General features: G+C 44.7%; 4 protein-coding genes and 1 long non-coding RNA gene across 6 annotated transcripts in view; 1 reads left to right on the forward strand and 4 right to left on the reverse strand.

Moving 5' to 3' along the window:
- Nucleotides 1–21868: 21868 nt before the first annotated feature.
- On the reverse strand, nucleotides 21869–31710 carry LOC146758615 (uncharacterized). Of its 2 annotated transcripts, XR_014934034.1 has the most exons (4): nucleotides 31008–31710; nucleotides 25411–25521; nucleotides 24080–24306; nucleotides 21869–22025 (listed from the first exon to the last, which is right to left on the reverse strand). It is a non-coding gene; the product is annotated as an uncharacterized LOC146758615 (long non-coding RNA). The 2 variants fall into 2 exon arrangements; XR_014934035.1 differs by lacking the exon at nucleotides 25411–25521.
- Nucleotides 31711–39918: 8208 nt separating this feature from the next.
- Nucleotides 39919–43132, reverse strand: LOC107324591 (uncharacterized). Its single transcript, XM_085514887.1, has 5 exons — nucleotides 42593–43132; nucleotides 42307–42392; nucleotides 41699–41811; nucleotides 41131–41242; nucleotides 39919–40831 (listed from the first exon to the last, which is right to left on the reverse strand). The coding sequence occupies exons 1-5, from the start codon at nucleotides 42917–42919 to the stop codon at nucleotides 39919–39921; spliced, it is 1551 nt and encodes a 516-aa protein (XP_085371013.1). The 5' UTR covers nucleotides 42920–43132.
- Nucleotides 43133–51633: 8501 nt separating this feature from the next.
- LOC146758616 (olfactory receptor 14C36-like) lies at nucleotides 51634–52836 on the forward strand. The gene has a single exon (XM_085514599.1). It carries the CDS (start codon nucleotides 51640–51642, stop codon nucleotides 52603–52605), a length of 966 nt encoding a protein of 321 aa, XP_085370725.1. The 5' UTR covers nucleotides 51634–51639; the 3' UTR covers nucleotides 52606–52836.
- Nucleotides 52837–61003: 8167 nt separating this feature from the next.
- LOC146758617 (olfactory receptor 5AP2-like) lies at nucleotides 61004–62073 on the reverse strand. The gene has a single exon (XM_085514587.1). It carries the CDS (start codon nucleotides 61940–61942, stop codon nucleotides 61004–61006), a length of 939 nt encoding a protein of 312 aa, XP_085370713.1. The 5' UTR covers nucleotides 61943–62073.
- A 9151-nt stretch (nucleotides 62074–71224) lies between these two features.
- The window catches only part of LOC146758618 (olfactory receptor 5V1-like), a 981-nt gene continuing 749 nt past the window's right edge, over nucleotides 71225–71456 (reverse strand). Inside the window, exon 1 of the mRNA XM_085514888.1 lies at nucleotides 71225–71456. This exon is cut by the window's right edge and continues 749 nt beyond it. Within this exon, the coding sequence (XP_085371014.1) occupies nucleotides 71225–71456 (232 nt within the window).

Here is a 71456-nt window from a genome sequence, read left to right on the forward strand (position 1 = left end):
GGTTCTTTCACCTCCCTGCAGTCCTACTTTTGCCGTGCCTCTGTGTTTGCCTGGGTAAGGCACTTTGCTTTCCATCTGCAAAGCATCAGTCCCATGCAGTCCCTGCCAGGCTGAAGCCCTTGCTGTTGTTTCTCGCTACATGAAAAGAGTGGCTGGATCCAGAAGACAGAAAATGGAGCAAAAACACCTGCGTGTGCTGTGTGCCAAACCAAACTGCAACAGAACTTCATTAAAAGTTTTCAGCCTGAAAGGTAACTCCCATTTTACCACAGTGTCAAGAAACATTTTTTCAGTAGGACCACAGTCACAGTACCAGGCACATGGCTCAGTGAAACAACAAAATCCCATTGGATTTTGCTGCTTCCCTTGCTTTTTCATTTTTTTAACCACTTTTATGTTCAATGTGTCTACTCTAAAGGGCAGAGATTTGAAACAGTTGGTTCTATGTCCTACTTATTAGAGTCCTTTAAGTTACACAGTATGCACAGTGAGCTTAATTATGAGACAATGATAGGAAATTAAATTTTTCCAAAGAGCAGTAGATGTTAAAAATGAAAATGTGATGTTTAATTTGCAAATGGACTAAAAATGTGAATTATTAATGGAAGAAGTAACTCAACTTATAGTGGTCTCAAAGATAATGGCTCTATTATTTTTTAAAACCGATATACTATTAGTCCTGCATTGGCTAATAAATAAAAATAAGCAGCAAGACCAGCAAAACCACTAACAACCTCCCATTACAGGAAGGAATGCTGCAAAAATAAGATGCATAGGCAAGGATGATTAATACCAGCGTAAGGGAGCATGCACTTTGTGTAGACCTCCACGTTTAGAAGAAACTCTGAACAGTATGGACACCTGTGATATTCTCACCCCAGACAATTAATCAGACCAATGTACTTCAAGAGAAAAATTGACCAGATGTGAAGGGGTCTGGAGCACCAGCCAAAACTGAGAGATTCTACGTACCCAGCAACAGTGTTTGTGCTCACTGGGTCATTCTTGCCAAAAGTTGGAGTGCAAAAGAGCTTCTAATACTAGCAAATAAAAGTTGGTTCACCATAGAGTAAAAAAATATATATATAACAATGACTGGGGAATCTTTGTTGAAGCTGAACATCCTGGCCTCCTTCCCTGTGTTCCACAGGAAAAAGATTGTTTGTTATCAGAATGCCTTTATAAGAAGAGTCATAAATTCATTACAACCATGCAAGAAATATCTCTATCACATCACTGTCTGTAAGCTAATTGTACAAGACTCCATTCATGTTAAACACAAGGAAGACAAACCAAGAAAACACTGAAATAGCTTCAAAAAAGAAACAGAAACCCAGTCGCGCCGCTATGCGGTAGAAATTCCTTCAAATCTGATAAGGTACTAAAATCTCTGATAAAAACAGTAATGGCCAGAAGGGTGACAGAAAATCCAAGTACATAACGTCTTTTTGTTACTGTTGTCAATCAGACTGCATCTTTTAAAAAGTACATGTAGCTGGTCACAGAACAATTATATCCAATTTTATTAAAATAAAGAGAAAATGCTCCTCAGAATAACACTATCTATAAGCTCTTCAAAAAGTAGTAACATAATTCAAGGAAATACGACTTTTACTATCTTCCCTTCAGAGAAAACCAATGTAGATGTTACTGCTTACTTTGTCCTCGATAAGGAAAACTATGAAAGCACAGAATCATTAAATGCCTTGTGTTAGAAGGGACATCAAGGATCACCAACTTCCAACGCCCCACTGCAGGCAGGGTTGCCAGCCACTAGATGCTGGTAAACGCTTCAGCATCACCGAATAGGTTTCACACATAAAATTCTTTCCAAAAATTTCCCAGAATTTCCAAGGGGAAAGCACTGGAAGTGTCTGCACCAATACTGGCAGAGTTTGATTTCAGTAAATTAAAATGTTTCTCCTCCCTCTGTGCTCACACTCTAATAAAACACATCTGGAAAATAGTGAAAATATTCAGAGAAGCAAAATTTTCTTTGATTATGATGATTCATTGAAAGCGAAATCAAATCTGTTATTAGCCATTAGAGTCTAAACACTATGATGAATGTCTGGGATTTACATGGCACTTTGCATCTTCAGAGTACTGTAATTAATTACTCTTACACTGTGAGGCACTGTTTTCACACAAGGCTCTCTCCAAGACCAACTAGATGTTAATTATAAGGGCCCCTCTCCTCAGATGGCATAATACAGTAAGACTCTGTTCATGTACCTAACACTGATATCAAACAGTGCTCTACTGAACCCTGCAATGACATAGCAGCACTTCTGATGCTTTTTATTAAAATCTCCCTCTAAATATGTTTTAAAGGGTTTTCTTTCTTTTTTTAATAAGAGAAAGCTCCAGAGGGAGCCCATGCACAAAGAATATATACATAAAATAGCTTCCAGACTAATAGTAAAACTGTGTGCAGAAAGTTCTTCAAATCTATTGTTGAGGTTTCAAGGCAATCTATATAGGGAACTATAAATTCCAATATATGGAATAATGCTCCAAAGAACTTTTACAAAACAGGGCTTAACATTGTTTTATTTAGTGCACGTATGTCAATAAACAGAAAGAAAAAACACTACAGAGTTGTAATGGAAAGAATCTCTAATATCAAAGATATTAAATCTCAGATAGAGAAGAGCTCAGGATAGCCTGTGGTTAGTTACTCATGGGAGATGAGAGACATCTAAAAGAAATATTAAAATAACAGTAAGAGATTGGGGGCTGAAGAGGAATGGCTATATTGCAGCACCCCAGGACAAGTATCCAGAAAGCCATCCAGCCAGAAAGCCATCCAACAACAGCCTGCCACAGAATACATCAAGGTAATCAGGTGCACAATGGACTGCTTTTCCACCTCGCCTCTGTCAAGAACTGTTCCATGAAATATATCTTACATTCTGTTCTCACATATACACAATTCATCAGCTTTCTCTGGAACTCCTCTTTCTTCTCTAGCCCTTTCTGACACTGCAGATTAGGCCCTCTCCTAAGGCCTCTTCCTCTCTGTTTCAGTCCCCATGGAATTAAAGAACCAAACCCCTCTACTAGCATTTCACTTTAAGTCTACAGAGAATTTGAGCCAGTTTGGAGACTTAATAAAAAGGTTAACCCAAAGGAGAAAGTGCAAGAAGAGTAAAACAGTGAAGACGAAGATATTTCAGACAATGCCACAATGACATTCCTCTAAGGACTGGTGTTGAGAAGGAGCATCTCATTCCCTTCTCCTCCAGCACTTGCATAACATTTCTCATCTTAATCATTGTGAACCTTCACATCTTCATTTTACAGCCAGGAAAACCCAAAGCTAGAGGTTCAGTAAATGAGTTGTCCCAGATTAGAACACACGTCAGGGAACAAATCAGAAGAACTCCACAGTTACTCTCTCTAGATCCCAGCCTGAGCATTGTTGATCTTAGTGAAATTTGGGCTCTTTCTCTTCAAAATATCCACTATTGCTTTGCTTTGGCTAGAAACTACAAATCCTCCAGCAACTAGTCTTAAGACAATTTACCATATGGGTTCCCTTCTGATATTAAGCGTTCTTCTAACCCCAAACTCTCCAGTGGACTTCAGTTTACAGTTACTGTGGAGTATCAGGCAGCAAGGGCAATAGCAACAGTTCCTCAATGGACATCGATTTTAGCATGCTCTTTGCTAAGAGCAGAGATGCACAAACATACAGATGAACTAAAATAATGCTATTGCTTTGTCTCGTTTGGAAGGGCTACAGGGAAAAAGAAAAAACTACCCGAGTGAAGAATGGAAATATTTGCTATGTTTGACAGGGGAAGCATGATTAAAAAGCACTGACGCTGAAATAATGACTAAACTCTATCAAGACTAACACACACACCAGCTCATACCACAAGTACGTACCACAATTTGTAATGTGGGTAAGAATATATAAAAGCCATCCTGTCTCAAGGCACACCTTATAACTTGTGGCTATTACCATTAAAAAGACATTTCCCAGAATATCTCACAAGACTCAAAGAGGTAGAGTTGCCTATCAATGCATCTCTGGAAATGGGCAGGAATTTAGCCCTGCCAGCAGACGCCCCTACATAACCATCACTTCTCTGCTTGCTTGCTCAGTACTCTCTTGAAATTCCCACCCTACACGAACTTCATTAAGAGTACTTCAACCAGGTGTAGCTTGGGTCAGAACATATTGGGATCCTCCCTTGTGCCTAATTCAGTGGCAGATGAGAGCACTGTCCCTGTAACTCAGGCCTGAAAGGGTCTTGTGGTCTTTCTGTCAGGTTTCAGAAACACACTGCAGAAAATGAACTTAACAGCCCCATTCAAACATGTGAGGTCCCAGGCAGATCAGCAGCAGTGAGGTGAGTCTGGCCCTCCTGGGATCGTTTCAGTGCCCCTCACCTCAAGGCAGCACCTACTGCATTATCCATGAGGTGCCAGCATGAACATCAGAAACAATGTAATACAACTTTCTGATCATAGAATCACAATGTTGGGAAGGACCTACAAGATCATCTAGTCCAACTGTCCTCCCATTACCATTGCTACCACAAGCTACTAAACCATATCTCATAGCTCCTCATCCAGACGCCTCTTGAACACTGCCAGGGACGGCGACTCCATCACCTCCCTGAGCAGCCATTCCAGTGCCTGACCACTCTTTCAGATAAAAAGTTCCGTCTTATGTCCAGTGTAAACCTCCTCTGGTACAACTTATGGCCATTTCCTTGGGTCCTGTTTGTTGCCTGGGAGAAGAGGCCAAGCCCCTCCTCATCACAACCTCCCTTCACAATGAAACCTTCAGGCTGGAATCAGATAACCCCCCTCTCAGAGACAGGCTCCCAGGTCTGCATATAAGAGAAGAGATGCTCTGCAATTTGATATTCCCCCAATCAATGACATTTACATGCCTTTATTCACAGACTCCTTCTGATTGTTTTTTTATAGCCCGCACCAGTACCCATAAAACCCCCAGCCGAACGCTGATCATCATTTATCTTCCCTTTCGCTCTGCCAAACACCAGAGGTAATTTCTTAGTCAAAAGATAACCTGCTTCTCTTTTTTTAATTTTTTCCCTTCATTTCTACATTGTTTCTGAACACCTGTGCTTTATGTTGTACTGCAAAACATCAGGCAATTAAAAACTTAGAGAACAAGTGAAAACAAAGCTGTCTGTATACAGAGAATTATACATTAGACAGTAATGGCTACACTGCAGCCATGAGCTAAGACATTAATTTACACGTGTATTCAGCGCTAAAAATTGTTGGGATTTTTTATGTTTAGACTTTAAATTCCAAAGTAAAGAAATTCAAAAGTGAAGTACCCATGGCAACCTTAATTCTATTCATCTTACCCTCGGATGCAGCATTTGTTCAGCAATTACATACTCCTGAGTAAAGCTGTGCCTCCCAGATGATGGTAAAGCAAGGTTAAAGAATTCTCAAAATTAATAAAGTCCTCCCATACACTTGTAAGATTTACAGCTAGGGGCATTCTAAACATTAAAAAGGAAGAAGAACTTTCTTAGTCTTGTGTAGGAAAAACATGTTAATTGCCATCAAATAATTTTCATCTCCACTACACTTTTACTTTTCTTATTCCTTTTCACATTGCCCTCGGTCTCTCAGTGTGAGAAAGAAGCAGCATCTTAGTCATCACAGCACTGGACGCTGGGTTTCTGCGTCTTGGTATGTGCTCCAGTGAGAGCTGAAAAGCAGCATTTGCCATGATCGTTAGGGGATTTTTCCTAACTTCCCCCACTGAATGTTTTTATAATGATTTGTTTAAGTGAGTCAAGTATCATGAGGATGTTTAAGATACAGAGAACCACATCATAAATTCACAGGAATTTTACTATTTATTTCTAGCCTAGTTTTCTAATAGTAGTGTGCTGATATATTCATGCTGTCTGTCCAGCAAATGTGCAAACTGCAAGTCCTCCCCTATCATTTGAGTTCAGTAGCTAACTTCACCCGAATTTGAAAGGGGAGGGTATAGCCTCTAACATAACTGAGTTCTTACAAGTTTAGTGGATGCGTAGGCAGAGTAGAGAAGACAGAAATCAGCACAGCCAGCAACACTCCAGAAGAGAGACAAGCAGAGCAGAGCCGTCTCCCATTCTGCTTTACAGCAGCCAGGTGGCATTAACATACTGACAATGCAAGGCTGCAGGTCAGCCATGGGGTTACTGCAGTAGTGCGGGCAGGAGGGACAAATCACGGGTTTTCCTATTGGCAACATTCTCCAACGCTGCCAATAAGCAAGATTTTTCAGCCATACTGTTTCCTCAGAAAAGTCTAATGCCTCAGCGGATTGAGGTGTTCTCAGCTAAGGGGCACCGTGCTTGATGGAAAGATTTATGTAGCCACACAACAAAGGGCAGCAGAATGAGAATGTTAGGGCAGCTGGTACACTTCGAGAAGGGGCTACAGATTACAGAGTTACTGCAGCATTCATCCCAGCAGACACACAAGGCAGCAAGAGAAGACCACTACTCCAAATACACTGCTAAGGCTGAACAAAGAGTTGTATTACTCAAAAAAAAAGTGCATTACTAATATCACAATCATATTAGATAAAAAATAAAATAACAGGATTTTCACTTCTCCCTGCTGGGAAAAAAAGAAAAAAAAAGAAAAAAAAAGAAAAAAAAAAAAAAGAAAGAATAATATTCAGCATTAACTCTGACAATGACAAAATGCATTGGTAATAATTAACATAGTCCTCATTGTAACTTTAGTGACAGTGTGGGAAGTTGCAACTGAAAAATACTCCTCAGCCACCCAATATTCCACAGGACTCTGATCGCAGTTTGGGGCACATAGCAGCACTGCTCCAGAGTCTCAAGGAGCTCTTAGATGGCCCAGTTCCTTGAGAAAGAGCATCTGATACTGAGAAGTATTTTGTGGAGATCTTACACATGTAAAGAAATTTCAGTCGTGCTCAGAATCTAGATAGGTCACATCTACATCTGTCTTCTACAGTCAAAGCTACAAGCTCTTTCTGTGGGCGGAAAGAGCTATGAGCAGCCCTCACTATACACCAAAGAGTAAATGAGACCAAGGAGTACACAGAAAGAAACCCATCTCCCTTGCTTCAGCCCAGTGCCACTCAACAATTCTGAGCAAAGGTGTCTTCCAAGAGGACTGCAGGTAGGAAGCAAAGCAAATGAAGTTCTGTATACTCGGACACATTTCTCTCCTAATAACAAATATTTGAGGCCACAAATGCCCATCTCTTCCCCATCCCTTTATCCTCATGATGGGTTCCCACCTAGTGGGACCAGGCTGTGCTACTCTAAATTCTGCTTCAGCCCCCTCAGGCCCAAGAATTGTTCCTCTTGGATGAGAGGGACATTTCCCTCCTGAGCCTTCCCCAGCCTCCTCTCAGCAGCAGCTAAATCCTACTATTGGCCCAAGGTCAAGAAGGACCTGCTGGGGATCTGTTGTGCTAACAGGAGGCTGCTGGACCATTATCCTTGTGATGTGAGGGACTTCCTTGCCTTTAAAAGCCATGCAGAGCCCGGAGACTGCTCGCAGCCTCAATAAGATGGGTAGTTGTGTGGGCTGTTTCACTGGAGTAACCAAGGAGAGGCACCGGAAACCTGATGCAGGAGAGTAAACCAAAAAGCATGGAGATCCTTCTGAAGGTAGACAGGTCAGCTAGGAAGGGCATACAGCAGAGGAGGGTGGAAGGCAGCAGCAGGGAGAAACTTAGAGGGCCAAAGCCAGGATAGGATGCAGAGCATTAAATGTTCAATGGAGTTTCAATTTGAAACCCCCACTTCCCATTGTGGTTTCTTCAGCCATGCCCAGAGGTTGTCCATCAGTTGCTTCTCAGGACAGGGTACATAAGCACTCTCCAGGCACACAAGAAAATGAGTTTCTCTCACAAAACACAGAGTCCATTACTCTCCAGCAAACGCAGAAGACTCAGAAAACGCTACCTTGGCTCTGTTAGCAAGTTTATCAGTTTCAGCTCTCACAGAAGCCACACCATTCACATGAGCAGCAGTGCCATTCTCAGACATTTTGTTCTCATTTGAAAAGGGTGATGCTACAGGCAGCTCCAGCTGATGACAGTTGCCAAGCTCTGCGTGCATCACACCTGTGTTCTGAAAGAAGCAGCACTTTCCCCAAACAGGTGAAGAGAGGGAAGCTCACACATCTTCTCTGCTAGCCATCTAGCTGTTAGTGTAGCTGCAGCCCATTCCTCTAAAGTTCCAGTAAAGAAAGCATGTTGAGAGATGTCCTACAGATGAGGCAGCACCAAAGGGGGCTGCCTTGATTAAACCAGGTTGTTCTGCTGAGAGTCCTCAAGGCACGCTCTTGGTTATGGCTGTTAGAGCTGCAGCAGGGTGACATGAATTGCCTTTTATCTAATTGGAAAACTCCCACAGAGTTTAGAAGTACTCATTTAGACAGGCAAATCAATAAAGGAAATGGTAAGTGTGAGAATATAGTGAGACTATAGAGTCTATGTGGGTCCTGTATGCTTCTGCTTTAAAAAGGTTAACTCTTGCCTTCAAGAGTTTACTGCAATGCCAGCACTTGGAAAACAGCAAAATGGGTAGGTTCTACCCAAAATTTCAGTGAGTAAGTTGGTGGCTGTATATAAGGGCAAGACAACAAGTTTTCTGTTAGAGACCAGAAATTCAAGAAGAGTCATAGAAATTCAGAAGACACTGCAGAGAAGGAGGGAGAGAGGGAAAACTAATCTTAAATGTTACAGCTCTGAGGCTGGCAATGAGATCAGAAGTTTTATTAAAAGGAAAAGGGAGCAAAACCTGATTTGCAAAATAGTAAGGGCTAGAGCTGCATTTCTACGGAGTTCTGCTGTCACAAGGAACATTGGGATAAGGGAAATGAGCAGAGAAATTACTCCTGCTTTCTCACCTAAGAGCTTTCCTTGTCCTTTCACATCCACCTTCATCAGGGGCTCTGCAAATCCCCACCCACAGAGCCGCTCCAAGACTTCAAAACCATTAAGAATAGTTATTTAGTTGCTTAAAAACTCTAGGTTTCAAGGAAAATCACAAGAAAAAGCCCACAGTTCTTACAGTTGCTTGGTTTAGAATTAGTTTTGTTTTTCTTATTTCTCTCTGGCATTCCTTCTCCTAAATCTCCAATCACTTTCACAACAGGCTTATGCTGAGTAGCTTCAGGTAGCTGAGGAAAAAAAAAAAAACAACCTGTTTAGCAATGTAAGTTATCTCTTCTCCCACCAATGCTAATAGGAGTTTTGTGCATAAATCAGGCACACACTGATGGGAGGAGAGATCGTGAAATCTATGTCTGTTTTTTTATCCACTGCAGTGAGGGTTTTATTCTCCTCTAATTTACACCAAAATATTGGTCTCAGGAGGAATACTTCTGACACACCTGGTATAAGACAGAGGAGAACTAGGCCCATGGGGTGATAGCAGATAATTCAACATCTTCATCCAGTGACAAAAGGCAAGTATATTAGAGTACCACAGACTGACTCATAGTGGCTTCTTAGAAGCCAACAGCATGGGATAGGCTGGGATTCATGGTCCAGCCTCATCCATCCTTGCCTTACCATCCCTCTTCTCCACTACAGTCTGGCAACCACACGTTCAGCCCTTCCACACATCACAGACATACAGATAGCCTGGTACTGCCTCACTGGAGGACAACTGGTTAGAAAAAAGGTCTGAGAGGGAGTAGACAGGACTGACAACCACTTCAGACTGAGTATGAAACCTCTGCTAATAACCACTGCATGAGGCACGATTCCACAGAGCTCACTGTGTATTTTTCAGTATGGGACTACTAAAACAGGACATCCCTTGCTTCCTTCTTGCTCCTACTTAGAAACATCAAGAAAGTCTTCATGCAGTGACCTCTCCAAGCCAGTTCTAGGGAAAGAGAGTGCACAAAACAAATGTAACACTGACCATTTTTATCTGGCAAAATTCTGATGCCTCTGGACTGCCAATAGCATCTTTTAACATTGGCTTTCATGATGCCCTCCAAAATATCTGGTAGGTCAGAAGGCAGTCACCTCTGCCAAACACATATCAGGGTTTGCAGCATAGGTCACTGAGGCCAGTATTTCTTTTTCCCTGATGTGGGTAACTGGAGGCAGAACAAATGTCTTAAGAGAGAAATATCATGACCAAGAGAGCCTAATGGAATACAACTACAGCTGGGATGATCAGGAGCTTCCTAATTGGCATATAAGTGCACAAAAGTAATCTTTTTGGGAGAAGGTCTACTTTCATAACAGTAGACCTACTAAAGATTGTGAGAAAACACTCTGTTTTTTAAATATATATGTATATTATCAGGATTTTATGTAAGGTTTTATATATGTATACGATATATGATAGCTTGAATTCCTTTGTTCATGTTTTCTTTAAAGCCAAAGTTTTATTGATCAGCATTAACAAGCAAAAATAAACAGCCTCTTTAAAAAAAATAAAAAGGTACTTTTTATTGTACTTATGTTCAGTTGGAGAAGGAAACACATAATAAAATTAATTGATTTTTCATGAGTTTCGTTTCTTACTGACAAAGTGCGTATTTTAATAAGGACTTTATCTCCCCTTCCTTGATCCTACACTGAAGTCATGATCCCGTACTTTGGACATCAGTCTGTTGCCATGGAAATGATCATAATATCGCTCAAAAAAATGAAGTATTATGATTTCACTGCAGGATCAAGGAGAGATAAAATGATAGGCTGCAAGGGATCAAGTCTTCAAGCTGCAAAAGCCTTAGTTACTAACAAAAAGAACATTTACGAAAAACGTCCAATGTAAATTCCCTTACATCTTGCAATGTTCAAAAATTATTTTTCCCCCTATTTATTTTTTAAAGCACTAATTTCAGAGATCATAAGCACTCCGTTTCTCTTCTTTTGATCTGCGGTCCCACCCTCAATTTGAAATGCACCTTTTCTATGAATGAATCCTGGTCATCTTTCATTCCATTCCTATTCAGTGCCCACATAGAACCTTCCCACCCAATTTGTTGTACCACATTATTACTTAAAGGACTAACATTTTATTCAGAAAAATTAATGCAATTGAAAACAATCATTTAGTTCGGGTGATGTGTGTGATGGGAAAGGTTGGCACGTGCCAGATCTTACTTCGAAATGGAAACAGTACACGGCTAGCATAACACAGATATCATTAAGTTCCCTCTAAGCCTCAAAGCACATACTTTTAGACACCAAGTATTCCCAGTACTGTAATTTACCTCTAAAGAGGTAAAATGAACCCTCCTGTTCATTTTCACCATCTGCCACAGCACTTCTTCGTAGTTGTTAAGAACAATGTTAGATCTTTTCCGAGAAGTTCAGGGAGCCAACCCGAGAACACACTCTTCAGAGATGTCCAGGCCACTTTCAGATGTCACACAAATCCAAAGGTCCAGACTTTGAGGCCTTCTCTTGTATCAAACACTTACTGAAACCTGAAGCTTCGTCCCCAAAGGCCTGCACAGATGAATTAAAAACTCAGAATAAGTTTTCAAAGTCTCAAATTTTAATGGCTCACAAGGGGACCTGCAGGAAGGTAGGTTCTACTGTACTTCACTGATGTCATTCCCGATAGGAGCAACAACATCACAAGGGCAACAAACACACGTTGAAAGACTCCAGAACAGAGTTGTGACCTTAATAATTTGCTTTCAGGCCTTATCTGTTTTGACGAGCTCTGTTCTAGTGACCACTTTGAAGGGTTGCCAAGAGCCAGAGAAGGGAAGAGAACAGGTGCTGCTAACAGAATTCAACTTTAGACTTTGAGCTTTAACAAGCATGACTTTCTCCCAAAATCTGTCAGCTTTGGCAGCTCTCTTAAGAGCTCCTTTCCACATATCCCACATCAAACAGTTTCCCCTACAACCCTGTCACAAGAAGAAAATAGGATTTGTAGTGGTAACAGACAATACAAAAGGTGCTGGAAGAAAGATTAGGGAGAAAGGAGGAAAAGAAATGGTTGAGATAAGAGTGTTCTCCTTCATGGGTTCTCTCATTTTCTTTGGGATGGAAAAAAAAGTCTTTATTTTGAACCCCAACATAAACACTTAAACATAAGCATAAACAAGCTTATGAGCTTGTGATTGCTTCTGAATTCACACGAATACAGCTTGAGTTTCTCAACATTACTAAATCTTCCAAGTGAGAAAGCCTAGAGCATCTGTATTACATACCAAAAGACTATTCACTCCCATTAAGAAATCACTGATTTTTTCTGCCTCCAGATGTGTTTTAAGCTGCTGGGAAGCCTCAGAATTGAGCAGATTAATGCATTCTAAATGTCATTTGACAAAGGGCACTGCCGCCAATGGTTCATTCACACTGTACGGATTTAATTATCTAAATGAAGTACACTCCAAGAAGTGCACGTTGGGCTTTTTTTGTTCTTTGCAGTTGTGTTTTATTGTTGTTTTTTCTGTTATCTTTAAAAACAAAAAAACACTCCACTTCAGTTTGTATTTTTCCATTCTAATTGAAATTAATTTCCCTGGCTGTTTTATTTTTGAAAACACCTGGAACAGGGCTATTATTTCAAAGAGGTAATTATGAAATTAGAAAGATAACTACGATACTTACTTCTTTAATTACGGATATAAATAGGGACTTTAATGCAGAAATTGCTTACAGACATCTTCCTGGATTGCGCTGGAAGAAAACTGCAGAATCTGCTGCTCATCTAATTCCAAGGAGATACGAACCAAGATGAAATGAAGAGGTTGCTATATCTGCTGGAGTTCTGTCTGAAACTCTGACAAGGCCCTTGCCTCTCATCGTTCTGCTTTGGCAACCAGAGCAAAAATTGCTGGTTTTGGTTTTGCCACACAGGAGTGTGCTAAAGGAAGGTGACACTGGTGGTGTTTAAGAGCAGGTGAGATAAGTCCACCCCAGGCACAAAATGGCCACAGTTGGTGTGGGGCTGCCCAAGGCCTTTGGGTCTTCTCCCAGGCCCACAGCACTGTGCATTTGGGTCTCCAGACCAGGAACACCCAGCATAGACCTGAGAGACAGCAGCAACACAGCCAACAATCAGAGCTAAGTGCAGTTATTCACCAGTCCTGTTCAAAGCCCTCTGTTATTTTAGCCGGCCGTAGCAACAGCGATAATTAGGCACTCTTAACACAGCACAGTGCTTTTCAGAAATCAAGGCCCTTTCCTCCTCCACAAGAGCCGTGTCAAGGGGCAGCTTCCACTAGTGCTGGCTGCTGACCCCTCTCTGACATGACTTGATCGTTTGCAGTTATTGATCTCAGCTCTTTTTTCTCCCAAGCCACCTGCCAGGTAATAAAAATCTGCATCAGAATGCAAGGCACACAGGGTGCTGAGAGCCAGCAGCAACATTTGTCTTACAGACCTGGAAACCTGGCAGTGTCGATAGGGGCCAGTTATCACAGCGCTGTGTGATCTTTCTGCTGAGGCTGTAAATAACTTCCATCAGCATCCGAATAGGGACAGAGAGAATCTGCCACATTAACTACAGAAGCGAAGTGCTGCTTTGTCAATGGCAGAAGACACTGTTAAGCAACATAAACAGCGTTGACAAGATCTCTAAAGACTCCCTGAGTTTAAAAGGGAAGGTTTAGGATGCTGAACTTTTGATGCACCATCATTAATCGAGCCTTGCCTTTCTTCTGAATGTGTTTGTATGCATGCCCAATGCAAGCATTTCAAAATGTTTTAATTGAGTCCTATAAGGGTACATGACATTTCACTCCTAGTCTCACTCAGATGGCAAAATTCTGGATCCTTTTGCTCTCCAAAGCACCTCCATATGCCAGTGGAAACAAACAGATCCACTGTTTGAGATAAAAGCATGTGGGCGCTACAGGGATCTGCCTCTTTTCCTACTTACTCTTTCCTCCAGTGTGCAACCCCAGCAAGTGCTTTACATGGCTTTGTACCTGCATTAAGCCCCACCTTCCAAAAGCCCACATTGTGCCAATTTTACACTGAAAAGTCAGTGTAGTAAGCCAGCATAATGATGTAATAAAAGTGATGAAGAACTAGAGTTAGTGCCAATGCTTTTGCCAAAGAAGTAAGGCTTACAGATCTGACTGACTGCTTTTCCTATTCCCATTCCAGATCTCTAGCCCTGAATGAGCTAAAGTAAGCTGCAAGAGAAGACAGATTCAGTAAAAATTAGGCAGAAAAATAAGGGGGGGGGGGAGAAATAAAGGCAAACTCACAACAGCTGTTCTTCAGCGTGGCACACAGATTTACACAGATCCAAAGTGTGGAAACCAAAGCAAAACAAAGCGAAGGTCCATGCTTACAGAAGAAACTAGTTAGTCTGGGTCTTTGAGGGACAAACTAGACCATACATTTTACAAGGAAAAACCAAACTCCAAATGCATTTTGCTAATCCTCAGACCTTCAAAGATCTTTCCTGCAGTTCTGCCTGTCTCATCACCTGGAGTCTATTAAACATTGTTCACTGAAGAAACTATTCGTCATGAGGGTGAAATTTGCTGAATTTACTAGTGTTTTATGAATCTACAAGAACCACAATCTAGAAGACACATCAGGACACCTTTGATCCCATTTTGCTACCTTACATAAATCAGCTGTAAGCTCAAAGGTGGAGTGGTTTTGTACAGTCTCTTCATTTTCAGCAAGATACATTGAAAGTAAGCCTGGAATATGAACGTATTTTTATGCCAAGTGTATTGGCTAGCTTTGGGAACTGATAACACACGTACCAGACTTCCATTTCATCTCAATTTCTTTTATAGATAGTGATTAAAGCCTGTTGTAGTTAAAGGGGTTTCTGAACGCACATATAGAATGATTCAGTGGTTTCGCTCAAGTTTTTGGATGACAGTGGTCCATTCTAATACCACTAAGCTCAGGAGGGATGGGGCAGGGGAAGAGGGAAGTAAACTTATATTTAATCTCCATGAGTAACTATCTCTCAGTAATTGTCACTGAAGCATCCCTGGTGGTGTAGACACAGAAGTTGACAAGACAGTGGGCTTTTTCCTTATTAATACATTCAGATCTAGAGGACCTTTTCTTGCTATCCCAATCTAGTCCCTTTAATAAACAGTAAATTATCTGTTTAGAAATAATCTTTGCTTCAGTCTAGTTGTTTAAAGCATTGCATCAGGAGACATTTTACTCATCTTCTTACTTCAGATAGATCTACGATGCACAGATAAATGGATGGTCATATATTTAAGGAAGATTTTAAATGCATTTTTTAGTAGATGTCAAAAAGGATAGCATTTTATAACCAAAAAATGAACACTGGAAAAAAACAGAAGCAGACATGCTGAGAAAAGTCCAGTCTGCTGTTTTTGTAGATCACACAATAATTTGACATAGGTTAGGAAATTTCTTTTAACCACTGTCTGTGCCTCCCTTAAACCTTAATGGAGTACAAAGATTACCTTCCAAAACTTAGGACCGCATATTACTTAAGCTTTTCTGGCCAAGTTTTTTCCCCTTTTCTTCAACGTGATTAGAAATATGAAAAGATTTGAACCACTGGAGCTAAGGACTGAATTCTCCTTTACACAAAAGTAAAATGAGGCAGAACTCCAAAGAGAACACATCTCCAAAACTGAATAGATTGCACCAAACAATCCTTATCTTGAGGTTATGTTTTCCTACTGAAAAACAATAAAAAAACTCACTTATCTAACAATTTCAAATGGGTAGCTTATGAGATCCAGCACTTTGGGGCCACAGAATATATATATTTTTTAAATGAACTGAATTTATGAAAGTACTTACATTGCATCATTACTCTCAGAGCTAAAATCCTTAACTTAGAATAGAGACTTGAAGCTAGATTTGCTCCTAAAAGCAAGATTTTTCTGGGGAATGTAGTTATTAGTTATCTCCCTGGAAAGTTGCAACTCAGAAAACTTCACTCAATTGCAGCCTTTTCCTGGAAGAAATTAAGCTCCTTATTCATTTTCTTATTTGACTGGAAATTGTCATATCTGAAATTATTCTTCAGAGCCTGCCCAGGAAGGCCACAATGGTAATGGTGCAAAGCCAGGCTGGAATGAGCGCAGCTAAGGCTGCACCCCAGCTCTTCTTTCCATTGTCTCTCTTTAGGGAGATTCAAAACTAATTCTCCAAAATGAGCGTTGCAGACACCTGCTTAAATGGAAGGCACCCAAAGCTCTGCCTCTTGAAGCTGTGATACCATGCAGGAAGGAACCCTCAAGACATCAAGGACTCAAGTCCCTGCCCTGTCCTCCACAGAACCTAAGAGGGGTATCTTTTCTGTATTCTGTTACAGAGGCATGCAATGCCAGTTTTTTTAGTCAAGAATCCTCCCACCATCATCCCCATTGGGAAAAATAAAATATAAAATAAAATAAAATAAAATAAAATAAAATAAAATAAAATAAAATAAAATAAAATAAAATAAAATAAAATAAAATAAAATAAAATAAAATATAAAAAAATCACATATAGCATTAGTGGAGGCCTCTCCACCAAGTACCCAATCCAGAACCAGTAGAAGCAAAAAAAGCACCTTCTCTCCTAGACTTTTTACTCAGATGTAGCAAAGGAGTTTCCTACAGCCTGTCACCTAATGCAGAACTCAGCAATGATGAAGTAACACAAATCAGTATCACCCAAGGATTCTACCTTGTTTATCATACAAGATCTACAAATTCTGCAAATTTAGACCGATTTCAGTAACTGCATCTTCAAAAGCCAAGATGGTACACATACTACACTGTCACATTGTTGCATGACCTCTAACACCCATTGTATTTCAAATTATTTTCCAGCATTACTAATGCTGAAGAGCACATATTTTCAAGTTCTCATTCCCTTTTTCTTTTGAGATACTTTGATGACTCATATTACGAAGTTTTATTACAACACAAGTATGATTCTGCTCTATCAACACTTGCATTCAAACTGGATCCCCAGTGAATTAAAAGTCATATACTTCACATACAGCTGCAGAGCCTGATACAGCTCCTCTACTGAAAACTGAGTCACTTCCAGATGAAACTTGAAGCCAAGACAGTGTTAGAAGACTCGCTCAGTCTTCTGTGCACACACACACAACCAGACACAAAGCTCTCCCAGTTTCAGCACTATTCTTTTTATAGGCATTTTATAAAATCATTGAGCTTTGTTTTTTTTTAAGTGACATTTCTGACACCAGCAGCCAAGAAAAAAAAATAAAACTGAAGTTAAAGCTGTTGTTCTACATTTAATGTGCTGCATTGTGAGGCAACACGGGTCACACATCTGCATCTGTCACTTTGAAATGCGTCTGGCAGGTCTTGACAAAAAACAAAGATCAATAAGGTAAAAGGCATAGCTGGACATTACAAGCAGTGCTGGCTATCACCGCCTGGTCCCCAGGCTGACAACACTTGTGCACTCTGTGAAATGTCCTAAGTTGCAACAAAGCCTCCTATGCAAGCATGGTTTTTGTTTTAGTTTGGTTTTCTGTCTTTGTTCACTTTTCGAAGCTCATTCTAACATGGTTTCATAACCAAAAAATTAAAAAAGATAAAGTTTCTTGTTTTGTATAATTTGGCTTCCTCAGATTTGCTAATTCTGCTGAATTCTCCTAGTAACTGCCTCACTATGTAGCATGCAGCAGAGGTCTGATACCTTCCCTACTGAGACAAGTAGCATTGCCTTCTCCTTTGGGCTCTCCATACTCTTCCAAATTATTCTGGTCGATATAGACCTCGATCCATGCTAATTATGCAGAGCTTCCCTTATAAAGTGTAGTTGCCATAGGAACAGTACCGGGTGAACAGGTGCGTGGAAAGCTGTGATATATTAAATGACAGCTACCCTCTGCCACTGCGATGCAGATTGCCATTCTCAGGGTTTATTTATAGCAGGTAGTAATTAATCTGTGTGAATCTCATTTCATTGAGAAGGAAAAAACAGAAACGCACAGAATCATTAGCAAGATTCCTAATTACATCCATACCTTTGATTCTCAGAATTTTGTTGCCATCGGACAACCCTAACACAGAACTACTGGATTATTATTTGTGTGGAGCTGTCATTATGAGAAACTCTAAGCTGTCGCCTGTAACAAATACCTTCTTACAGCTACCACATTAAAACTTGCATTAGCGTTGCTGCAGTGGAGCAACAAAATAGTTTTTACCCTTTAAAAAAGTAAAGAAACAAAAAGGAGATATAAGCTTTAGTTGGCTTTTAAATGGAGGCTCCTAATTCTGGAATGGGAATCAAGTGTACAGAAACCTGAATTTAGCCCAGACACCAACTGTTTCTGTGCCTGAAGCAAGCCCCTTAACCTCCGTTTCTCAGTCACTGTCTCTCAGGTGTTAGGTGAACTAAGAGCAAACAGTCTGAAAGCACTTCAAAGATGAAAAAACGACTCGTTACGCTATGAAAGGGATAAGCACTGTAATTTAAACGACTGCATGAAGTAGACTTATCTACCAGGCATACCAGGCATGACTCAGCCTGGTGTCTTAGAGCTGCTTGCGTAAAGTAGATAAGCTTGAGAAGACAAAACTAAACTACATTTTCTGTGGCTGATGAGAACAATGATTCTCATAGCGAGGCAATACTAGCACCAGGTAGAGTACGTGGATCTTGCCTGTGTCTCAGTTTTCATCCTCTTGCTTTCTTATTATTATGTTTATGATCACAGTTAGCAGCAAACACTCCAACAAAATAGAAGTGATAGAAAATGATCACATTCTCAAAACACTCTTCTAAAAGTTTTGTCAGTACACATCTCAGATGAAAACATACAGTGATTCCCAGTCGCTGTTAGGGATGCCGTTGGAAACATTCTTACAGGCAAGTGTTAGAATCACAGCAGTGTTATGGGATACCCTGCAGAACATTATTCTAGAAATCATGCAAAGGATCCACATCAAGATTTAATTTCAGCTACATTCCAAAACAGCATTTCGTTCGTGGTTCACCAGGTTCATATTAGAACCCTGTAGGCAACAGGTAAACTTGCAGTTCTAAGATAAAGCAAAAAATCACAATGATGTAGCAATTACTCATTTCTTGAATAGACCCAGTTAAATCACAGCATGAAAAATGAAGGCTACATTGGTATATGCCTAACCTGCTGGGAAATCCTCCCATGATAAAATCCTTCTTGAGAATATAAATATTTCACAGAAATGGGTTACTCATGGTCTGAACCCTGATATTAATCACTGCCTACTCAGACCCTGACCTAGTTTTTAAGCTAAGCACATTCCACCTTTGCAACATGCTCTACCAAGCTTAGTTCTGATGCTGGATAATACAGGGCAATAGAGAGAACATAACTCCTGCTATTGAGAAACTAAATCCCCTTTTACTGAGTCTTATACTAGACCTGCCTATATTTGATCAAATCCAAGAGATCTGATGAACATGAATTGAAATTCATTAGCAGTGTTTCCACATCATTATAGAAAATGAGGTCTCAGAACAATGGAAATGAGACTCTTGCAGACGAGACTGTTTCCACATCCAGGCTTGCGTGCTAAAGCTTTCTTCCAACTGGCCAGGAAGACCCACACCATTCTTAGTCTCAAGCAGATATTGCCCTGTTAGACCAGGCACAGCTGGAGAATGGGATGCTGTAACTTTAACTGCTGCTTGTATCCAGCATGAGTCAGGGACACTGAGCAGCCTGCAGACAGTTTATATGTGCTTTGTACCAGTTAAAATGTTGCTAAACTGGGCAAACCCAAACAGATTTCATCCTACTTCACGCAGCAAGAGAGGCCTGAGTATTAATGCAAAACTTTAGTTGGCAGGATATCAAACCTGAACCTCTCAAATCAGCTCATTGCTCAAAAATCCCCATTCAGGCCAATTTTTTTCCTAAGTGTTCCCTGCCTAATTAAAGATCCCAACCTAATTCACAGGTCAGAATTCCTCATGTTTTCCTACATCTGCCACAGGCCTCAAAAAATGAAAGAACACAGAGGCCAGCTTGGCAATTGGGAGCTCACATCTACTGGATGTAAACATGTAACCTCACAAGTTTCATCAGTTCCTTCAAAATCACTTCTTTTATCCCCAGTACCTGAATTGTCAGCTAGGAGAAGCTGCTGATAGCTTCTGAAGCTTACTGCATTACGTACTTGGTCTTCAAAACCAAAACCACATGGAGAACTGACCTTTGTAAACATGCTTTTTTCACCGTCTCTTCCTGATGCTGCTCCTTTGCTTACTGCACCTCACCATGGAGTCTAGTCCCAGTCAGACTGCAGCTTCCCCCAATAGGACCTCTCTCATTTTTAATCACACAACCACAGAACAGCAATAGTTCATAATGTAGTATATAACAGTTATGGTCAATCAAGGACATGGGCAAGAAAAGCACTGAATGGAAAGAGAAAATACTTCATTCTCCCCACCTCTCGCTAAGAGATGTTGGGGGGAAAAAAAAAAAAAGACAAATTCTTTTACACCCAGGAGCTTGTCTTTTTTTTCCTTCCAACTCTACCCATTAGTTTAATAAAAGACAGTACTTGCTTTGCCTAATAATTATTAGGTCTAATGTCAAGAGAGTTAAGGTCTTAGTTAAACTCTATTTAAGCAGGATTTTAAATTTAAGCATGCAAACTTAGCACTCTTTACTGTGAGAGATCCCTTGTGTGCCTGTGTAAAAGAAGAAGGTGGACTGTATGGGTCACTGCTAGAACTCATTTAGAAATAGCAACCTGGATTATTTTTTTCTCCTTTCCCTTAGCAAAACCAGAAATATTAAAATGCAACACATGATTTCCACTAACACATTGGTTTTTACATGAAGCATATCAAGTACTCCATTTTGAACGCCTCTTCAGGGTCTCCCTTCTAAAGAAGCATCATGCAGTTCTAAGCTAAGGACCATACAACAGCCCTCTTCTGCAAATTCACATTCAGCTTGTGATTACTGTGTCACTTTTTCTAGGTGACACGACGTTTCTGCATCCAGAGGACAAGAGGAAAAGTTTTTCTGTTCTGCTAACGCAGGTTCCAAAGGTCTGATTCCTTATGAATCCATAAAAACAATCTCACAAGAGTTAACGCAGAATCAAAACTTATCACAGACTGATTACACCGCTAGGAAAATTGTCAGTAAAGGAAAAAGGGACCCACTATAATAACCCACATTCAAATTCCACTGCATGGCTGAAAAAGAGTCAGCTAGAATGACATCCAAACAAAACTTAGATTTGTGCAATCTGTGGAAAATACGTAATAACCATCAAGGTTTGGGTCCAGCAAACTTCTGGACAATTAAGGAAACCTTTTGTTGTTGTTTTGTTTTTAAATCAACAGGATTAACAACACACAGGAAATGGTCTTTATGAAGAAATCCAAGGCCTGCCTATCCAACTGTCTGTACAATTCATTGTCCGGTTTACTTCATGCTAACTTTGTCTTTCAGCCAAGCCAGCAAAGAGTTTCTCTATAATATTTACAAGAAAGCTTCATTTCATTTCAGTCCTTTCCCCCAATCCCAAAAGGAAACTTCTCTTTTCTTCATTGAACACACTCCCCTTTTACATTGCTTTGATAATTCCCACTTCATCGGCCTTTGTCAGAACTGTCATCTTTTCACTTCTGGAAAAACTTACTGGGATGTATCTCGGGACATGGCATCAGTGACACTTTAGTGACCACAGAGTTTGCTGTTGAATGAGCCCAACCTGCTGACCCTCAGATTAGAAGTTAGGTACCACAGCAGGTCTCTGCTAGAGCTTCAGAGCAAGCAGCAAAACAGTAAAACATTTGGTAGGGAAAGGAGAGGCATCATCAAATAGCACAAACTTTCAATATATGCAGAGACAGGAGGAAAACTATCCATTGCAAATATTGTATCATTTTGGTTTATTTTCCAATCAGCCTCATCTTTCTCTTGCTTACCAGATTACTGCAAGGCACGGCTGCAGTTGTCCCAGGGCTCCCAGGCTCTGAAGGCAGCTTTCACTGAAGAGAATGGATTTTCCTCATAAGGATCCTCACCCTGCCTGGAAACTCTCAGTCAAGCATGCTCTGTGTGCCACGCACCCTGAACCAACTAGTTTAGACCATGCTTGTTTAGACAAAGAAAAAGGAAAGATCAGATCAAATTTCACTGGGATGTTTGAAGCCACTGAGGACTGCCAGTCCCACAGATGGCAAGCCTAGAAGAAACAACCAGCAGAAAAAATTAAGGGCACAATTATCTCAGAAGATACAATTGTTACAAGGTACGAGTGCACTGTATCCTAAAAATTTATGAAGAAACTTAAATTTATATTTATATACATGTATGTATGTATATATGTATATACATACATACATAAAATAGATATTCAAAGAGAAGAGATGAGAATTCAGAGCCATCAGCTGCTATGGGACATCAATAGTCCATTGTGATGCAATTCCTGATCATTTTAGCTAATAAGCCAATAGATTGATCTACCCATGCAATCCCTACAAACCCAGCTCTGTGCTCAGTAGGCATTTTGCAGAGGATATTGCATCTTTTTTACTGCAGCTTGAAGTAGATCAAAATTCAACCTCAGCAGAGGCACAACCAACAGCTGCTGCTCCCTAGCACAGAAAAAAGCCATTGGAGTGCTTTTCAAAGCTAACCTTCTCAAGCTTGTGCCTGTGACCTGCTCCCCTCTCCATTCTGACCTCACCCAGGAAGCTTGCCTTCCTTGTAGCACATTCATTTTGTCTCTTTTGCATGGGTTGTACAGGCTGCTGTGTTTTCTTTTCCATCCACATCTTCACCCTCATCCTTCCCCCTACCTTTTTTTTTACTTCTTTTTTTATACTGTGCAGGCAAGCTGCCAGCATTAACACTTTGGTTAAGGACTAAGCTCAATCATTGGCCTGTTTCAATACAAATCCCTGAGCTGCTCTCCTGGGGGAAACAGGTTCTTCACTCCCCACTCCTCATTCAGTTTTCCCTCAGGAAACACCCGGCAGGGAACAGGCAGGGACTGGCACTGTACCCCGGAAGGACAGAGGAATAACTGGCTCAGACACTGCCCTCAGACCCAATGCACCTTCGTTCAGTGAGAAATAAGGTAAGCAAATAAAAAAGCAGGGGAGAAGTTTCTCACCGCTTGCCCTACTCTGCTTTTGGGACATGCATCCAAATAGCTCAGAACTGTTCATACAAACACCTCATAGTGTGCACATCTCCATTAAATCAACACAGAAGCTTTTCCAGATAAATCTTCTCTGGAGAACAAACTTGGAAAACACGTGATTCTATTTCTTTCCTCACCTCATTAATTAATGTGGGAGCGTTGTCTGACTCCCACATCCCGATCTGCTGCTGAACTGGTCTCTCTGGGCTGCTCTGCACATTGAGGCTCTTCTCACACATTACCACATGCCTCCTGCTCATCGAGATTCAAGTGCAAAACTCACACATCTATTTTTTTGTCTGTTTACCGATCAAGACGAAGGTATCCTAAATTGACCTTTTCAGGAATTGCTGTCTTTAATACAGTTACTCCTCTAAGAAGCCCAGCCCTACACAACCCTATCAGAGTAGAGAAACAAAACAAAAAAGGGAGAGTGGTGCCCAAGGTTCATGTTCTCCTCCACCTGCATACAAACCATTCTCACTGGATTCTGTCCTTGAAGCAGCTTTTACGCCAGCCTGCAGCCCGCTGTCTCTTGGGCAGAGTGCTTGTACTTCCAAACACAAACACCTTCCAGCAGGAGAGCAACTCTCAGCAGTTCTCCTCTACTCTTGTTGTCTCAAGCATAGCAACCTTGTTTAGTATGACTGAATATTAAGACAGTCTTAAAAACATGTTCTTATCTTCCTCCTTGCCCCACAATTGCTTCTAACTAATGTCTTCACTGATGTAGCAAAGTTATAAGCAATTAGTAAGTTCTAAATAAGGTGATTTGGCTTGCTGCAGGTTTTTGTTCTGAATTTAAAACTTAAGCATTTTTTCAGTGCCAGCCCGTTGCCTCCAACAGTCAAGACAAACAACCAAGGAGCGAGTTTTAGGACTGAGTCTCCCCTCACCTTAAGAATTCTAATCCACACCTTTTCACAGCACCCAGGTATACCTTGCCAGTGCCTGATTATTCCAGGTCACTCAAACCCTAGCTAGTGTGCGCACAACTCACCAAGGCAGACTGCTGGCTTCTTGCCCCCTCAAATCATCTTCCCAGCTCCAAGGCAGTCACAGGACACACTCAAGATGTGTTTCATGAATAAACTTGTTTGGAGTCACAATGCCCAAACAGGTCACAGAATTAGTCCAAGAAATAAACTGATGTGGGGCAGAGGGAGTGACGTCTTCTTTTTCACCCAGGTCATCTCAAGAGTCAGCTTTCCAGCACAGACCTGCAAACTGCAGCACAAGGCACCTGAACCACATGCCAGCTTTCTCCCTGAGGAAAATAGATAGCAGAGCCAATCCGACTCCTTCAGAGAAGAGCAGCTAGTCAGACAGAAGGACAGAAGGGACTACTAAAAGCTGAGCCAATCCAGCAATAGGAAGCCAAGTCAAATCCATAAAGATATGTCCTTGGTTTTGGATTTTGGCTTGTTTTAAGGATTTTTCTCAGTGGTGTTCATGTTTGGTGAACTTTTTGTTGCTGTTGTTCTTGTGTTTTGTTTTTTAAATATAGTGTTCTTGAAGAGTTAAACTCACTCAAGTTCATTTTACAATGAAATCGAATGTTTTAGATGGAAACAACCTCTTATAAGTGTAATCCTATATTCCTAATAAGCAGAATTAACAGTTCTAGGACCACTGTTCTCTCACACACTGTAATGGAGAGCATTATACCAGCAATGGACCATCTGGAACAACAGGCAGGGAGAGCCTTGGAGGATCAGAATGGATAACCATTTGCAGACTACATGGTTTTGGGGGAGTGAGACTTTAATAGCAGAGTGCAAGCATCTGTTTTCCCAGATACATGATCTGATTTGAACCATGACTCTTTGATACTGGTACCTACTGTTTTACTAGAGCCAAGTGGCTCTAAACAATGTCTATTCAGTTACTGCTAGAGAGAAATAAACAAATTAACAAGCTTATTTTCAATAAAGTTTAGAATTGGAAGAAGAATTTACTTATGTTGTGTAAATCTCCAGCTAGAAATTAAAATATCTGGACTTGGTTTAATTACATTTTGAATGTGGCCCCCAATAGGACTCTGTAACCTTTAGGGTTTAATAACTTCAGCTCATTTAATGTCCTTTCATTACATTACTGTAGCAATCCAAGAGTAAGGTTTGAAAACTAAAACTCTGTGCTTCCTCCTGGGCTTTCCCATATGTTCACCATCTTTAGCTTAGACTCCCAGGATACTCACGCCAAGTCTTACAAAATTGCCTTAGCAGAACAGAAAAATATCTTCTTTCACTTTATTCTATATACTTATTCTTTGTAGAGGAAGGAAAGGGGAAAAAAAGTTTGCCAAGCAATGCTCTGCTGAGTACCTACAGAAGATCCTGCCTAACTTCATGGAGAAAATCCAGGCAGCTCTCCTCATCCAGCCCCAGGAATAGGTCAGATAGCAAGGTACAGGCCCAAGACTGGCTGCTATGTTATGACCTGTTAAAAGACAGATTGCCCGATTTAAAACCTGCCACTAATAACCATGAATTTGAAAAACTCTGGATGAAGAGTCATAGAATTAACCAGACTGGAAGAGGCTTTTGGAGGTTGCATAATCCAACCATGCTCAAAACAGGGCTAACTTGCCCTAGTTGTAACAGCAAAGGACCCATTTGACAAAGTCTCCTACAGCACCTCCACTTCTCTCCTATGCATTATGTCAAACGAAGTGTTTTAGAATGTGGTTCTTGTGCTGACAGGCAGAATTAAAACATCTGGAGACTACATTTTCGCATCTATGAACTCTAATGTCAAGGCAAAAATCATACTGGTGTGCAGGAAAGCAGAACCACAGAAATGCAGAGCGGGAGGCCAGTAGATGGGAAGCACCTCACTGCAGGAACCACTCTGTGCTGACACCACAGGTGGGATGCACATCACTGAGCTTCAGAGCTGATGACTGTGATACAAACATCTACTCTCCCTCCATAATCAGTGGAAAGAAATAAACCTCTCAGGCACAATTAATCTGACCTATTTAAGTGTTGCTTTAAGATAGCAGGAATTGCACTCGAGAATCTACTGACTGTCCTGATGTGATCTCCACTGACTCTAAAGAGACATAGTTGTAAGGAGATGAATCCTACCCAGTGATTGCTTTTACTCACAGCAAACCTTAAAATAGAAATAATGTGCATATGTGAACAAAGCAGGGGTGGAATATACCTTTCAAAGCCAATACCACTCAATGGAGACTGTAAAAGGATAGCGTTTCTCTTACAGTGAATAGATACAAATCTGTACAAAAGACTATCTAAAAATACATAGACATACACTTATAAGTGTTTCTCAGAGTTCCTTTCAACTACAATTTCTGCATCTCCAGGCAGCTGTCCCCCTTCATTAACAAGTGCGAATACATATCGAGATGCCTCTGCTCCACAAACAAACTGAATTCATGCTTTTACTTTACAGGGTGCTTTAAGAAAAAATATATATGTGTGTATATCTATATATATATTTTAATGACACTTCATTAATTTTTTTTCCTAAATCCTGTTCATAATAAACTAATTTCTCATGGCCCAATAACAGTGTGGATAGGAGGATGTTCTCTCCATGGATTAACATCAGGACTGTAAGTCCCAGTGCCACAATTTGGCCATGCCCACACAGACAAGTACTCTTCCCTCATTTGCCACTAAGGAAAGATTAGGACATCGTTTAATTTCTAGACTGTTCTAAATCCAGAACTGCTAGAAACAGAAAAGACCAAGATTCTTTTGATTCAGAGCTACTAGATATTGGAAAACACTGTGAAATTAATGCAACAGCCCAGAAAGGGAATGCAGTACATGGAGTGCTAACGCACAGATATAGAGTCTGCTGGCATATTTTTTCTTGTCTAAAAGCAGCCATAAGGAAGAGGAGCTCTTCAAAGCTCAAAGCCCAAGAGGACATAGCAGTTGCAATGCTCCACTACGAAATGAGAAATGCATGCAGGACGTTTCAGCCCTATTGTGAACCTATTTCCTAAGAGAAGGTTAACTCAGAGAGGCACGGAGGGTATTCAAAAGGCAAAAGCTTTTGACCCACAGGAGCTGTTGCTATGCCTGATATGGCTCTGAACAAAGACAACTGTTAAATCCAGGTATTATACACATATAGAGCACTTATACTTGAGTGCATAAAATAGCCACTAGGGCAATTACCATTTAAAACCATAAAGGCAATGTTATAACAGAAGTCTAGTGTTGAACATCCTCTAAATATTATGGATATAAGTTAAGGTTTTAAGCCTGATACCTACTCCACTACAAAATGAACATGAAAACTGCAGCACCAGACTATAATCCGATGTAGGTTTAATCAAGACTGAAATTTGTCACTACAGACCTACATTTAATTTAACAAATACATAGGTGAAACATCTGTGAATCTACCACGGCAAGTTTCAACTTGATGTTATGCGCCCCATGTTTAACACAGGCCAAAAAGACAAAGCTCTGATGATGGCAAGCCTCAAATCAGGAACAAACAGCTCCAGATTTGTATGGCTTTGTACTGCTGCCACAGCACCCATATATGTCATTTATGTATACAAATCCACTCATACACACTGCTGAGCTATTACCAAATCTTGAAAGGAATTTCCCAGCTGCACAAAAATGAACTACCACTTGGGCTAGCAAATGAATTTGTATGTGCAGCAATAACATCTGATTGATGTCACTGTCACATTCTCTTTAGTTTCAGAGAATTTGATAACCCCATCAGATACTGCTGCTGTGAGGAGAATCCCTATTTGTTAATCCAAATGGCATCTGTTACTGGAAAAAAGTAGAGACATCATTCCTCAAAGATGCAGTTCATATACTGTTGTTCATATATTCCCAGCTAGACATGATTTCAAGTACTCTGAAGATTAAAGAGGAGCTGTTTTGTGTTTCAATTAAGAAACAATTTGAATCAAACAATCAGCTTGCCTGCTCCTAAGGAATTATATTCTCGGTACATATATTTATGCCTACACAAATTACCTTTTGTGCATTCTCCTGAGTGTGTGTGGCATGTAGCTGTGTGTTGAGCTGCCCAGTGGGTGCTGGCAGACACCACACCTCTGTACTCATATTTGGGAGGAAGACGTACCAGCAACTGCCCCTAAGAAGTGTATTTATTGATGCTTGTACGCAAGTATGTCATGATGACCCATCGCTTCAGTTTTTCCTTCTGATCTCTTCCCCTCCCCTGCAAATCTCTGCTGAAGGCATAACAGTCCTTGAAGTATAGTTTTAAAGCAGATAAATGATTTCATTTAGGACTCGCCATAGATCCCTTTTTGTACCCAAGCTATCAAGACCAGACACTATCCTCTTCAATTCTGCTAAACGAGCAGAATGATACAAGTACAAGAACAGAGGTAAAAGTTGAATATGAGAAGATTCATGTTATAGTCAGACATCAATTATATTACAAAAGCATTTTCATTTGTGTCTCTAACAGCTCTAGAAATAAACAAAAGGAAGGCACATATGATTTAAAAGTTACATCCGATTTTTAAAAGCCTGCTTTAAAAGTTCTGATTCCTATAACATATGTAAGAGCATTGAAAGTGGAAGAAGCACATGACTCTAAATAAGTAAGATTTAATGCAATACAGGGTAGGCAGTGTAACTGCCATTAGTGAAGTTGCAAGAGCAATTGACCTTATAGGACAATGATATTTTAAGTGTCTATAAACTGGTAGTAAAGATGTTTCAACATTAAGTGCCCATATAAGACTTCAATAATGTTTGCGGGGTTTTTTTTGAGTACTTCATGTTTTACTACACTGCATTTCTGGTAATAACAGAGCAAGTAAAACACAGCTTAAGATTTATAGCTTAAGATGGTCAAGAAATAAAGTCAAAGTTTTCTTTAAACGTAAATTATTTCTGCTCTCAAAAAATAACCTTAAATATCCATTGTTCACTATGCTCTCAATAAAGCAGTCTTTAATGAGACACTAAAATTTGTTTGTGGAGACTTGTTTTGTAACAGCACTGAGGACAAATCTATTCTAGCGTCATGTACAACCGTAACAGTGTTCCCTTTAACTTATCATCTTACACTACATTTTTAAATTAGAAAGACCAGATTATCTTTAACTAGCTAGTCAGCTGCAGCTGATGCGCTGAGGACCCCACAACTTCAGGTTTCTCACTCATATTGTGAGAATGGCTCTTCCTTACAGTTTCAAGCACCCAGGACTGACGAATGAAAACCTAACATGATGCACTCTGCCACAGCTACTGAATGAAATCTTGAGTGCGCAAAGCATCTGACCCAAAGCCCAGATGTAGACATGAGAGGCATGCAAAGCGTTTCCATTCAGAAATGAGCATAACAAAGCAACTTTGATTTCCCATGAATCTGACGTCCAGGATGATCAGAAGGGTGAGCGAGCACAGTGATTTTCAACCTGAGATCCATCATCCAGAGACACTGAGCCTGTTGGCCCAAGCCCCATCATCAACTAATGCAATGTGGGACTCTTACAGATGCCATGAATTCTTCAGGTTTCATTAAATGCCAGCAACTGACCAAAACATTCATAGGACTGCTCGTAAGTGTGGAATTTTGAAAGGCACAAGTTTCCCAGCCAATCAGACTAGTTTTCATATCTCCTGAGCATTATGTACCAGCATTTCCTATTTCCCTCTGATATTTTTATAATAGAAATTTATTACAAGAATTTAAATTAGCATCAACAAGATTAGTTAAGAGGTTTGTGAATTTACTAGTTTCTAGAGCATCCCCCTCATGTGATTTGACACGTGGCTGAAATTGGTTAAATTAAGTCAATGAAAAAGGGCTTGCATTACATATTTTGTTCAATTGCATCTATGCAGATTCACAAATTCTTCTTGCTTATAAAATGAAAGAGTCTGAAGTTAAATTGGATTTTATGTCATTTCCTTTAGGTTCTGCCCATAGGTTAGTACAGTGAGGTTACAAGAGTGTTCATGAAGAGCAAAACTGCTTTCCAGTTATGATTCTATGAGACTGGGCTCTTCCTACCTCCTCTCTTCACAGCAACAATGTGAAATTTAATTTAATCTATTTCAGAACTGCAAAGACAAGTACTTTTTTAGCAAAGCATAAGAGGGTTATCACTTTGAAGAACCACATTAGGCACTATAGTTCAGTCTTACACAAGAGATTAATTGACATGTGCTGTAGATTAATCAGAATAAGGCTTTTCATTATGAGTGGCCAAACATAACCAAATCACTTTGGAAGCAAATTACTGACTTGCCTAGAAATATATATGCAACAATTGCAAGTTTATTATTGCTGCTTGATCAAATGAAACAACCTTTCAAAAACATTTACCTTGATTCTACATGAACCTCCTCTCACCTGCAGAATGCCTACATTAAAACTAAAACTAATCAAAAGCTACTCCACACTCAACAGAGTACTAAGTTGTCAAGCACAACTGGCATTCTCCTCTCAACAGCAGTGCTTGAGTCAAATTTCTGGCTGAAAAGGCTGCATCCTTTCATATACATCCAGTTGATAAACTATGTTCTACAAAGAGAAGTTTAATGAACAGGAAGAAAAGAAATGGAAATAGGAAAAAGAAACCACAATTCTCCTTTTGTAGTATAGCCTTGTAACAAATAGTGCAGCGAAGAATATAGAAATTCTGATCTTTTGTCACCTGTCAAGGAATCCAAAGGAGGCAATACATGTTGTTGACACTGTGAAACCCAAACTTTTTCGTCTGACTCTCACACCCACTTTGCCCATTTTCCATTTGTTTTTAAATAAGGTCTGGAAAAAGCCCATAGAGCTACCACAGACTAAGAGCACAATTCAGGGCTGTAACACAACAGAAAGCACAACTACAACAGCAGAGGAGCAAGATCACAGGCTGCAACAAGTGAGGATTTGCTCAAACACAGCAGACACAGAAATAAAGAAAAGTAGCTACTTACTTTGAGAAGGCCTCAGGTATACAGGAATCTCCAACAAGATATCCTCACCTTCACCACCAACCCTCAAATGAGGTGTTGGAAAGGGTAGATCTTGGCTCCAGCCCTTCCAATCACTCAGACACATTACATGCACTTAAGCTCCCCTGGGTAGGCCCTGCCTTCCCACCAGGAGCTCCGTCACTGGTGCAGGCTGTGACTCAGCAGTTCTGCTTCAAGAGTATCTATGGGGAATGAAATAGAGAGAAACCAACCACTGCACCGTGAAATTCCACAACATGAAGAGTATTTTCCTGAGTGCCACACCACAAAAGAAAAACCTTCATACACGTGTCCCATTTTTTCATAGGCTATTACTTTTGTTACATGCTTCACCCACCAGAAGGCAAGTTCTAGTTCAAATTCATTTTGATTCAAGTTTAATTAGCATCCTTTTCATGGAAAATTATCCTGTGTAACTGCTGACATGTCAGTGCATCACATACTTGTTGATCTTTGTTTGGAAGTGGAGAAAATACATTTTTATGGCATTTCAAAAGAAAAGTACATCCACGTGGAAAAAAAAAATCACACACTTGACTATAAAACACAAAAGAACTTCACGTGTACCAAAGCAGCAGCATCTGTACACTCAGCCCAGAAAATAATGTTTCTTTCCTGTGTTAAGTGCAAGTTTCTAGCACAAATTTACTTGGTGCAATTTTGTTCTGGGAAAAAAAAAAAAAAAAAAAGTTAAAAACTGTTTGGATACACAGTGAAATCAGATGCAGTATGTCATCAATTTATAAGCAATACGCCAATGAGTCAACAATATTCCAATCAGAAAATTTTATTAATTGTAGCGGGTAAAACAAAAAGGCAATTCAGCGCTGGACGACAGGGGGATTATCGTTCCTCCAACTGCCGCGCCGTCCCGTCCCTTGCAACTTCTTTTGTATTGTCCATCCCGAGCGTATTGTCCTTTAATTGGTCGGTCGTGATCGTGCGACTTGGTGTGTCGTTCCTTGGTTGGTCCTTCCGTGGAACTTTGTATCCATCGGGGCGCGCTTTGCCTGTAACTATACAGAGTACACAATCTACCCATAAAATTAGAGTGTTCTGCAACCCTTGTGGCCTCCATATTCCACCATCACATCCCGGTCCTAATGAACAAGCACTCCACCACAATGCTACCACATCCCGGTCTTAATGAGCAAACATTTTATCACAGTCCCCCCTTTTCTTTTATTGTACTATTTTGTTTTGCTCATTAAACCGTTTTAGTTCTTGTCGACTCCATTCTAAGACGTCTTCTTCTAGTTCCCCATCAAGGGGTTCATATCTTTCTCTAATTACCATTAGGTGGGCTGCCTCTAGCCTGTTCTTAACGATAACGATTAGTCTATTTAAAATACAGGGTCCAAAGGTCAAACCTAATATTATCATAATAACTGGTCCCATTATTGTGGATAATAATGTAGTGAACCAGGAGGAACCATTAAACCAACTCTCATACCAACTTCTTTGAGACTCCTGGGCTCTTTTTCTTTGTTCTAACTGTTTTCTTAGTTCAGCCATTGTATCTATTGCTACCCCCGTTTGATCAACGTAGGTGCAACATTGTTCTTTAAGAGCCACACATAGTCCCCCTTGCTGCAATAGGAGAAGATCCAACCCCCTTCTATTTTGTAACACTACTTCTGATAAAGACCGTACCGATTTTGTAAGCGCATCGATGGCTTCATCTATTTTCTGTAGATCTTCATCCACAGATTGTCTAAGGGTTTTCAGTCCTTGTGGCTGGTTTATTAAAGATGCTACTCCACTCCCCAGCCCGGCCCCTCCTATAGTTAATAGCATTGCAACGGTTAGGGCTGTGAATGGCTCCCTTTTAATCAGGTGATGTTCAGAGGTTTCTTGTTGACTGATCACATAATCTTTAGGGTGATATATGATTCGTGGAACTATAATTACTTGTACACAGTAATTGGTGGTTTTATTAAATATCTTAGTCGATAAGCATGTAGTGACCCCTAATTTGGCACATATCCATTTAGCATTGACTGCGGGTAGGAGCCAGTCTGAGGGTTTCTCCTGACTTTGTAGTTCTATAGTTTTATTACATAGATGTCATTTTTCTAGAGGTATAGTTCCCCCACACACACCATTTCCAGTAACATGTGCTAGAGTTATCCCTGGAACATTAGGCCTTCCCTTTTTCCATAGGCACTCTGCTGGGTTAGTCCCATTTCTTCTCCTAATCTTCGCTACGGATCCTATTGCTTCATAAAAAGGGGGTCTTATATCATAGCATAGCCAACACTCCTTAGTTAATTCTGGGTGGGTGTTGTTTAACACCTTGAAACTAGACTGAATTATTTTCCAAAGGGTGCCATATTCGGTAATATAAGGGCTTGCTTCGGTCGGGCCTACAGTAACAGCTTCTGTCTTATTCTGATTGTTATTTATTACTACGTTAGGTCCTATACCTATTGGGGGGTCTGGCGGAACTCTTTCTTTTTTAATAAGGAAATGGCCCCCTCGGTCTCTTCCAGGCTCCCACATTCGTACCCCCCAAGTCTTTCCTATCCACCACACTGTGTTTTCTGTTTTAAGGATTTTTATCTCTAAATGTTGGCATGTTCCTTCACTACCGATACCAGAGTCAGTCCCATAAGTTGGAGGTGTACAACCTGAGGGACCCCAACTAATTGTTATATATTCATCTCGTCCCCCCCCTGGCAGAAATCCCAGTGAAACCGTTTCACAACCCCAGTATCCACAATAATATTCCCCTGGGTAATTACAATAACTTTTCCCTGGATTTGATGCTGGGCAAGCATAGATTGCCTTGCGATTCATGCATGGTTGTGTTGGTACTAGGTCACATACTTGACTTTTAAGGATGGGAGCGCCTGGGGTCACGTCTGTGCTTATCACCTTCTGATCTTCCCATCTGATTAGGGACCACTTAAATGGCTCATGTGTCTGTACCTCTGTACCCCAACCCTCATTAATGAGACTTAATATTATTATCAATTGAGCTAGTTTTAGATAGGCAGTTTTCCCACTGCAGTTGTGAGTCTTTAATTGTTCGGGGGAGTTATTTCCAGTCTTGGGGTATCTTCTGGATCCTAAATCTTTGGATTCATTCATAATGGAGCAGACCCCTCCACATGTTTTATCTCCTCTGCCTCGCCCATCGACTCGGTTGCCTCGAGCCATGGGGTGTATAATCTTCTCGGCAGCAAGAGTATTCTTCAGGAGGGGCTGGTTTTGCTTCCCTTTTAAGTGGGTCTTTGGGGTACTGCACCCTATTCTTTTTCCCACTGGTTATACACTTAAGTGATGCTGGTAAGGATCCAAATTCACCCCCAGGTTTACCCCCTTCTATTAAAATTTCCACGGCCACTCTGAAGGCTAATAACCAATTTGTGTATCCCTGTTTTTGCAGTGGGTCCACTACCTTTCTAAAACATATCCCAACAGTTGCATTCACAATAGTCAAAATATTCCCTTCTACATATTCATGTTCTCATTTTCCTTGACGGAGGGTTTCGTGACAGTTTTACTTTCAAATCACCCGCTGGACTAGTGACTCTCCATTCGTGATTTTGTACTGGACCCTTAACACGACTAGCATGTGTCCATCCTTTTTCAGCAGTTCTGATGGCAGTATTGGTAGTCAATAATACCAGATAGGGACCTTCCCAGCGAGGCTGCAGTGTGGTTTCTCTCCAGGTCTTTATCAGAACCCAATCTCCAGGCTTTATCTGATGGAGGGTAATGTCAAGAGAGGGTCTTTGAGTCAATTGTCCCTTTTTCCACAATTCCTGTTTATACTTCATTAATTCCATGATATAAGCTTGAATGTTCTTATCTAACACCCCCGGGTGATCTTTAGGGGTTCCTGCATCATATGGCATCCCGTATAACATTTCGAAGGGGGATATTCCTATATCGGCCCGGGGTTGGGCCCTAAGGTTTAAGAGGGCAAGGGGAATGCATTTTATCCATGAGAGCTTAGTTTCTAGTGTTAATTTGGCCAATTGCTTTTTTAGTTCCCCATTCATTCTCTCTACTCGCCCTGAACTCTGTGGGTGCCAGGGAGTATGTTCTTCCCATTTTATTCCCAAGGCTTCAGCTACAAACTGTGTTTTGAGCAGAGCCTGGCCTATCGGTGTATCGGGATCCAATCCTGAATATAGTTGTAAATTCTTGCGTAACCTTTCTAGCCATTCAGTGGGTGTTTCCTCCTTCTTTTGTCTCTCATTAAAAGCTTTATTGATATTTTGACCTCTTGGGACCGCCTCCCTAATGCCCTGGATAATAATAGTCCGTAGGTCCTGCATGTGAGTCCTATGATTCTGGTTCTGATGGTCCCAATGAGGATTTTGTAGAGGCCACTTATCATCTGCAGCAGGCCCATGGGCATGTTGGGCATCCCAAATGCGCATCCCCGCACGCCTAATCATGCCTTTTTCTTCCACTGTAAATAATATACTTAAAATAGACTGTAGTTCCTCCCAAGTGTAAATATTTGGCCCTAAGAATTGATCTACTCTGTCCGCCACCCCCAGGGGATCTTCCAGTATGTTGCCCATTTCTTTCTTAAAATCTCTAACATCCCCTGAATTTAAGGGCACTGATATAAACCCCATCTGAGGTTGTGGACCTCCCATGGGCATTTCTCTTAAAGGGTAGAGGTTATTTTGTCGTGTCACAAGCCCTCCCCCTTCTATCTTTTGTACTTCTCCCTCTCTCGAATCCATCTGCCCATGATCCAACTGAGGAGGAGAAGGTAGGGGAATTGCTGGTGGTAAAGCATATGGTGGGGGTCCCACTAAGGCCTCCTCTTCCCTTCGAGGCTTACGTTTTTCGACATCTTTTTCTGTTCGTGTCAAATTAAAAATGGGGACTCCTAAACCCTCCGGGCGAGTGACCCATACTGCTGCATAGTCACTTTCTTCTTGATTGAAAGGGGTTTTGGAGTTTACCCAAAAATTTAATTGCTGTTGTACCCAATCTTCATTAGAACCATACTTAGGCCACCATACTGCCGGGCCAATTTGTTGTCCGCTCCAAATTTCTACACAATAATAAATCATCTTTGCCTTATCTTTATTTCTTGTTCCTGGATAGTGCGTCCAGGCACTTAGCATGAACCCTAGAGGTGAGTCCTTAGGAATGGATGGTCGTTTAGAAGGGGCGGATGGTTTAGTTTTACACTGCCCCATCTCGTTCTTTACTTCTTGCTCTCTTGTTTTGTTCAACGTCTGTAGCTCCCCCTAGTGCCCGTAGCTCTAGGATGCGATCTTATACTATCCCTCCCTAGTGCCCGTAGCTCTAGGGGTACGATCTTATACTATCCCTCCCTAGTGCCCGTAGCTCTAGGGGAATATCTGATAGTAATCCTCCCTAGTGCCCGTAGCCCTAGGGGTTGTGGTGGTGAAAGGGTCCCGCTTATACCCTGTACCCACCCTTCGGCGTGCCCTCACTCAGTGTTGCGTTCACTCACTTCCCCCAGGTCGTGGCCCACGCCCTCGTGGGCAATGGGAACCGCACTACTGTGGGGTCCGCACTCGCTTGGGTTGATGCCGGCTACCGGCTCCCCTCTCACTCACACACAACACTCGTCACACGCCGGATTCCCGACCCAGACCGGACTATACTCACCTGTCCTGCGTCTTCGTCCGGACTTTCGTGCACGAAATTTAAAGGGTTAACCGGTTTTTCCTTGCCTTTGTGTTTTAAATTTCGGATCGTCGGCGGGAGTAGGGCGGGAGGATAGGAGCCGAGGCCGCCTATTTAGGCGGGGCGCCCCCTCAGGCTCCTTATACCTACGCCAGTATTCCCATCCGAGTCACGGCACCAAATTGTCATCAATTTATAAGCAATACGCCAATGAGTCAACGATATTCCAATCAGAAAATTTTATTAATTGTAGCGGGTAAAACAAAAAGGCAATTCAGCGCTGGACGACAGGGGGATTATCGTTCCTCCAACTGCCGCGCCGTCCCGTCCCTTGCAACTTCTTTTGTATTGTCCATCCCGAGCGTATTGTCCTTTAATTGGTCGGTCGTGATCGTGCGACTTGGTGTGTCGTTCCTTGGTTGGTCCTTCCGTGGAACTTTGTATCCATCGGGGCGCGCTTTGCCTGTAACTATGCAGAGTACACACTCTACCCATAAAATTAGAGTGTTCTGCAACCCTTGTGGCCTCCATATTCCACCATCATATCCCGGTCCTAATGAACAAGCACTCCACCACAATGCTACCACATCCCGGTCTTAATGAGCAAACATTTTATCACACCGAGGCTCCTTGTCAGGATAGAGGCCTGTTGTCCGGCCTGTGGGGCCTGGGTTACCTTGCATTCCCTTAGCATAGTTAGTGAAATAAGTTTTCCTCCTTAGATGGTTGCTGCTGCTCTCTGTTTCCTTGTGCCCATCTCCCATCTCCCTACCCCTTTCCCTTTTCCCTTCCCATTTGTCGGGGGCCAGGGGCCCCACGGCCCTACTGCCCCTCCTCCCCTACCCCTGGCATGGGTAGATTGATCCAGATAAGTCCAGGACAGAGATGTGTGTGTTTCTGAAATCTCTGTTCCACGTGGTTGCCATGCGACAGATGGCAGCAGAGGGGCACTCTGACCAACTGCTGTCTGACACGGAAGCGTGTCTGAATTAAAGGTGTGGGACTGAACTCCTGTGTGCACAAAACATGGTACCCGCTGACATCCTTTGTGCCCTGGGGACAGTGCTGGCCTTTCTGACTGTGGCTGTGGCTTTAGGGCCTGAAGCTGGTGCCGGCCTGTCTGGCTGTGGATTTAAGCCCCATGGCCGGTGTCAGCCTCTCTTGTTGTGGTTTTCCACCCCAGGGCTGGTGCCTGTCCCTCCAGACGTGTTTTTATGTCCCAGGGCCAGTGCTGGCCTGTGGGGCTGTGGTGGGAATGCAATGTTTTTTTCTGCATTAGAGTTTGAACAGGGCAATTAGCAGCATGTTTTAGAAATACAGTTGCTGAATTATGGGATCAATTCTTCCTTGCCAAACTGCAATCATTTTTAAATGTGCCAAACAGAACAGAAAGAGTATTACGGACTAGAAAAGCTTATTGTAAGGCTGTTCTGTTAGGATAGGAGACTCCCAGCAGAAGAAGACAGTTTTCACAAACAACAAAGCCAGGGCCTCCAACAAGGCTGGACTGCCTCGCTGTGTGAGAAGGTCGGCACACAGCAGGCAGGCAGCACGATACTCCCCTCTACCCTCCTCCTGTGCTTGTCTGTATGCAAGGACCAGCATACTGACTTTTGGAATCAAACTTCATCAGCACCAAGTAGCTGTAAAGCAGGTATGTTTAATGAGCAATCCTCACACACCTTGGTGCAAGGGAGATGGCTGCACCTCACTTGCACCCCATTAGAAGAAAGTGTGCTACAGATGTAGGCTGAACTAATACATCTTCAGTAGCTGGCAGGAATTGGGATACATATTCATGACATTCCTGAGACCCCATTAGCATGCAGTCCCTCCCCCCTTGTGCACGCGTGGTGAGTCGTGGGGGTGGTGGTGGGATGAAGGCTTGACCCTGCAGGAGGGGCACCCCCCAGACTGGTTCCAGTTTGCCCTGTGGCATCCAGTCACCTCACTGTTCTCGGGCTGTTGCATCCTTATCTTTATGGCCTTCATCCCCCTTGTTATTCCAGACCCAGTGTCTGCACTCCCCATTCTTCTTTTACCGGACTATCTTTTCACTCCCCTGTCCCAGTTTCTGTGACAGTTTCTTTCTCTCCCTCACTGTGGGGCCCTTCTCTCATCCTTCACATCAGGTAGATGGAGCTGCAAGATTTGAGGTGGTTCAAATAGACTTGGACTGGCAGAACACGGGTGAATTATTTCTAGCTCGATGAGCCAATGAGAGACCTCAGGCCATCAAGGAAGAGATGCAACATGCAAGTGGGGTAGAGACCCAGGAGTGTGCTTAACTATGGACACTATTGTGCAGGTGATTCGTGACTGTAAAACATGTGCCATGATTAAATAAGCCAAGAGGATGAACCCTCTCTGGGGGGAAGGACGATGGCAAAAGGATAAATATGGGGAGGTGTGGCAGGTTGATGATATCACCTTGCCACGATCTCGCAATGGTGTTATGTGCTTACCATGGTGGAGGCAGCCACTGGGTGACTTGAAACAGACGCAGTACCCCATGCTACCACCCAAACCACTGAGTGGGATTATCGTATCCCCTACCATGCACCAGCTTCTGGTAAGATTGGATGATACAATGGGTTGTTGACAGCTATGTTGAAAGCAAAGGGTGGTGGAACACTGAAGCACTGGGAGAAGCATTGGGCAGAAGCCACTTGGTTGGTCAATACTAGAGGATCTGTCAATCGTGACTGTCCTAGCCAATCCAACCCCCTGCATACTGTAGAGGGAGACAAGGTCCCTGCAGTGCATGTAAAATCGTGTTGGGAAAAGCAGTTTGGGTCCTTCCAGCCTCTGGAAAGGGCAAACCTCTGGGTGGAACTGCTTTTGCCCAGGGAGCTGGGTGCACTCGGTGGGTGCTGCAGAAAGATGGGGATGTTCAGTGTGTACCACAAGGGAATTTGATGCTGGAGGAGAGCAGTCGGTAACTCTGTCTATATATATGTATACAGACCAAAGCGCGTAATGTGTTTTGATTGTTTATTGGTGTGTATATTAAGTATATGTATGTTAAGTATATTTGTGTGTATATTAAGTATACGTATATTAAGTATATGTATGTTATTTTTACGTATATTAAGTACGATGTTGTGATGTTAATGAGCAATAGCAAAAATTAGCAAGCCATGACAGTCTTTATCCCTTGCCTGGAACACTTCCAGCTGTAGGGTTTTGTTCCTAAGCGTCTCCCAGAGGCAAGGGGTCTCGGAAGAGTCCTCACTCTCTCTCATTGTTCCTTTGATTTTCTGCAAGGAGATGGCATGCAGGAATGACACAAATGGGTCTCAATGGCACTAATGGGATTCAGCAGCTGTTTAGCAGCCTCCAGTTGAGTTCTGTCTATCCTGGGCACCCCACGCCCGCATAAGCGTGGGTTGGGTGTTCCCTTCCTGCGGGGTGGGGCTTTGGTCTTTGGAGACTGACTCCTGGGAGACCCCGTTTCGTTCCTTATGGGAGGCAGCAATCTGGGTCTGATGGTGGCAGAGTCCATGGGTGGGCTGGACTCAGCACGAGATGCTGCTGCTGCCATCTCTTCTGTGGGAGACCCCGTTCCTTCCTTTATGGGTGGCAGCAACCCAGATCTGACAACAGAGGGCTCCTCAGGCAGGCTGGGATTGACACGAGATGGTGCTGATGGCATCTCCTCTGTGGGAGACCCTGTTTCATTCCTTATGGGTGGCAGCAATCCATATCTGTTGATGGAGGGCTCCTCGGGCAGGCAGGTCTCACCACAAGATGATGATGCTGCCATTTCCTGGGCTTGTTCCCGCTCTTCCCTGATCTTCCTAAGCCTCTCCATGTTAATTGTCATTGAGTCGTGGGCCAGAAGCCCCAGCCTGGATGGTCTGCATGGGGTCTCCGTGGACGGGCTGGATGTGGCCCTCGAGGAAGTTGTTGGCTCTTGGCTGCAAGCTGTTGTCCGCTTCAAGACCCCATGGTGGTGTGAAGTCTTGGCTTCCGGCAGCTCGGGCAGCGCACCCTCACGCTGGGCTTCCCCTGCTCCTCCTTCTTCACTGAGGAACCTGACCTGTCTTGTTTGGCCCAGCTCTTCTAGGCTCTCTGTTCCTTCCTGGCCCTGCAGCTGGCAGCTCATCGGCTGCTCTGGGGCTTCAGGCGCTGCCCGGATGGGTGGCAGAACTCTGAAAGGACAGAGCGGGAAGGGTCCGCCTGAGTGGCTGATGGCTTTGGGACTGCATCCCACCAGCCTGATCCAGGACCCTGGGCTGTAATGCAGCCTTCCCCACAGACAGCTGACCGGCTGCCCCGGGGCTCTCTGGTGATGTGGAGAGGGGCCAGCCCTGTGAACTGGGGGGATCCTAGCATCCCTGTCCCAGCACACTCAGGCGGCCACAAACAAGCAGCGACCCTTTGGCATTAGGGAATGGGCTCTCGTTGGGTCACCCCTATGCACAGCCCAGGCCACAGCCTCCAGCCTCACCTTTTGGCAATGCTCTCCCTCTGCAGTGCGTTCCTTATCCTTCGCAGCTGCCCTCTATCGAGACTTGCAGTGCTCAGGTGTCTGATGAAGGTTGGAGTGTTGTCAGTTCTCACTGCAGTTGGGAAGGAAGAGGAGATTTGCTGTCAAGGCTTTAGATCGCTAACAAGCAGCACTCAGGCCTGTTCCCAGAACCCGTCCTGAAACCATCTCTGTCCCCACTCCTCCTCTCTGCAGTTCAACTCTGTTTTGGGGCTTCAGGATGGACGTTATCTTTGGGAAAGAGGAGCTGGCTGGTGACAATAAGGCAGCAGGGTGACTTTTGGGGTCCCTGTCCTTCCACTGCGGGAGGGCAGGGCCTGAGATCCCCACATCCTCCTGCCATAGCCAGGGATGGGGATAGCCAGCACTTTCGTTTTGGACAGGCCAACCAGAACCTAAGGGGAAGAGGCCGTGCTGAGCTGTCACGAAGGTTTGATGTGCATCAGAGCCCTGGGCTGATGGTCAGCAAGGGACTGCCCACCTCTGGTTGGTTGCCCGTGCCGTGGAAAGGAGCTGGAAGCCACTTTACCTTTCTTGCCCTTGGAAAGAGGTGGCAAAGTTGGTTTCCCTGCCCCAGAGAAGCTCCTGGAGGACTTGCGGTGTATCAGGGGCGGCGGTTTGGGGACCAACTCCATTTGAAACCTGTAAGTGAGGAGGAGGCAGTGAGCGGCGTGATGCAGCCCAACAGCAATCCTTGCTGCTCTCTCTGCTTGTTTGCTCACAGGCACGTTTTCATGCTGCATGAAGGCTTTCTAAAGCTGTTAGCAGGGTCACTTGGGATAGGAGGAGGGGAAACAGCTTCAGGCAGAAAGAGGGAAGACTGGCTTTGGATGGGAGGAAGAAGGTTTTGGCTGAAGGGTGGTGAGGCACTGGGATGTCTTGCCCAGAGAGGTGCTGGGTGCCCAGACAGTTATTCAAGTCCTGGCTGGACCAGGCTCAGAGCGACCTCATCTGGAGGTAGGTGTCCCTGTTCCCCGCAGGGTGATGGGACCGGGTGCCCTTTTCGGGTTCCTTCCTGCTCCAATCGTTCTGTGATTCTCTGGCACATCCTCCTGGGCAGGACACTGATGGACACGAGGCACAAGCGCTACGGAATGAGAGCTGAGCAGCTGCATCAAGCAGCAGAAAAATACTCACTTGGGTAAGACGATAAGGCAGCCAGAGAACACCAGGGAAGCCACCGGTGTCACACGGGACACCCCCATGTCCAGCAGCGAGGGGGCCTGCAGGGGAGGAACAGGGAGGTTGTGGGACATCCTGGTCATGGCTGAGGCACTGGGGACACGAGGAGCCTGAGGCAGGGAGAGCTGCCAGCACCGCAGCACCTGCACAGCTCAAGCAGCTGCCCAGGTCCTGTTGGGCCGTGTGCGGGCTGAGTGAGGCTCACAGCACTGCCCGGGCTATGGAGAAACCTACGGCTCACCTTGCGAACGGCTCTCCTGAAGTTCTCTTTCCCTGACAGCTCCTCCATGAAGTCGTAATAGAACTTCATTTCAAAGGTCAGCCCATCAATGAGGAGCACTCCGACGTCCTTCAGGACAACGGCAACTTTCTCCCCATTCTGCAGGCAGCTGGAGAGCAGGGACACAGTGTTCCGGATAGAAGCCTGTGCTCTCTGCTGGCTCACAGAGGCAGCTGCGGCCACCTGGCTGCACTTCAGGGGCTCCATCTTCCTGTAGGCTGAAAAAATACCAGGGACGGTGTTGATGATACGGTTGCTGTTCCACCTAGAACTGCTTCTAAGGGACATCACTTAGAACGGCCCCGTTTTTGGACGGGCTCCTCAGATAGTCTGCTTCTGAGAAGGGAAGTGGTGGCCCTCTTTGCCCCATCCACAAAGCCAGCAAGGGTTTAATCCCCCCTCCTACCTGACAGGGACTCCCTGCAGGACTTGAGGTGGTGCACAGCTATGAGGTTGCTGGCCAGGTGAAACACGGGCCAGCACAGGGTCACGGTCCTGTCCTCCGTCTTGATCTCCTTGGAGATGATGTCAAAGGAGCCGAAGGTGGGAATCCAGACCCCCTGCAGGGACAAGGCTCCTCCTTGCCAGTGCTGCCCTCCTGGTGCCCAGTGAAGACCCTGATATGATCAGCGACATCCCATGATGATCAATAAATCCCTCAGCAAAGCTACACGCTGTGTGTCTGTGTCCTTGTTCTCATGCTCAGCAGGGACTGCTGGGATCTGTTCCTGCTTGGCTGTGGCCACCTCAACGTGCTGGGAGGCTTCCCCAGCTCCATGCCGTGCGCACTATGTCCTGCACCCCTGTGGGCTTCCCCACGCTCTCTCTCATCACCTGCTCCAAAGTCCTAATGGATGGAGCTCCTCTGCTCTCTTTCAGCTTCTCCATACAATTCCTCCCAAACCCTTCACCCTTTGATGCAGCTCTGCATGGACACAGTGTGACCACATCACCCTCCTTTTAGCCCCTCTCTTACTGCAGCCATTTGTCTGCTTTAGGCCTCTTGCCTCAGTGCCCCAACCCCATTACCCAAAGCAAAGTCTGCATATCCCCTCCCATGGACACCTCCAATCTCCCGATGACCAACGAAGCCCTCTGATGACCAGTGACATCCCCTCTTGATCAATGGAGCCTTCTGATGGTCACTGAACATCTCTGACAACCAGTGGAGCCCTCCAACAACCAACAAAGCCTTCAGATGACTGCAGTCACCTTCTGCTGGCAAAACAAACCCTCTGATGGGCAGCAGCTTGCTGCTTCGTGTGCAGGGAAGGGAAGGGTGGGAAAGGGAGATGTTGACATCTCCTTGACAGACAGCATGGTTCGCTCATCATAGCATAATGATTTGTTCCTGATTTGATCATAGAATCTGGAGAGCAGTGTGTCTGTTTCTGACTCCCCTGAGAGACACTGCTGTGGTTGAAGAGATGAGGCAGGTGATGATCTGCAGACAAAGCCGTACTGCCTGATGCTGCTGTTGATCAGGTAGTAGGGAGCGTTCAAAAGGCTGCCTGCCTCCAAATGATGCATGATAGAAAGCTGCAGCCATACAGTGAATCACCCGTTGATCCTGAGAGGATGACTCCTTTCATCAGGGGGCTTCCAGAATCACTGAAACCCATAGGCATACAACTGCCAGGGAAGATACAGGCTGTGTCCCAGGGAGAAAGAACCCGGGCAGTGTTAGAACGAACTATAATGTCCAAAAATCTGCAGTCAGGATACAAAGTATGGACATGGGTGGAGGTTGCCCGAGAGTTAATTAACTGTGGGAGAAAATACAGGCCGGTGATTTCTTCCACCAGTTAATCTGAGCCGAGGGGAGTGAGGTTTGCAGCAGTCAGCCTTGCCCCTGTGCCACCCAGCCCAAAGCTCAGTGGGGCTGGAGGGGTTTCATTTGCACTAAGAGCAGGTAGGTGAAATATAAACATAATTGTCTCTGGACACTGGGCTGTCAAGAGGGCATTCCACGAGATTTGATGGAGGGATTACCCACAGTCAGGTTACAGAAATCAGTTAATTGGTGGCCAGAACAAAAGCTCAAAAAGCTCAAGGAAAGCTGCTGCCTTCGCCCCCCTCCAGCCCAAGGTGGGGGGAGGGCAGTGAAAGGTGGATGTATCAGAAAGTATACAACAAAAGGAGAAGATCCTCGATTTAACACCTTCTGTCCCAAGGCCTCACCCACCACCCTTGCCATTTGCCCCTGTGAGACACCATCCAGTTGCCGAGAAGCCAGGGAAACACTTCTCTCCCTGGCCAGCCTGTGTGGATTGATCCAGCCAACCTGAGGCCAGCTTCCCTAAGCTTAATGAAATCCCTTAACAAATACCCTTGGAAGGTTAAGGACACCCCCAAAAAGGAATATAAAATTAACACTTGCTGGATTATTCCCTCATTTTAACCATATGAACAAATCCCCCAAAGGGCAAGTTGGGGTCTTGTTTTATTTCACAGAAGATCCCCGTGGGACCTTGATTGAACACAGAATGGCTGAGAGCTGCCTTTACCCATTTGTGTTTCGTGACAGAAATACTGAAGATGTGACCGTGCCGGAATACTGAATATACCTCTGTGTCACATGTTCTGTTTGTAATAGTGTTTTGTCTTGATTTGCTGTGGTTGTGGGTTGTGATTTGATATCAGTCCTTGGATCTGCTCAACTCCACCATTGGGCTCAGGGTGTTTTCAGCTCATCCTGTCTTTCTGGTGCTCCCTGCACAGTGACACCATCCCTTCTGAGCCCTTCTGTCACCCCTTTGGTCAAACTGGTGATGATTTGCATGGAACTCCTCCACGGTGCTTCCAAATTGCCAGCCAACTGGGAAATGAGCCAAGGGACCCACCTGATATCTGTTAGGTGTGCTCAGAAAAGAAACGCTTCATAAAGCCCTTTGCACTTACGCTGTTCAGTGTCACGTCAGTCCAGGAGCAGCATCCAAAACGTGGCTGTTGGAAATTGTCTGAGTGTTGGTAAGAGATGTGTGTGTTTGTGGGATTACCCTTGATGGTTCTTACTGTGGGGTATCCTACACACTGCCCTGTGACAAGTTCAGCAGACCGTCACAGTTCTTGAACTTCCAAACCAGCATTTCTATCTCTCAGCATTTGAGCTGGTTTGGAAATGTTCAAGTGGAAAGTTCTTGAGACACTGAATCACCTTTGAGAACACTGCATGGTGTCACGGCGTTATCTAGATCAGTCTCTGTCCATGACAGGGGGGCAGTAGGTCCATGGGACAAACCGCTGACAAATGGGAAGGGAATAAGGGAAAGGGGTAGAGAGATGGGAGCTGGGCTCAGGGAAACAAACAGAGAAGCAGCAACAATCTAAGGAGGAAAACTTATTTTACTAATTACAATTTAATTGAAATTGAGGCTAATAAATCAAGTAAAATAAAAGAGAAAGAGAGAGGTTTCACACTTGCTGCCAGGCAGTGAGAGAGAGAGAGAGCTAGCGTCACTTTCGTGACGTGCTTCCCTCTCTGACCGTGAGATCCTCTGGGAGGTGTAGTTCTTCTCTGTGCTCCACATGATGTTATGATGCGTAATACCAATAGCAAAGATGACAAAACCATGACAAGGACTAGAAGACATACTGAGCAAGTTTGCTGATGATACCAGTTTAGGAGGAGCTGTTGCCTCCACCGAGGGTGGAGAGGACTTGCAGAGAGAAGTGAGTCCCAGTTGGTGCATAAAGCATAACAAGAACAAGCGCCTGATTGTGCACCTGGGCAAGTGCAACCCTGGACATACACACTGACTGGATATGGGACACTGGAGAGAAGTCCGACTGGAAAGGATTGGGGGTCCTGGTCAGCAGCATATTGAATGTGAGTCAGCAGGGTGCCCAGGCAGCCAGGAAGGCCAACAGTCCCCTGGAACACAGGAAACAAGTTATTACTAGGTGGGTGAGGGAAAGGACCATCCCTCTCTTCTCTGCACTGCTGCAACCTCTCCTGGAGCACTGAGTGCACTTCTGGGCACCGCAGAACATAAAGGACGCCAAACTATGTGAGGGTGTGCACGGGAGGGCACTGGAACTGAGAGATCAGAAGTTCAGAGTTTCAGTGGGATTGACTGCTTGTTCAGACTGAGCCCTTCTCACATCCCACATCCTGCAATGAAACACAGGGCACACATGGGACATGAACTTCACAGCATCCTTGCACCCCATGCAGAGCCTGGGATCTTCTGTCCCCATCTTCCATTTAACATCATACAGACCTCCATCCCACTTCCCCAGGAAGGTCCCTGAGCCAACATGAGGGACAGAATCTCCCTGCCAAGGGTCTGGGGATCAGGACTTGGCATCGTAAGGCAAAGGAGGGGTTTCTTAGCATCAGAGCCACCATGCCAGTGCCTTTGCCTGCCTGTAGTCATGGCTTCCAATTATCTTCTCTAACAAGTCCCTTGGGAAGCTTGCTTGTTAATGGCCCTCAGTGGGCCCATTAATACTCCAAGAAACTTCACTGTTACTTCTGACTTTGTCTTGTTGAGCACTTTGTGCAGTCTTCTCTCTGCACTGGAGGTTGATGGACTCAGCAGCAAATGCCCCCTGGGGCTGATTGCAACTTAAAGAGCCCTCCTGTGTCTTGTGCCCTCCTGTCATCCTCTTCAGGTTTTCAGAACTTTTCAGCAAAATGGAGAGGTAAGTGGAGAGAACTTAAACAGGAAGAATCCAGCAGACATTTATTGTCTATTTATAGTTGGGTTTAATCAAGACATTAAAGAAGCACTGTGCGACTAATATCAATCCAGGATGTCCCCAGTGAGTTCTATTCTGTTCCTATGTGTGAACAAAGGCCCTTGTCTACCTCCCCACTCCACTGCAACTCACAGTGACCCCATGGGACTTGCATCACTTTTCCTCACATCACTCTTCTCTGCCGTCACCTGCCTCAGTGTTAAACCTTCTTTGCACCAACGTCCACTGGCTTTCCACAGAGAACCAGCTGCACATGGAAAAGGAAAGTTTTCTCTTTTATTTTGGCCAGCAAATGGAGGGAAATGTGATGCAATTGAATGAACAGTAAAACACAGTGATCATCTGCATGCCATATCCAACCTGCTTCTATTGAGGTTTGTCTTCCACAGGGAATATTTGTACAAGAAATGAGATAGACACAAATAGGATGGGATAGATTGAATCACAGTGAAGGAGTTGTCAACAGAGTCCATCAGACTTTTGAGGAATGGAGCAAATTCCAGTAATCTCCCTGGGATAGATCAGGCAAGTATTTGGGAGGTATCAATTGATAATTGAACAGGACTCCTGACTATTTCACATGTTGAGAAGGATGATCACATTTTCATTGATTTCTATCTTTGTCTTCAACTCTTTTTTTCACTTTTATTGACATTAATGAACATCTTTCAGACTTCGTGCTTTAAAACAAAGAAAGAGAAAGAGAAAAAGGAGGAGAAAAAGAAAAAGGAGAAGAAGAAAAAGAAAAAAAAAAAAAAAAAGGAAAAGAAAAGGAATAGATAGGAAGGGATAGATTGAATCCCAGTGAAGGAGTTGACAACACAGTCCACAACACTTTGGAGAGTTGGAGCAAATTTGAGTAATCCCCCTGAAAGTCAGAAATCAGCCATATAACTGGGAGGTATCTGACTGAAGAAAAAGCAAGGGATGGGGAAATCTGGAGGGCAGTGGCAGGAGCATGTGTACAGATGGCCTGCTGAAAACATGCCCATAACCATGGCCATTTATTTAGGAAAGCTGGAGACACCTGGAGGATGAGGGACATCAAATAGGCAGCAGGGAAGAGCAGTGGTAGATGCCAAGCTTTAGTCACAGGGCATTGATTGGCACTGGCACCACTGTCTGTGTCCCTGATCATGAAGGCATCTGTGTTCTGCAAACACGGTTCTGGAAAACATCATAGTTTCAAGAAAAACAAAACAAAACAAACAAACAAACAAACAAACAAAAACCAGAAAGAAACAAAATCTCATCAAAGACACATATTCACACCTTAAAATGGATCAGGACTCATGAGAATTTCTCATGTTGAGTATGGTTAACACATTTTAATTGACTTTGATCTTTGTCTACAATTATTTGTTTCCGTTTTATTGACATTAATGAATATCTTTTAAGCATACGGCCTCAAAATAAATAAATAAATAAATAAATAAGAAAGAAAGAAAGAAGAGATCCATTTGCATCTTGCGCATGGCCTGATGCCCCTTTGACCTTCACTATTCCCAGCAGACCTTCCATGCCGGAGAGTATGAGATCCAGGAGAGCACCTCTCCTCTTTGGTTCCTCCATGGCTCGGTCAAGAAGCTGCCATCTGTGCTCTCCAGGGATCTGCTGGATGGCACATGCCCTGCTGTGCTGTCCCTGCTGCAGATAATGGAGTGACAAAGGCCACCAAATGGGGCAGAGGGCACCTTCCACTTGCTCTCTCTGATCAGGAAGACAGAAACAGGCACTGTTGGTCTCCTCTGTTTGCCATTTCCATTGTCTCTGACCTGGCTGCTCGTCCATCCCCAGGCAGAGCTCAGTGCACTCTCACAGAGGTCAGTTGCCCTTCCTTGTATCCTCGCCCATCCATCCTAAAGACTCTGTATTCCCCTTGTGCTACAGAGCAGTTGTGGATGCCATTTGACCGTGTTCCTGTGGTCCAAACAAGATCTCAGGCCTGCAGCTCTACCAAGATTTCTAGCTTGTTGTGTGTAGGTGTTTGCATTAGTGCAAAACCACAGAAGTAAACATCCTAATTGGAAAGCATCATTGGACATAGCCTGACCGGAGAGCTCATCTATGGTATCAGTGTGCAGAAGGTGGCACACAGACATTAGACCCATTATGGGTCTTGGAGTTGACATACCAGCAAGGACACTCCTCGGGCATGGCTTTCCTGAAGGCCCTGTGCTGCATTTGCAGCTGTATGTGAGTGTGGTGGAAAAGAACTAACATAACACTAGGCTGCTTCTGATGCCATTCAGCTGAGAGCCCATAGAAAACTGAGGTTTTGTCTGTCAAAGAATAAAGATGTGTGTTAGCTTTGTATTGCCTTGAGCTCCAGAATATGAAGCAGATGGATAGCAGAGAAAGATATGAGTCCTCTTTTGTGAGCTCATCCATTTAGTCAGCTGTGTAACGCTGCATGCTTTGTGGAGATGGGTGGTAAACTCACTTGGGGTCTGTTGTCATTTAGAATGGCCAAGAATACCTCTATCCCCTTTCTGGCCCGCAGCTGATGCTCAGGAAGGAGGTGTCTATCTCAAGGATATCGCACACAGTTTACAAGCACTGGCACACATCCAGGAGCAGCCCAGGCACCTTGGGCATCACCCAGTGTCTGTGTGTGAGCAACTGCCTCCCTGCTGAAGGACTAAGGACTCAGAGCAGGAGCTCACATGCAGGCAACCCCTTGTGCACATCAGATCAGAACCAGAAGAATCTCAGCTCCTATGTGTCCATGGGGAGCAGAATCTCATTTCAGCCCAAGCGTTTATCTTTAGGGATGAGACGCCTGCAATGCTTCAGCTGGATCACTGCCCTGCACAGGGGAAGTCTACCCCTCTCTGTCCTTGTCTGTGTGCCCTTTTTGTTTCATCAAATGATCTCTGGTAGGTCTCCTCTAAGTCTGGAATTAGTCACTGACCACTGGACATCTGGTGGTTAATTCATCAGATTTCAAAGCACAGTCATGATGCTGTTGTCTTTCAGGAGCTGATGGCCAAGAAGATACAGGGACATCTCAGGGGAGACAAGTGGGAAAGATAAACATGACATTCTCTGCTGCTGAGCTGGGCCGGGTTCCTTGGGACACGGGGAGCTCATAAAAGTGAGCAGCGCTGCAGAGAGACAGCTGTGCCTAGGAGCAGCTCTTGTGCACAGCACAGCCTGCAGGTGACAGAAGGAGAGGAGAGAAAGGGGAGAGAGCTTACAGGATGTGAACCGTGTGAACAGGCTGTGAGCTCACTGCAGGAGCATTGCACACAGACCATGACAAGGTAAGTCTCACTGCAGCCTATGCAGCTGCTTTTCATAGAGGGTTAACCAAAGCCGGGACATCCCGTAGCAGATCTGGCTGCAGGCTCTGCATGTTTCTTTACTGTGGAAAAAGCCTTCTGCTTTAACTGAGGGTTTCCGTGCTGCAGCGTCAGAGCACAGCCCTGAGTGCTGCGTGTCCCAGCACGGCTGCAGGCTGTGCAGCCGGGGCTGCAGGCGGGTGCCCAGGGCTGTCCTGCAGAGCAGGGTCCCTGCTGTGCCCCAGGGGCTGTGTGCCGGGTATGGGACTCTGCCGCCTGCCAGGCTCAGCACTCAGCCTGCCCGGGGAGCTGCCCAGGGTGCTGCAGGGAGACGGGTGGGGGGAAGGAGCCCCCCGGCAGGGCTTGTGCTGCCACAGCTGCTGCCTGGGGCAGGGGGATCACAGCTCCACTGCACAACAGGGTGTTTGTAGGGGTGCTTTGCAGGAGGAGAACCAAGGCAGAGATTTTCCATTTCCTGCTCTGAGTGAAGGGAAGAGGATTAGGGGGCAGAAATCTAAAAGGGGCTGTCAACTTTGAATACGGCTCTGAGACTCCGCAGTTTCGGGAACTCCCCATGCACTGGTTATTTTGTGGATAGTCACACAAGTTGTGCTTTCAGCCTCTCATTCCTAAAAGGATGCAGTCAGTTTCAGTGATAGTTGATTTCTGCAGACATTAATAGTTCACTTGTCCTGTAAACAGGCTGATTTCTCTGAGACGATTTGACATGCACAGATGCTGGGGTTGGGGTCTCAAGGAGCAGCTGCAGCAAAGAGGAAAATATCCAGGAGGATGGGATATGATTAGGATATGAGAAGAAAGTAAGAGCTCCCTAATATTCTACTCTTTAAGGGATGGTTCATATTCATGAAAATAACTTCAAATTCTGGAGTTTAATGATCATTTTCCAAAGGGAAAGGAAAATTATTATAGTATAGCAGGAGGAGTGTGTCTGAGAGTGGTCTGGATTTGTCATTATTTTCTGCACTCTGAGCAGGACTCCAAGCCCAACAACAGCAGATGCCCAACAGCAGCTCCATCAGCGAGTTCCTCCTGCTGCCGTTGGCAGACACGCGGCAGCTGCAGCTCCTGCACTTCTGGCTCTTCCTGGGCATCTACCTGGCTGCCCTCCTGGGCAACGGCCTCATCAGCACAGCCGTAGCCTGCGACCGCCGCCTGCACACCCCCATGTACTTCTTCCTCCTCAACCTGGCCTTCCTCAACCTGGGCAGCATCTCCACCACTCTCCCCAAAGCCATGGCCAACGCCCTCTGGGACACCAGAGCCATCTCCAATGCAGGATGTGCTGCACAGGTCTTTTTCGTAGTCTTCTTCATCTCAGCAGAGTATTCTCTTCTCACCATCATGTCCTATGACCGCTACGTTGCCATCTGCAAGCCCCTGCACTACGGGACCTTGATGGACAGCAGAGCTTGTGCCACCATGGCAGCAGCTGCCTGGGGCACTGGGGTTCTCAATTCCCTGCTGCACACTGCCATTACGTTTTCACTGCCTCTGTGCCAAGGCAATGTTGTGAACCAGTTTTTCTGTGAAATCCCCCAGATCCTCAAGCTCTCCTGCTCAGGCTCCTACATCAGGGAAGTTGTGTTTCTCATTTTTATTATCAGTTTATGCTTTGGGTGCTTTGTTTTCATAGTGGTGTCCTATGTGCAGATCTTCCTTGCTGTCCTGAGGATGCCCTCTGAGCAGGGACGGCACAAAGCCTTCTCCACGTGCCTCCCTCACCTGGCTGTGGTCTCCCTATTTCTCAGCACTGCCTTTTTTGCCTACCTGAAGCCCCCCTCATTCTCCTCCCCATCCATGGATTTGATGGTGGCATTTCTTTACTCAGTGATGCCTCCAGTAGTGAACCCCCTCATCTACAGTATGAGGAGCCAGGAGGTCAAGGATGCAGTGAGGAAAGTGATAACTAAATGTGTTTCAATAGCATTGAACTGCCCATCTTTTAAAATTCATGACTTGTAATGCAGCTTTTTAATGAATCAAGCTCTCTTTTATTGTTTATTTTGTGCCATTTTATATGTGTAATTTATTCTTATTCTTTTAAAAATTGTATTGTAATGCTTTTCATTACAAAGTCATTTCTGAAATCAATTCCTGTTCATCTTGTACCTTTGTAGTGTAGCCCAGACATGCTGTATATAGCGAAACATGCTCTCTGTGAACCATAACATAATAAAGGTCATGCAGTCACTCTGACTGTCCTCCTTCAGGTGAGACATTTCTGGGGCTGTTAGGGTCAGATGTTCTCAGAAACCCACAGTCCAGCAGGAAGCACACAGCTGTTCATCAGACTGTGCAATGACTTCATCCTCCAACAGATCAACAAATGATGGGCCATCCCTGCGCTTCTGGCTGGGGTCTGTGTTTTCAGGCTCACATCTGACGGTGCCTCTGAGTGTCCAGCAGCAGCAGCTGGTTTGTACGTTGGTTGTCAGATCCCTTCTTCCTCATTCCCTGTTAGACCCTTCACTGGAAAAGTTCTTGAATGTTTGTTATCATGTCAGAAGTTTCCAAGCTTCCTTCAGGGCTTCTTCCATTTTGTACACAGAGGTGGTCACAGCCTCCAGGATGTTCTGTGGAAGAGGAACTGTGCACAAAGCTCTGATAGGTCCTACAGGAGAAATTCCAGAGCATAGGGATGTAGGTAGAAAGCTGCCAATAATGAGATGACTGACATGAGGTGGTCAGGAGAAGCCTGGAGAACAGAGATGGGAGTCTGAAGCTAAGGAAAGTGATCCTACATGCCCTGCTCGTAAGTATCTGCACCAGAGAAGGTGGTCCACCGTTACCACTGCTGAAAAACACCTCCCACTGATGCACTCTGCTCACAGACACAGTTTGGTCTCCAGAGGCATTCAGCAAACATTGCTGAATGTTAACGAGTGCAACCTTTTTCTTCTTGGAGGAATTCAATGGCACACATTTGCTTTATGTGCACATCCATGTCAGAAGGCATTCTGTCAGACTGCCCCTCTGCTGTCATCTGTCATATGGCAGCAACACGTAATGGGAAGTTGGTTGGAAGGTTCACATTCCATGCAGAAGCAAAGGATCTCCTCAGGGAGCAGCTCACAGCTGCCACTGCTCTCCTCGCAGCGGCGGTGCTCTGACACAGTGGTGCAGAGCCCGGAACATTGGGGCTGCAACCCGCAGAACCAATGGTGGCCACCAGGGGGCGCAGCGACCCATTACACAGAATCACAGAATGACCGGGTTGGAAGGAACCTCAAGGATCATGTAGTTCCAACCCCCCTTCCTAGCAGGGCCACCAAACATACACATTTACTAGATCAGGTTGCCCAGGGCCCCGTCCAACCTGGTCTTGAACACCTCCAAGGACGGGGCATCCACAACCTCCCTGGGCAGCTTGTTCCAGGACCTAACCACTCTTCTAGTAAAGAACTTTCCCCTAACATCCAACCTAAATCTTCCCTCTTTCAACTTAAAACCATTCCCCCTAGTCCTGCTATTATCAGCCCTTTCGAAGAGTTTACTCCCCTCCTGGGAGTAAGTTCCCTTCAGGTACTGAAAGGCTGCAATGAGGTCACCCCGCAACCTTCTCTTCTCCAGGCTGAACAAACCCAACTCCCTCAGCCTGTCCTCATAGGGGAGGTGCTCCAGCCCCCTGATCATCTTCGTGGCCCTCCTCTGGACCCTTTCCAAAATCTCCATGTCTTTCTTGTACTGAGGGCTCCACACCTGGACACAGTACAACAGATGGGGCCTCACAAGAGCAGAGTAGAGAGGGACGATCACCTCCCTATCCCTGCTGACCACCCCTCTCCTGATGGAGCCCAGGATCCCATTTGCTTTCCAGGCTGCCAGAGAAATCTAGGAATCTAAGAAACAGAGTCCAACCATCCTACAAACCTAAGAAAAGGAAAAATAAAGAATCCTACAAAGGAAGAATCCTATGTGCTGGAATTTCTACATTCATACAGCTCTAGAATCCTAGAAATCTAGAATTGGAGAAACAACATCAAATATGAGAATCCTACTATCGTGATGGAACCTGAATGTCCTAGAATCCCAGAATCATCTTGGTACGAGAAGACCTCTGAGGTCATCAAGTGCAACCAAGAACATGCTGTACCATGGAAGTCCCTACACCCGTTCCCCAGCACCACAAGTTCAGGGCCCAGCAGGGTGCTGGATGACATGTCACAGATACGGGTTCAGCGGTGGACTTGACAGCTCTGAGTTAACAGTTAGTTGACCTGAGAGGTCATTTCTAACCTAAATAATGCCGTGATGGGTAGATCACTGCAGGGGAGGCTGTTGTCTGAGCAGCCTGAGAACTCAGACCATGTCACATTTCACTTGTTCAGTGTTTGACTGTTTCAAAAGCCTGAGTATTTCTTTTTAGATGTCATCAATCCAGCCAAGGGGTTTTCCTGAGGAGAACCTTTCACATGAAATTGCTATCAAGTTTCATCCACCTGCTTTGTATTGATCTCAAAGACAGTCTGTACCTCACCTCAGTCTCGATTCCTCACTAATGGCAGCACAGAAAATTGATTGGTTCTTTCCAAAAGAACACCAGAGTAGGGATAATGACACGTTACATTTAAATGTAGTGAATGAGGCAGCACTGATCAGCTCTGACAAATACTGCGCAGAGTTGAATCAGCCCAAAGGAAACTCTTCCAGCTGGCTGCTCTCTGGGCAATTTCCAACGTAAACATTCAAGTGCTCTTCTCATAGATGACCCACAGCAGCTCTCCTGTTTATGGGAAATGCCCTGTGAAAGCTGTGACCAGCTGGCTGTTCTGTCAGATGAAGCACTTCAAATTGGCATATCATGTTTCCTTGTAGAATCTTTGAGTTGTTTGCAGTTCTAAGCCATTTATCAGCTCTCTATTATTTCTTTCCTTTCATCCAGATACAGCAAGACTCACTTTCTCTGAAGCCATGACAGGAGGCTGGATCATCACAGGAACAAAACCCATAGGACACCTTTGTTCTGCTGAAGCTCAGGCACACAGCCCAGTGACTTCAGAACCTATTCAGTTGCCTTCAGCCAATTTTCACCCCCAGCCTTGGATTCCATGCCTGCATGTCCTAATGGCAAACTGTCCTCATGGACAGAGGCAGCACTACTGCGATCTCAGACATGCAATGCAGATTTCTGGATGTAACATGGGGACTTCTGTTCTTGGCTATGTAAAGACAGCAGAAAATACATGGCACATCTCCTGATGTGACTGAAGTGGTCTTGTCCCACCCCAGTGATGCTATGACTCTATAGTTCTATGGTGCTGTGATTTCGTGCTTCTGTGATTCCTCAACGTGCTGATTCTATGAGTCTGTGACTCCATGGTTCAGGTAATCCATGATTTTGAGATTCCATGATTGTAAAAGTCATGGTCTTTGGGTTTTGCAACAATAAATGAGGAGGAAGCCCATCAACTATAGCCAAGCTATAATTCACTCCTGATCTCCAGCATGATGACAAAGGCACTGAGTGAACACTGCCAACCTCCCTGTGTCTATGTGTCCCCATCACCCAACTGTCCCCACTGCCCACACAGAATTATAGAATGGCCTGGGTTGAAAAATACCACAATGATCATCTAGTTTAAATCCCCCTGCTTAGTGCAGGTCACCAACCACCAGACCAGGCTGCCCAGAGTAACATCCAGCCTGGCTTTGATGGCCCCACCTACAAACTTCCAGGTCCCTATCACCAAGAAGTTCCCATTTGGCTGCATGTCCCCTTTTCCCCATATCTCCATTATGTCTCCATACATGCAGCCATAAGATGGCGCCATAAGATCCCATATCTTCATGTCCCCATATTCCTGTAACCCCTTGCCTTCCAAATATCTCCCTAAGTTCCTCACTGACCATGTCCCTGTTATCCTCACACCTCCCAGTGTCCCCAAATGCTGTGTCACAGTTCCGCAAAGGATCAGCCTCACACCTTGTAGTCTCACAGGACTGGACAGGACTCGGGGAAGACTCCTTGGACAAAGCCTTGATATGGGGACAGCGTCATCTCTGGGTGGACCTGGGGGACAGAAAGGCCATGTGTGCTGAGTGCTGGGACATGGGGGATTTGGGCTCAATGCCATCAGGATCCCAGCACTCAGTGTTCTTCCTCTGATCCCTGGCTTCCTCATGTTTCCTGGGGCCATGGCAGGGGCCAGCTGCATGCAGGGCTCAGTCCATGTCAGGGGAGCCTGCCAAGCCCGGGGGCGTCTGGGGAGTGGGAGGGAATCTGGGAGGATAAATGCAGACCTTGCCTCTTGCAGCCTCACCCAGCTCCCAGAGCACAGAGGAAGATGAAGGCAGCTGTGCTCAGCCTCGTGATGCTCCTCGCTGCCCTGTGCTGCACAGTGGAAGCTCAGGTGAAGCATCCGTGGGGGATGTGGGCTGGGGCTGGAGGTGATCGGCCATTGGAGATCCCCGATGCGAGCATCTCTCTCACACTCTCTCCTACTCCTCTCCACACAGCCACTTGTGCAAGTGCCGGACTCAGAAGTTGCTGTGGTGAGTGCCTGGGCAGTCATGCTGATTGTGCCCAAGGGTGGCCCTGCAGGGAGCTCTGCAGGAGCAGGTGGGGTCTGTACCTGCCTGGCAGAGACACCCCTCTATTTGGCACATCCAAATTTCTTCCATTTGCACCCTCGTCATCTTTTCTATGGGTCCCCCAAATCCCTTCTCTTGGTGGCTCCAAATGCCCTCTCTTTGGGTCCCCATATCCCATCCTTTTGGCATCAACAGATCTCCTTTCTTTGGCAACCCGATTCTCACCTCTTTAGGTCCACAATCCCCTTGTTTCATTTTCCCTTATTGTCCTCTCTTTGAGATCCCCGTTTCTCTCTATTTTGCCCCCACAGCTCTTTTGGCACCCCTATTCCCCTCCTTTGGGCCCCCCAAACCCCTGCCCTGCCCCTATGCCCAAACCCAACCCTGGGCTCCTCCATGGGCAGAGGCGCACACAGACCTTGGCAACCATGGGGGTGGGGGCAGCCCTGGAACCAACCAGGCTGCTTGGATGGGGTCACCCTGTGATCCCCCCGATTCACAGTTCCCTCATGGCTGCCCCATGGCTCTTCTTCCCCCGGCGCCGCCACCTGTTGTTGTTGCCCTTCCTGGATTGGTGAGTTGGGTGACCCTGGGGCGAGGATGGGTCTGGGATGAATTGCTGTTCTCAGTTCCCATGGGACTTGGGGACACTCTGCAGTCCAAGGCTGCTGTTGGGCTCCCTCCAGATGTGGAAGGGCAGTGGTCAGGGGAAAGAGGCAATGGGGGTAGTCAGGGATGAGCTGGCTACAGGACCATGCCTTGGCCATGCTGTTCTAGTGCCCTTTTTCCCCAGGACGTGCTCATCAGGACAGAGGAGAATCCCCCGCATGTGAGACGGAGTGAGGCCCTGGATCTACGTGTCTAGGTGAGCAGCACGGGGACACCTATAACCCCACAGGGCTCTTGGGGGACACGGGGTGTATCTGGAGCCCTGAGGACTGGGCATCAGGGGCTGGGAATTGATGGTATGGAGGGGACTGTCTGTGGCCTGTTCAAGGGGGACCTGGGTACTCTCACCTCCAGCCCTTCCCTTGCGCTCTATGGGGCTGTGCAGAGGAACAGATCTGGAGGGGACAGGCTCAGGGTGCCCTATTGTCATGGTTTAATAATTTTGTAATTTTGCTATCAGTATTCCACATCATAACATCATATAAAGCATGAATAATTTTACTGAATCTGCAACTTACAGAAGAAGACTACATCTCCCAGAGAGCAACACGATAGGTCACGGGACCTGGACTCTATATTAACTCAGTCGCAGAACAGACTGACGTCTTTCGAGTTCTGGCGTTCAGGGGAGTGTGTGGGAGCCTTCAGCCGTTCGCCTAGATTCACAGTAGGCCTCTCGGTTACGGGACTCATTCTCTCTCCTATTTTGCTTGATTTGTTAGCTCAATTTTCAATTTTCAATTATATTGTATTATATTGTGTTATCCGGTATTTCGATATAGTATTTAGTAAATAAGTGTGCCTCCTTAGATCGTTGCCGCTGTTTTCTTTTCCTAATTAACTTTTTCCTTTCGGCCTAGGGCCCCTCTGGGGCCCACGGCCCCCTGTCACGGACGCAGGTGGATTTTCGTTCAAACCGTGACACCTATGTATGGCCCAGAGTCACCATTAAGGTGGGACAGGGGCTGTGGCTTCTGCCCCCAGGGGACTCAATGTCCTGCCCTGGGTCTCTTGGCTGCTGCCAGTCCTTCTCCTGCCCTTAGTCCTTGGGGACAAACCCTGCAGGGACAAGTCTCCTCCTTGGCAGTTGTCACAGGTTACCTAGATTTACCTATGCCTGTGACAGGGGGGAGCCACCCCATAGGCCCCCGGGGCCCGGAGAGGAGGGGAAAAGGGGAAATGGGATAAAAACAGCAGCAATCTAAGGAAGAAAAACTTATTTTACTAAATATGATATCAGAATACAAGATAACACAATATAATACAATTGAGGCTAATAAATCGAATGAAACAGAGAGAGAGAGAGTCCCTGAAAACCGAGAGGCCTACTGTGAACTCTAGGTGACATGGCTGGAACGCTTCCCACTCTCCAAGAAGTCCGAGAGAGAGAACTCCAGCCTGGGAGCGAGATTATATAGTGTCCTGGTCCCGTGACTTATCACTGACCGTGATGTTCTCTGGGATATGTAGTCTTCTTCTGTGAACTGCACATTCGGTAAAATTATCCATGATTTACATAATGTTATGATGTGGAATACTGATAGCAAAATTACAAAATTACAAAACCATGACACCAGTGATGACCTCTGACATCCTCTGATGACCATTGCTGCCCTCTGATGACCAGCGTTGCCCTCTGATGACCAGTGAAGACCCTGATGCTCAATGATACCCATGATGATCAATAAATCCCTCAGCAAAGCTACACGCTGTGTGTCTGTGTCCTTGTTCTCATGCTCAGCAGGGACTGCTGGGATCTGTACCTGCCTGGCAGTGGTCACCTCAAAGCGCTGGGAGGCTTCCCCAGCTCCATGCCATGTGCACCATGTCCTGCACCCCTGTGGGCTTCCCCACCCTTTCTCATCATCTGCCTCAAAGTCCTAAAGGATGGAGCTCCTCATGCTGCCAAGCAGCCTCAATACCCTCCCTCTGCTCTCTCTCAGCTCCTCCATACTATTCATCCCAGACCTGTTACAATTTGATCCACCTCTACATGGACACAGTGTGACTACGTCACCCTCCTTTTACCCCCACTCTTACTGCAGCCTCTTGTCCCTCCTTTGGGTCTGCTTGAGTCCTCTTGCGTCAGTGCCCCATCACCCAGAACAAGGTCTGCACATCCCCTCCCATGGACACCTCTGTGTTCAGCTGCGGCATAGGATTGTTAGAGTGCGTCCAGAGGAGAGCCACAAATAGGATCCCAGGGATGAAACAACTCTGCTACATGGACAGGCTGAGAGCTGGGGCTGTGTAGCCTGGAGAAGGGTGTGAGGTGACCTGAGAGTGTCCTTTCAATATCTAAAGGGGGGCTGTAGGAAGGAAGAGGCCAGACTGTTTAGCGGGACCAAGAGACACAATTCTTCCTACACAACCTAGACAGGTGGCTGGACCTGGCGTTCAGTGGATGAGGCCATACAAATGCAGAACAAACTTCTACAAAGGTAAGGTGCTGCTTCATTTGAGCTAGTGATGCAATTGTTTGGTACACCTTAGTATATCGTCATTCTTACATTATCAGTTTTTGGAATATTCCTCACAAAGCAGATTACAGTGATGGGGATCATACTCTTGTGTTGAGAGTGGACTTTTGCCTTACTGCTACAGCTGCCTGATGATTTTCTGTACAATCCTGCCATATCCTATACACAATTTCTTCTCAGTACAAGAAGATCGTCTCTATTTACCTGACATTTCTTTCTCTGCTTTGGGTGTCTTCAGAAAGCTGCTTCTTTCCAGCCCTTCACCTCAAAGATGCTTAGTAACACTGGCTATCACAACATCTGGCTTGCAATAAGACATCAGGAAGGTTTTTCACCCTAAGTCCTTATTTCTCCTGCTGTGTTCCTCAGGAGCATAGCTGGGTGTTCAGCAGCCTGCGGGAGTTGTGAAGACCACAGCAAGTCTGTGGGAGGAAACTGGGATCTGTCTCTCAGGACCCCGACTGATGTTTTCTGACAGTGAAGACAACTGATGGGTGAAAATACTGTGGCTGGATTTTCTCTCTGCTGACTTACTTCCAAGGAGCTCTAAGACATGGGAAATGAAAGAGCAGCATGCTGTCTCATTGAGGATCCCTGATGTTTTTGATTAGATGCAAGTTATACTTTGTGTAGTCACCTCCTAATCTTACACACCTTCAGATTTGTTCCATGAGAGGATTTTACTTATGGACAAATGCTTTCTGTATCAACCTCCTCAGCGCATCCTTCACCTCTGTGTTCCTCAGGCTGTAAATCAGGGGGTTCACCGCAGGGATTACCAGTGAGTAAAACACAGCTGCCACTTTGCACTGATCAGCAGAGCTGCTGGGCACGGGTCTTAGGTAGATGAAGAAGAGAGTCCCGTAAAACAGGGTGACAGCAGACAGGTGGGAGGCACAGGTGGAAAAGGCTTTCCACCTGTCTCGGGCACCACGAATCTGCAGGACAGCAAAGATGATGCACAGGTAAGAGATGAGGATGATGCTCACAGTGCCTGAGCCTGCCAATGCAGCAAAGGCCACGTGTAACCCTTGTGCAAAGCGCGTGTCAGAGCAGGAGAGCTGCTGCAGAGGGGGGATGTCACAGAAAAAGTGATCGATGACACGGGATCTGCAGAAGGACAGGCTGAACAGGGAAGCTGTGTGGGCAACTGAACTGATGCATCCACACAGGTATGAGACAGAGACCAACTGAGCACACTCCTGTCTGGACATAAGGACCGCATAGCGCAGTGGGTTGCAAACAGACACAAACCGATCGTACGCCATGACGGCTAAGAGCACAACTTCAGCATTGATGGAAAAAGAGTGAAGAAAAAATTGCACAGCACAGCCCAGAAATGAAATGACCTTCTTCTTTGCTAACAGATTGGCCAGCGTCTTGGGAGCGATCGCGGAGGAGTAGGTGATGTCAATGAAGGACAGGTTACAGAGGAAAAAGTACATGGGGGTCTGCAGGTGAGAGTCAACTCGGGTTAACATGATGATGGTGAGATTCCCCACCAGGCTGGCAGTGTAAATGAGGAGCAGCAGAGTGAAGAGGAGGGCTCGTACCAGAGGGTTGTCAGTGAAGCCCAGCAGAACAAACTCTGCCACCTCAGTGAGATTCCCCTCCAGCATCCCTGTCAGGCACACTGTACACAGCTGGAAGCAAGCAGACACACCAGTGAGCAAAGCAGGATACTCCTTATCTTGAGTCTTACTCTTTGATGGGAAAGTAAATTAACAGAGACCTCTTGCACTAGAAAATACGTAGATGGGGTTAATAAATAAATAAATAAATAAATAAATAAATAAAAAGTTGTTTTCCTGTCCTCTTTCTTCCTATCTTCTTTTTATCATGTGGGGATGGAAAAGGAAATGCATTTCAGAGAATTCTTTCTCTCAGGACAGCGTTCCAGCAGCTGGGATAGGATCACACTTGCCAGAAAACTCATCACCTCTTGAGAAGTTTCAGGGGGTTCACATTGAAAGCAACCAGGCAAACGTCCTGTAAAGTTGTCACAGAGATCAGCTCAGAGGAAGAGAGGTGACAAGAATCCCAGTCTCAGTCTGAAGTATCCTATAGTGCTCCAAGGTGGAAAAGCCTAAAGAACTTTAGGTACGTTTAGCCAACAGCTGCACTGAACTACACAGCTCAGCTCTGCTGAAAGCAGAGTCCTTGTGAGAAATCTTAGTGTACTGCCTGCTCTGAACTACCATTTATCATTTTACCTTGTAGAAACATGCAGTGTTTGACTGTGCATACAAAATTAAGGTAACTTCATGTTGAAAACCTGTAAGCCCATGGATATGTCTACATGGCATCAGCCAGTACCAAGGCTGGCATATTGATTGCACCACAGCAGCCCAAGTATCATGAGGATCAAATATAAACCATATGCAGCTCACAACAGCTCCAGTCCAAAGACCTCACTTCGTGGCTTACAGTACCATTTCTTCTCTGATCTGGATTAGTCTGTCAGCGTACAGCAAAATGTGTTTGGGATGTGCTCATGGCATTGCTGTCACCTGGGGAAAAGCTGAGCCCTATTGATATTCATCTTTCTTCTGTATCACAGCAAGGGATAAACAGTCCAGGATTGTCCACCTTTAACACTTGTATATCTGCTATCCACTCTAAAACTACCATGCCAGACATTTGGTGCCAACTTTCCTCTTCACATGACAGCCCTTGAGTACAGAACTGGCCTCTATTTCATCATCCGGAATGATGCTTGCATGCCCAAAAGCAGATTTTTCTTTCTTTCTTATACTGATAGCTGTGGATTTAGCAGGGATATTAACCCCATCTAACAACATTGCCAAGATTTTCTCACATCTAGTTTCTGTGAACTCCAGACCCTACAGCCCTTCTACAACTGGGACTGGAAGGCAGAGCTGTTTCCTGACCACAGACCTGTTCAGTCCTCATTTCAGGATGAACGCCTGTCAATGCGCCTGGACTTCTCCCTCACTCTGGGCACTCATTCCTCCACCACACCCTTCCTGACTTCCCCTCCTCCTCTTTCCCATCTTAAAAACTGGAGCACACCTCAGAGAAATGCACAAAGTTGCACCAAGACAGGGCTAGAGGCATCTGACTGATGAAAACCAATCCTGTACAGCACTGAAATGAGACAGGGATCTGCTCTCTTACAAAAGCTGATCACAATCAGAGATGCCCCTAGATGCAATAAATAATAATAATTAAAAAAGAGGTTGATGTTCCATCATCCAAAATCTGGGAATAAAACTCTTTAACTCCATTTTGGTGTCACAGAGTGGTATTCCTTTATTCTCCGGACACTTGACAAGCAAGCATGCTCTCTCAAAGTTCAGGTTCTACATCTGAACTGTTCAGACATGCATAATCAGTACATGGGTATACATATTCATTCTTTTCCAAGAAATTATTCATATATGCTAATGTCCTTCTGGGCATGCTCAGTTGCATCTGTGAGGTCGTATGTTCCTTCACTTAATCCCTGTTTTTCCGTCCTCAGCCTCATCACAGAAGTTTTTGGCTGACCCTGGGCTGTTTTTCCCCAGTTTGGTGGATTTCCATTGGTTGGGATGCAACAATGAGCAACTTTCCACCTTGGTGCACTGTAATCCAAGACAATATATGAGAAATCTGAGGAAAAAGCCCTTGTACCTGGTGGGTACAAAGATAAAAGCAGCCTATTATGACTCCAGTGTGTCTTATGAAGCAGAACTGGCGAGAAAAACAAGGCTGTTCTCACATCAAGCTATACTGAAATGGAAATTTCATAACTAGCACTCATTGACTTCTTTTGCTAAACAAAGATGTTGGTCCTTAAATTCATATACTGACCCCTATTTGCTAAGCTAAACAGTCTGTATCAGTATGAAGACAGATCCATATGTGGATTCATGTGGGAAAGGAAAAAAAACAACGCACACACACACACAAAAAGGACAGAACAAACAAAAATAGCCTATCACCAAAACAAAAGAACTGGCGAGTAAAACAAGGCTGTTCTCACATCAAGATATGTTGAACATTTCAGAACTAGCACTCACTGATTCCTTTCACAAAGGACATCATCCCATAGGCATCTCAGATGCGTGTGTGGGGTCAGCTTCAGGCTAAGCACAAGAAGGACATGAACCAAAACATGCAGGTCATATTACCATACAAAGAGAGGCCAGCAGGAGCCACTGGATATACTGTAGTGTCTGTGAGCAAAAGCCATCCTGCCTCACCTGCTGTGCTGCCCATGTGGGCAAACACTAAAGCACCCTTCACAATGCTGCCAAAAGTCTTTGGCACCATGTTCCATGGAAATTTCAAATTAAACAATGTGGGTTCCTGCTCCAAACACAAATAGACATTCTTAAATGCTTACAAGCAATTCAATGCTATCGCCGTCACTCTCACTGTTGCTATGTCTTTCATTATCACTATCACTATCACTATCACTATCACTATCACTATCACTATCACTATCACTATCACTATCACTATCACTATCACTATCACTATCACTATCACTGTCACTATCACAATACTCCTACGGTGCCATCAGTATGAAGCCATTGTTCCTGACACAGCATGCAGCTGCAACAAGCACCAGCTACGGGACATCTCCAATGAAAAAGAAAACCCCATGCCAACCTAATTGCTGCCATAGTATGAACACACCTGCTGCTGCAGTTCTCTGTCCCACCTGTGAATGCCTGAGGGCACAACTAGAGCCAGCAAATATATCTGCTCCAAACAGCTCTGAAAATACTTTTGTCTGTAGGGACTGAAGCAATTAGTGCTCCAAATGAGTCACTGAGAAGTTCTTCATACCTGCTATGAGAAAAGATACCCAATATTTTCATTAGCCCAAGTCATGCTTATGAATGCATATATTTATCTTGCCTTATTTGGGGTATTTTTGGGGTGTGTTTTCTTTTGGTGATAGGTTATTTTTGTTTGTTCTGTTCTTTTTGTGTGTGTGTGTGTGTGTTGATTTTTCCTTTCCTACTTATGGATCTGTCTTCATACTGATACAGACTAGTTAGCTAAGCAAATAGGGGTCAGTATATGAATTTAAGGACCAACATCTTTGTTTAGCAAAAGAAGTCAATGAGTGCTAGTTCTGAAACTTCCATTTCAGTATAGTTTGATGTGAGAACAGCCTTGTTTTTCTCACCAATTCTGCTTCACAAGACACACTGGAGTCATAATAGGCTGCTTTTATCTTTGTAACCATCAGATGCAAGGACTTCTTCCTCAGATTTCTCATATATTGTTTTGGATTAGAGTGCACCAAGGTGGAAAGTTGCTCATTGTTGCATCCCAACCAATGGAAATCCACCAAATTGGGGAAAAACAGCCCAGAGTCAGCCAAAAACTTCTGTGATGAGGCTGAGGATGGAAAAATAGAGATTAAGTGAAGGAACATATGTCATGGTTTTGTAATTTTGTAATTTTCCTATCAGAATTCCACATCATAACATCATGTAAAGCATGGATAATTTTACTGAATATGCAGTTCACAGAAGAAGACTACATATCCCAGAGAACATCATGGTCAGGGATAAGTCATGGGACCAGGACACTATATAATCTCGCTCCCAGGCTGGAGTGCTCTCTCTCTCGGACTTCTTGGAGAGTGGGAAGCGTTCCATATTATATTGTGTTATCTTGTATTCTGATATCATATTTAGTAAAGTAGGTTTTCCTCCTTAGATTGCTGCTGCTGTTCTTTATTTCCCATTCCCCTTTTCCCTTCCTTTCCAGGCCTGGGGGCCTATGGGATGGCTCCCCCCTGTCACAGGCATAGGTAAATCTAGTTAACCTGTGACAACATATGACCTCACAGATGCAATGTGTGTGCCTAGAAGGACATTAGCACTGGAGCCATGCTGTGTCAGGAACAATGGCATTATACGGATGGCACCGTAGGAATACTGTGATAGTGATAGTGATAATGATAGACATAGCAACAGTGAGAGTGACAGCGATAGCATTGAATTGCTTGTAAGCATTTAAGAATGTCTATTTGTGTTTGGAGCAGGAACCCACATTGTTTAATTTGAAATTTCCATGGAACATGGTGCCAAAGACTTTTGGCAGCATTGTGAAGGGTGCTTTAGTGTTTGCCCACATGGGCAGCACAGCAGGTGAGGCAGGATGGCTTTTGCTCACAGACACTACAGTATATCCAGTGGCTCCTGCTGGCCTCTCTTTGTATGGTAATATGACCTGCATGTTTTGGTTCATGTCCTTCTTGTGCTTAGCCTGAAGCTGACCCCACACACGCATCTGAGATGCCTATGGGATGATGTCCTTTGTGAAAGGAATCAGTGAGTGCTAGTTCTGAAATGTTCAACATATCTTGATGTGAGAAAAGCCTTGTTTTACTCGCCAGTTCTGCTTCACAAGACACACCAGAGTCATAAATAGGCTGCTTTTATCTTTGTACCCACCAGGTACAAGGGCTTCTTCCTCAGATTTCTTATATATTGTTTTGGATTACAGTGCACCAAGGTGGAAAGTTGCTTGTTGTTGCATCCCAACCAATGGAAATCCACCAAACTGGGGAAAAACAGCCAAGGATCAGCCAAAATCCTCTGTGATGAGGCTGAGGGTGGAAAAATGGGGATTAAGTAAATGAACATACGACCACCTTAGATGCAACTGAGCATGCCCAGAAGGACATTTGCATATATGTATGTGTTGTGGTTTTGTGCTTTCTGTTGTCAGTATTCCACATCACAACATCATGCAGAGCAGTGCCCGTCAAAGAGTTCGTGTTCTGGTTCCATATTACCTCCCTTTGGGGCAGTTTGGGTTCTTGGAGGGGCAGCATCTCCTGAGGACTTGGCTCGAGGAGGTGGTGGGCTGAGACTGTGCCCCCCTGTCACAGACTGATATCCTGTGATAACCCCATGGCTGAATGAGTTCTTGGAAAAGAACTAGAGGGAATGGTTTTAAGCTGCGCCAGGGGAGATTCAGGCTGGACATTAGGAAGTATTACTTCTCGGAAAGGGTAGTCAGGCATTGGAATGCACTGCCCAGGGAGGTGGTTGAGTCACCGACCATGGGAGTGTCCAAGAAACATTTGGATGTTGTGTTGAGGAATATGATTTAGCTGGGAAGTATCGGTAATGGTTGGACTAGATGATCTTGTAGGTCTTTCCCAACCTTGATAATTCTGTGATTCTGTGATTCTGTGATGTCCATCAACAATTAGGGTCAGGTGGAGGATACAGTATAGGCCTGTCAGCCTGACCTCGTTGCCAAGAAGGTTATAGAGCAGATCATCCTGATTGTAGTAGGGCAACACATAGGGGACAACCAAGTGACTGGGACCAGTCAACATGAGGTTATGTAAGGCGAGTACTGCTTTACTAAGCTGATCTATGATCATGACAAGGTGACCAGCTTGGTGGATGAGGGGAAAGCTGTTGCTGTTGGCCTCTAAACTTTAATGAAGACACTGTTCCCCACAGTGTTCTTCTGAAGAAACTGTTTGCCTATGGCTTGGATGTGTGTGTGCTTCTCTGGTGAAAAACTGGGTGGGTAACTGTGACCAAAGACCTGTGGTGAAAGGAGTTATCCCAGGTGGAGGCCATTCAGGACTGGTATTCCCCAGGTTTCAGTGCTGGGGCCACTTCTCTTTGATGTTTTCATCAGTGTTCCTCAGGGGTTGGTATTGGAGCCTGTCATGTTTAATCTCTTTTTTGATGACCTGGATGAGGGAATTGAGTGCACCCTCAGTGAGTTTGCAGATGGCAGCAAACTGCTCCCAGTTGGAGCAGTTTGGTCTGCCTGGGGGTAGGAACATCCTGCACAGGGATCTGGATTACTGGGCTGAAGCCAATGGGATGAAGTTCAATAAGACCAAATGATGAGTCCTGCACTTTGGCGACAACAGCTCCAGGCAGCGCTGCAGGCCTGGGGCAGAATGGGTAGAAGACTGCATGGAAGAAAAGGACTGGGGGTGTTAGTTGATACTCAGCTGAATGTGAGCCAGCGGTGTGGCCACAAAGACCAATGGCATTCTGGCTTGTATCAGAAATTGTGTAGTTAGCTGGGCTATACAACAACCCCAGGCAACCCTACAGGCTTGGGGAGGTGTGGCTGGAAATCTCCCAGATGGAAAGGGACCTTTGTGTGCTGATGGACAGTCGGCTGAATATGAGCCAGCAGTGTGGCCAGGTGGCCAAGAGGGCCAATGGCATCCTGGCTTGTATCAGGAATGGTGTGGTGAGCAGAAATAGGTGTCATGGTTTAATAATTTTGTAATTTTGCTATCAGTATTCCACATCATAACATCATATAAAGCATGAATAATTTTACTGAATCTGCAACTTACAGAAGAAGACTACATCTCCCAGAGAGCAACACGGTCAGAGATGGGTCACGGGACCTGGACACTATATTATCTCTGTCGCAGGCTAGACTGACATCTTTCGAGTTCTGGCGTTCAGGGGAGTGTGTGGGAGCCTTCGCCGTTTCACCTAGATTTACAGTAGGCCTCTCGGTTTCGGGACTCATTCTCTCTCCTATTTTGCTTGATTCGTTAGCTCAGTTTTCAATTATATTGTATTATATTGTGTTATCCTTTATTTCGATATAGTATTTAGTAAATAAGTGTGCCTCCTTAGATCGTTGCTGCTGTTTTCTTTTCCTAATTAACTTTTTTCCTTTCGGCCTAGGGCCCCTGAGGGGCCCACAGCCCCCTGTCACAGACGCAGGTGGATTTTCGTTTAAACCGTGACACTAGGGAAGTCATCCTGCCCCTGTACTCAGCATCAGTGAGGCTTCACCTCAAGTACTGTGTTCAGTTTAGGGCACCTCAGCACAGGAAAGACATGGAGGTACTGGAGCAGGTCCAGAGAAGGGCAACGAGGCTCGTGAAGGGCTTGGAGAATCAGCCCTATGAGGAGAGGTTGAGGGAGCTGGGGCTGTTTAGTCTGGGGAAAAGGAGGCTGAGGGGAGACCTTATTGCCCTCTTCCAGTTCCTGAAAGGTTCTTACAGTGAGAGTGGGGCAGGTCTCTCCTCACTAGTGACAAGTGACAGGATGAGGGGAAATGGCCTCAAGTTGTGCCAGGGCAAGTTTAGGTTGGATATTAGGAAGAACTTCTTTACAGAAAGGGTAGTTAAGTACTAGAATAGGATCCCCAGGGAGGTGGTTGAATCGCCATCCCTGGTTGTGTTTAAGAGCTGTTTTGATGTGGTACTTAGGGATATGATTTAATGTAGGGTTTTTAGAGTTAGGGTTCTGGTTAGGCTGTGGTTGGACTTGATGATCTTCAAGGCCTTTTCCAACCTGGGTAATTCTATGATTCTATGATTCTATGGAGAAGATGATTCCCCTGTTCTTGGCACTGGTGAGGCCACACCTTGAGTACTGTGTTCAGTTTTGGGCTCTTCACTATAAGACATTGAGGCTCTGGAGCGTGTTCAGAGAAGGACAACAAAGCTGGTGAGGGGTCTGGAGCACAAACCTTATGAAGAGCAGCTAAGGAAATGGGTTGATTTGTCTGGAAAAAGGGGTGGCTCGTGGGATGTGGGGATAGATGTAACTGTGAGCAAGTCACCAAAGAGCTTATAGATTCTTTGGTAGACCTTATCACTGTGAAACCCTGGAAGACCAGAGTGTGAGACAAGAGCAAGCAGTGTCTGTTTGCATCCATGGGTAGACAGGAGGTTCTACTGATATGCATTGTTAATCCTGTTATTCTTAAGAAACCTTTCATCCTTTATCAGTGTTGTTTGGGAGAAGCTGGGACCAATTAACTGATTAGAGGAACTGTTAGAGGAACAGGAATGTCTTGCTTGTAAGTGAATGGTATATAAGATGTATGTTGAGCACAATAAACACACACTATTCTGATTCTACAAGAAACTAAGAGAGCTCTCTAACTCAACTGAGCATTGACAGTGGGAGACCCTATCACTCTCTACAACAACCTGAAGGGAGTTTGTGGCAAGGTGGGCAGTGGTCTCTTCTCCCACGTAATTAGTGATAGGCATAGAGGAAATGGCCACAAGTTGTTCCAGGGGAGGTTCATGAATGACCACTTAGAATGTATTTGATATTTGCTTTTTAGTAAGGAGCCATATGCAAACAACAAAAACACATCAGCTATTCAGCAGCAAGCGACAGAAACAGCAGGACTAGAAAGCCTCCCTGTCACCCCACCTACTGTATAGCATTTTCCAGTATTCCTTCTAACAGACCAGCATCATCATGTCTGACATCCCACAAATGTGAAAGCTGAATCAGAGCCTGGTACACTGAGAAACGTGGCGCACACTGTGGCCAGATGTGCTTGTTGGCACTGCAGCTGGATTCTCAACATGTCAGTCAGGAGCACCCAGAATGGTGAACTCACATGAAGGCACAGGAGCTTTCCCTCCAGTCAGACTCCCACAGAGGATGTGCTTGTGTTCTTATTCACAGGAGCAATACTGTCAGGAAGAAGAACTGGTCCTATAAGCTGCTTTAACACAGAGGCCTGTGCATCTGTAAGCGCACCTTCAGTATCATTTAGTGCAAGAGAAACGTTCAACACCTGTGTCTAAGATCAAGGTTCAGACCCAAGCTTGCTCTGTGCTCAGTGGAGGAAGGTGACCAAAAGAGGTTCCCTCCCTCTCTGGTGGTCACGTAATCACAGAATTATCAAGGTTGGAAAAGACCTAGAAGATCATCTAGTCCAACCATTACCAATACTTCCCAGCTAAATCATATTCCTCAACACAACGTCCAAACGTTTCTTGAACACTCCCATGGTGACTCCATGGTGACCCACGTTGTGCCACTGCTGGCTTTCTGGAGGTGCACACCTCTCTCTTTCACCCATGAAGGTAAAGCACAGAGCAGGGGTTTCTATTCCTGTGCCTAATTCCTGTGTGATTAAAGCAAGATGAGAGAAGTCCAAAGCAGCAGTGCCTACCTTAATGGTTGGGGTCCAGGGGAGAGATGCTCTCGTTTCTTTAAAGCAGTTCTCACCTGGCTGACCACTCTCCCCAGGGCACCTTGGACTTCCTTGTTCTGCAGACAGTAAATTATGGGGTTTAGCAGGGGAGTGAGGATCCCGTATAGCATGGAAACTATCCTGTCCTGGTGAGGTGAGTAGGTGGAAAAAGGCCGTACGTACGTGCAGATGGTGGTCCCATAGAAA

Source organism: Coturnix japonica, chromosome 13 (genome assembly GCF_054131305.1).
Source record: "Coturnix japonica strain WE chromosome 13, WE-NBRP24, whole genome shotgun sequence".
Lineage (NCBI taxonomy): Eukaryota > Metazoa > Chordata > Aves > Galliformes > Phasianidae > Coturnix > Coturnix japonica.

What these genes read in the sequence shown, in the direction of transcription:
- LOC107324591 (XM_085514887.1), bottom strand. Translation starts at nt 42,919, where the DNA reads ATGTCCCTTAGAAGCAGTTCTAGGTGGAACAGCAACCGTATCATCAAC. An exon ending in TCAGGAGAGCCGTTCGCAAG is followed by an intron (nt 42,393 to 42,592) that starts GTGAGCCGTAGG and finishes CCTCCCCTGCAG; the next exon opens with GCCCCCTCGCTGCTGGACAT. An exon ending in TCTTTCCAAGGGCAAGAAAG is followed by an intron (nt 41,243 to 41,698) that starts GTAAAGTGGCTT and finishes TCCCAACTGCAG; the next exon opens with TGAGAACTGACAACACTCCA.
- LOC146758616 (XM_085514599.1), top strand. Translation starts at nt 51,640, where the DNA reads ATGCCCAACAGCAGCTCCATCAGCGAGTTCCTCCTGCTGCCGTTGGCA.
- LOC146758617 (XM_085514587.1), bottom strand. Translation starts at nt 61,942, where the DNA reads ATGCTGGAGGGGAATCTCACTGAGGTGGCAGAGTTTGTTCTGCTGGGC.